General features: G+C 41.3%; 3 protein-coding genes across 6 annotated transcripts; 1 reads left to right on the forward strand and 2 right to left on the reverse strand.

Annotated features, from left to right (window-relative positions):
- Positions 1–11,693: 11,693 nt before the first annotated feature.
- Fam200c (family with sequence similarity 200 member C) lies at positions 11,694–20,692 on the reverse strand. Its single transcript, XM_047556851.1, has 2 exons — positions 20,613–20,692; positions 11,694–18,435 (listed from the first exon to the last, which is right to left on the reverse strand). Exon 2 carries the CDS (start codon positions 18,384–18,386, stop codon positions 16,602–16,604), a length of 1,785 nt encoding a protein of 594 aa, XP_047412807.1. The 5' UTR covers positions 18,387–18,435; positions 20,613–20,692; the 3' UTR covers positions 11,694–16,601.
- A 2,067-nt stretch (positions 20,693–22,759) lies between these two features.
- Positions 22,760–37,339, reverse strand: Slu7 (SLU7 homolog, splicing factor). Of its 2 annotated transcripts, none has more exons than XM_047555630.1 (16): positions 37,222–37,339; positions 35,300–35,499; positions 34,711–34,864; positions 34,187–34,267; positions 33,746–33,910; positions 32,718–32,786; positions 28,949–28,996; positions 28,414–28,545; positions 28,047–28,144; positions 27,834–27,901; positions 27,461–27,600; positions 26,690–26,851; positions 25,241–25,345; positions 25,009–25,080; positions 24,779–24,895; positions 22,760–24,154 (listed from the first exon to the last, which is right to left on the reverse strand). In XM_047555630.1, the coding sequence occupies exons 2-16, from the start codon at positions 35,467–35,469 to the stop codon at positions 23,975–23,977; spliced, it is 1,761 nt and encodes a 586-aa protein (XP_047411586.1). In that variant the 5' UTR covers positions 35,470–35,499; positions 37,222–37,339; the 3' UTR covers positions 22,760–23,974. The 2 variants fall into 2 exon arrangements, with proteins under 2 accessions (XP_047411586.1, XP_047411585.1); XM_047555629.1 differs by having other exon boundaries at positions 35,300–35,556; positions 37,222–37,322.
- A 1,353-nt stretch (positions 37,340–38,692) lies between these two features.
- On the forward strand, positions 38,693–45,466 carry Pttg1 (PTTG1 regulator of sister chromatid separation, securin). 3 transcript variants are annotated; one of them, XM_047556247.1, is made up of 6 exons: positions 38,693–38,767; positions 39,134–39,235; positions 39,624–39,802; positions 41,002–41,095; positions 44,510–44,668; positions 45,332–45,466. In XM_047556247.1, exons 2-6 carry the CDS (start codon positions 39,145–39,147, stop codon positions 45,409–45,411), a joined length of 603 nt encoding a protein of 200 aa, XP_047412203.1. In that variant the 5' UTR covers positions 38,693–38,767; positions 39,134–39,144; the 3' UTR covers positions 45,412–45,466. The 3 variants fall into 3 exon arrangements, with proteins under 3 accessions (XP_047412203.1, XP_047412201.1, XP_047412202.1); XM_047556245.1 differs by lacking the exon at positions 38,693–38,767 and adding an exon at positions 38,768–38,827; XM_047556246.1 differs by lacking the exon at positions 38,693–38,767 and adding an exon at positions 38,793–38,898.
- Positions 45,467–71,101: the final 25,635 nt, after the last annotated feature.

Consider the following 71,101-nt stretch of genomic DNA (forward strand, 5'->3'; position numbering starts at 1 on the left):
ACAGCATTAGGGAACTGATTCAGTAGATAAGTTATGCCCATCCATGCATGCATACACACAGACACAGGGATTGAGAGAGACAGAGGAAGGACTCTGCTTTATATAATCATCTCCAAAATATATTGTTTAGTGAGAAAACTAAGAAACAGAACAGTGTGTATTGTTTGCTAACTTTCAAGTAAAGAAGAAAAAGAAAAATCAAGGGAAACACAAGCACACATGATTATAAAAGTATAATTCACAAGGATGCATATGAAACGGTGTCACAGGAAGTTGTCTCCAGAGAGCGGAGCCAGGAAACTGGTAAAAAGCACACTTGCTTTTCAGTGTATGCCTGGGAATAATTTGATTTTTATTTTATCTTATTTATTCATTCTAAGTTTTTTTTGTGGTTCTGGGGCCTGGTCCCAGGGCTGCCACCACTGGGCTACCTCCCTAGTCCTTTTCATTTTGTAGTTTAAGACAAGGTCTTAAAGTTGCCCAGGCTGACCTCAAACTTGGGGTTCTTCTGTCTCAGTCTGCCAACAGAAACACAACTCGGGACGTTGAGACAAGATGATCATAAGTTTGAGGCTAGCCTCAGAAACTTAACTAGATCCTGTCTCAAAATAAAAAATAAAAAGGGCTGGGATGTAGCTCAGTGGTAGAACATGCCTGAATTCCATCCCTAGTATTGGGGAAAAATATTAAAGTACAAGTTTTGCCTTGCCTTTCAAACTTGGGATGATTATGTTCCCAATTGTACAGCAGAAGGACATAAGGCGCCGTGGCGGGCCATCTTCCCAAGGTCACCTATGAGAGGGGCACCTGGTCACCAGATCCCTCTACTAGACCATATCTGGCCAGACAGAGGGCTTCAACTAGCAGAGTTTTCATGGGAAGGAAAAGAAGAACCAGAGTGTTCTGGAAGCTTTTCTGGCTTAAGGTTTCAGGCAGTGGAAACCCTGAGACAGCCAGCGTCCCAGCACAAATGCAATTAGACCAAAATAGACGCCACTTCTGCTCAGTGGAAAGTGACCCAGAAAAGCTCCAACTGGTTTCCAGATGTGACTTGAAGGGTCTGGGCTGGAAAGATTTCACTTTGGAATCTGATGCAGAGAGCTTGTAAGGTTTCTCAACTCAGTGCGTGAATTGGAAACAAACAGACGTGTTATTTGAGGAAACGCCAGGCGGGGAGGGTCCTGAGAACGAAACGTGAGAAAGCAGCCTGCGAACAGGCCTAGAAACAGACGTTGCTGCTCTGGCCGGCACGATTTCAGGAGGAACTGTGAGACATAAAACGATCCATCTCTGCCTTTTAGTGGGAAGAAAACTAGAAACTCTGAATCAGAGAAATGAGGCCTGATTCAACTGCATAAATGAAGTTAGCTAGTGGCTGGAAAGAGAGTTTTAAAGAATTTGTTCTAATTAGTTACACATGACAGCAGAATGATTGTGACTCCTCGAACACGAAGGGCACACCACTTTCATTTCTCTGGTTGTGCACGATGCGGAGTCACACCATTCGTGCAATCATACCTGTACATAGGGTAATAGCATCCGTCTCATTCCACTACCTTTCCTACCCCCATATCCTCTCCCCTCCCCTCACTCCCTACTGCCCAATCTAAAGTTCCTCCATTCTTCCCTTGCCCGCCCCCCATTATGGATCAGCATCCACTTATCAGAGAAAACATTTGGCCTTTGGTTTTTTGGGTTTGGCTTATTTCGCTTAGGATGATATTCTCCAACTCCATCCATTTGCCTGCAAATGCCATAATTCCATTCTTCTTTAAGGCTGAGTAATATTCCATTGTGTATACATGTCACAGTTTCTTTATCCATTCATTTACTGAAGGGCATCTAGGTTGGTTCCTCAGTTTAGCTATTGTGAATTGAGCAGCTATAAACATTGATGTGACTGCATCACTACAGTATGCTGATTTTAAGTGCTTTGGGTACAGAGAGTACAGACTGAGGAGTGGGATAGCTGGGTCAAATGGTGGTTCCATTCCAAGTTTTCTGAGTAAACCTCCATACTGCTTTCCAGAGCTGTTGCACTGATTTGCAGCCTCACCAGCAATGTATGAGTGTATCTTTTTCCCCACATCCTTGCCAACACATATTGCTTGTATTATTGATAATTGCCATTCTGACTGGAGTGAGATGAAATCTTAGAGTGGTTTTGATTTGCATCTCTCTAATTGCTAGAGATTTTCATATATTTGTTGATCAATTGTATATCTTCTTCTGTGCAGTGTCTGTTCAGTTCTGGGAAGATACTTTTTGTCTGCTGCTGTTGTGAAGTAGATTTGCCTAAATCTTGTATTTCAAAAGACTTCTACAAAAGTTGGGCATAGTGTTACACACTTGTAATCCCAGCTACTTGGAAGGCTGAGACAGGAGACTCCCGAGTTCAAGGCTAGCCTCGGCCACTTAGTGAGACCCATCTCAAAATTAAAACATCAAAAGGGGTTGGGGGCATAATCAGTGGCAGAACTTGCCTTGCATGCTGGAGCCCTGGGTTCAATCCTCAGCACCTCAGGAAAAAGAGAAAAAACTCTTCTACAGAGTTCTCTTGAATAGACTTCAGAAGACACCTCGTTTTACATGTCTTATTCACTTAATTTATACCCAGAAAATTTAATTAATTTTTTTCCACAGTAAATTACACATTTGTGCGTAACCATCTCTTCAAAGATACATTACCTGGTCACCGTGGCAGCCTCTGAAGAACTGTGCAGGTGGGAGATGGGATCTCGGAGCCACAGCTTTCCCTGTACTGTTGCAAAGTGCCACATGTGTATATTGCACATTAAAATCAAAACACCTTCTAAAAAAAGCTTAAAGGGAAAGACATACCTTCTTAATGGAGAGATTTGGCAGCTACTCTACTAACCAAGTAAGCAAATTTAGCATCAGCGAGGGTATAACAACCTGACAATACGTAGTTCCTAATATGACACTAACCTGAATCCAGTCAAGCCTTCAGACACACTCTCTGATTAGCTGATAACATAAAAAGAGGAACTAGGTAAAAGGCATATGAGAATATCAGCTCAGAGAGTGGGACTATTTTATTTTATTTTATTTTTTTGATAATTGATAAAGAACAAAAATTTATTGCTTACATTTCTGGAGAGCAGGAAGTCCAATATCAAGGCCTAACATTGCTGTGTGGGAGGCTGCTCTGTGCTTGCAAGAAAGTACCTTGTTACTACATCTTTTTACACCTCTGAGTGGGACACTATTTTTCAAAATGTTAATGTCATGAAAAAAATTAAAAGGTAGTTAAAAAAGGATAAATGATATTTTGGGGGTGACTGGAAGAATTTTTGAATATGGTCTGAATATGAGGTCATATTAAGGTGTTTTCATTTTCTTAGGTGTAAATAATGGTTTTGTGGTCATAGAGGATGATGCTCTTATTTTAAGGATATGGGTGCTGAAGCACCTAGGGGTGAGAGAAGAGGCATGATGTTGGGAACTCAGTTCAAAGTAGCTCAGTAGCCGAGTGAGGTACTGCAGGCCTGTAATCCCAATGACTGAGGCAGGAGGATCACAAGTTTGAGACCAGCCTCGAACTTAGTGAGATCCTATCTCGAAATAAAAAGTAAAAAGGGCTTGGGATTTAACTCAGTGGCAAAGCATCCCTGGGTTCACTCACTAGTACCAGAAAATAATAAAATAAAGTAGCTCAGAAAACACACAGGAACCCATGTGCGTGCACACATGCGTTCACACTGTTGGGTTTTAAGCTGTAGATCCTGTTTTAATCTCGGCTGTGTGAGACCAGGGCTGGGACGTTGTAAGTCTCATTTCTCCTTTGCCAGTTGGCCTGTTAGGAAGCGCTAGAAGGAGACTGGAAGTCTAGAGGAGTGGCAAGGAACTTGGTCCTTTCTGTTTTGCTCCTGTTACTGTTGGGGTCACCAAGCAACAGTTCCTCACCCTGGTAATGACAGAATTATTTCCCTTAGGAGCAGCTGTTTCAAGTTTACATCCCCTCCGCCCCCACAATCCCAGAATCAGCCTCATTAGGCTTTTCAGACAACCAACATCAGCAGGCAGATGCTCCCTGTGTCCCTCCTCCCTGGGGTCCTTTATCCGAGCATCTACATCTTAATAATCCCAAACAAGTCTCCATTTTCTCTCAGACATAGGGATGGCAGTTGCTTTGTTCATTTTCTGTAGAATTCCATTTGCCCTTGCAGATCTCCAATACCTGGTTAGCACTTCTTTACAGCAAATTCTTTCATGAAAGGGACTAATGTAGTTTGTCACCTGAGTGAACCTCTAACTGAACCCAGGAAATAGACTCTCAAAGATGAAAGTTTTGAGGTGTTTGGGTTTTAGACTTGAATGCAATATCAAGTTCCTTGGCAGGGAAATGGGATGGTGATAATCTATTGCATTATGCAAGTTATCAACTGAAATTATTGTGATAAAGAACCCCTGAAGCAGGTGCCGTAGGGACTCAAGTGACTCCTGGGAATAAGGAGGACTGTGAGGTGTGGTGCCTGCTTCTGAGTGCACTGGAGTGCTTCCAGAAAATGTTACACACAGCTCTTTAGAATCCCAGCTCCAGTCCTGGTGACAGAACTAGAGAGTGTCTATGGAAGTCCTAAAAGTATGTCAAATCCCTTGTAGCTACAGGAGTGATCTTGCTAAAATTCAGACAGAAGGTTGCAGACTTAAATGTAAGCTGAAATCGTAGCCTACATCTCTCTTGATGAGGTGAGATTTGGGAAGGAGTCCCCAGACTTGGGAAGAGGACAGCTGTAAAGACTTGGGTGAAGCTGGCAATCAGCTCCTGAGTGGCGGTTTTCCTTGCCTTCTCCTGCCCCAGCTGAGACTGGCCTTGCTTTGGTTGCATACCCTGTAGTGACCGCACCTGAAGGAGGTGCCTTTTCAAAGAGCTGCCTGTACTGTTCAAGGTTACTCCAACTCCTTGTTGCTACTACACCTGTAGCTTGGGTAAGGCAAACAGCATACTCCAAGGCAAAAGTTCAAAGTCTGATCCTGAAGCCAGATTTTATACTACAAGAGAACTTCAAGGTGTTTTCTCGTGTGTACCCTGATGAATATATGTGGGGATGAGATTCTAAGAGCATTGGATCGAAGAAGGCCAAATATATATAACAGGCCACATTTACTGACATGAGTATACTTACCAGGGATTCTGAATTTAGTGTGTAGCTTGTATAAAAGAATTTACTTAGTTGGATGACAGATATATAGACTAAATAGTGACCTACACATAAGGAGTGTGAGATCCCAGAATTTCCCGGCATAATGTAGAGAAAGAAATCCAAAGATTTGAGAGACCTAGTAGTGACCAGGCACATGCCTCCCCCCATATACCAATATGCAGTAACCACAGAAGCAGTTTGTTTTACCTGGTGGAGCCGAGAGACTCCTTTCACAGACTGGCCTTAAGGCTGCATCAGCTTGCTGTCTTCCATAATAAAGTCTGCAGAGATCTTCATCACCCTGTCATTTTATAGAATGTCATATGGTCCACTCCAGTGATGACATTGCAGGTTGGATCTGACAGGAAGATTGTAGCAAATATTCTAGATGTCTTAGTAAATTTTGTGTGTCAGAGAGTGGTACATAAACACCACAATAATTCAGTAATTTATGACCTTGGTGAAGTTTCTGATGTACCAACAGTCCGCAGCATGTTGCAATATCTCCTTCAAGGTGAAAGACAAGATGCTGGTCCTTGTATTGCCAACCATATTAATAGGTAATGTTTGATAGTCCTTTCTCCCTTTTGGAAAGATGTCTCACTGACCCATTTACCAAATAACCTATGGACTGCCAGTTGTAAGCAGAGACCAGAGCCAAAAAAGGCTCTGCACGAGTCCAGCCTATAGTGTTAGCTACTCTGCCACCTGGAGTTTAAGACCCAGCAGACCCAACCACACTTGAATGGGATTCTGTATGCAGCCTCTGGCAATGTCAGCAGAGGAACTGAAGCATAGACCTCTGGGGTTTTGGAGAAAATCCATGCCCCCTTTGCTAAGTAATTACTATTCGTTTGAGAAACAGCTCCTTGTTTGCTACAAGTCCTGTTAAGACTGAGCAGCCAACCTGGGTCTGAGTACTTTTTGATCCAGCAAGCCATAGGACTGTGCACAACAGCAATATATCAGCAAGTGGAAAAGATAAAAGAGACAGGGATTAGGTAGATTTGGAAGGCACAGCAAGATTCCTGAATTGGTAGCTTGACTCCTCCTGCTATAAGGCTTTTCCCCCTCAATCCATAACTTTGACTGCAGGGGGGTAGGTAGTTCCTTATCACCAGTTAACTGGCAAGAAGAAACTTAGACCTGGTTTACAGTTTATTCTGGCCAATATGATACCAGCTGGGTGCTGCAAAAACTGATGCGGTATTACAGCTCTAAATGGATATGTCACTGAAGGATCCTAATGAAGGGGAATGTTCTCAGGGAGAATTCCGAATGGTACATTTGGTTGTCTACTCTGTCTGTTCTGCATGATATCCAGAGGTACAGATCTAAACTGCAGTAGCCAAGGGCAGTTACTGATAGTTCACCCAATGGTTGGGAACTTGAAAGGAACAGATTTAGAAGACAAGTGACAAGAAGGTCTGGAGAAGGAGTATGTAAATAGACTCCTCAGGGTGCAGTGGTGCACACCTGTAATCCCAGCGGCTCAGGAGGCTGAGGTAGGAGGATTGAGAGTTGAAAGCCAGCCTCAGCAATGGTGACACGCTAAGCAATTCAGTGAGACCCTGTCTCTAAATAAAATACAAAAAAGGGCTGGGGATGTGGCTCAGTGGTTGAGTGCCCCTGAGTTCAATCCCTAGTACTTCCCCTCCCCCCCCAAAAAAAAAGAATAAGCAGAGAATTAAAGATAATTGTGTCCCAGGTGAATGCTCACCAAAGCATTGTGTGGCTATGAGAATGCATTTTGCAGACATATAACTGTGGGATCATAACTAACCATGGGCCCAGCTGCTGTGCTTGGAAGTTCATTGCTGCTCTTAGGCTGATCCGCACTTCCCAGGGGTTACTCCCAGAAAATGCCTGAGCATGGCAGGAGTACTAAGGTACGCCTATTCCTGGTAGGTCTGAGTCTCCTGCGATGGCTGAAGATTTGTGGACTTCCTGAGGGTGATGCTGAACCTAAGCTAACACAGACATCCATCCACTGTGGAGAAGGCTTTCAATAACCAGGACAAAATGAGGTACTTGGTGGGTGTCCGTCAGCCTCTTTCCCTGGCTATCCCAATGACCAGGCAGAGGGCCCATGTGGAAGGGTGGCCAGGTAGGCAAGCATGGGGATTTACACATCAGCTTCCCTTCACCATGACTGATGTGGGTAGCTGGTGGCAGGTTGATTACATGGACACTTGTCAGGGACCAAGAAGAAGTTCTCATTCTGAGAACGTTCTGACCTTTACGATAAGCAGCAGGGCCCCTCCCCCCTCCTGGCTGATAGTTCTGACAATATGGCACCTATGGCGCCGTCCCTGCTTCTCTTCCGGGACTTCACCTTCCCGCCGGCGCGAACTTGCACCCTATCAGGAGCCCAGTAGAAGAACACAGCCAACCAGCCTGCGCCTCGTCATACCCCTCATTCCCTCAGCATAAATACCCGTGAGAACAATAAAAATTTGCAGCTTGATCAGAATTCCTGTCTTGCTGTCACTCCCTGCGTCTCTTGTCCCTTTCATTCCTTCTCTCTTAGGTTTGCCGTCCCCGTTGATGTCCCGCGGGCCGGGACAGACACTTTCTCCCGTGGAAGGGGCAACTAGTTACTCTCACTGGAAAATAAAATTCTGGATTTGGCTTTGCCTTTAGCTCTTCTGTGAGCCTCATGAACTATTATGGTATCCTGTACCACATACATAATATGTATGTACCACACTGCTTCTTATCCAGATTAGCAAAGGAAGGGGTATTAGTCTGGCTGCCATAACAAAATACTTTAGACCAAGTGCCACAAACAATTTATTCCTCACGTCTGGAGAATGGAAAGTCTAAGGTCAAGGTACTGGGCAAGATAGCTTTCATTCCAAGGCCTTTCCTCTTGGCTTGTAGGTAGCTCCCATTTCACCATCTTGCACAAACTTCTTTGTGTATGTATGTACTGAGAATGGCAGGGGAACCTATCCAGGTTATCTTCTTATAAGGACACTAATCCCATTGGACCAGAGTCCCACCCTCATGAGCTCATCTAACTGTAACCCTGATTATCTCCCAGAGTCCCCACTCCACATGCTACCACATTGACTGGGGGTTAGAATTTCAACATATGAATATGTGGGGGGTCACAAACATTCATTTCATAAGTTTGTGGCACTACATTGAGTCCTATAGAAATTTATTGGTTTTGTCATATACTTTATTACCCAGAAGCAGCTGGGCTATAAGAATGATGGAATGATCTACTTGAGACTCAGCTACTTGGCAACTGACAGAAAATAACCTAAATGATGACATTCTAGTTTACAGGACGCAGCATGTGCTTTGAATTGGTAACTAACAAATATGGACCCATTTCTACCCCAAGACCAGAATACATTGGTCCAGGAACCAAGGGGTGAACGAGGGAGTGGCGTATCTGGACCATGGCATCTAGTAACTAACAGAATTTTTGCTTGTCATTGCTGCAGCTGTAAACACTGTTTCCCAAGGGAGGAGTGCTTCCATCAGAAGAACTCAGTCTTCTACTGAACTGGGAGCTGTGACTGCCGCTGATCATTCTGGGTTTGGGTTTTGCGGGTTAATTCCAGTGAGCCTGAAATTAGCCTGAACTGTTTGCACAGCATGAACTTCTGGTGAAGGCTTACTATGTCCTGATTAAAAATCCTACTTGTAGTCATGTGTATGGGGAGTTTAAGGTAGTTAGTACCAGCTTGTCAACATAATTTATTGTAATAGATGGATAAGTCATACCTGGAGATCTTCACCTATCCCCATTTTCCCTCCTCCAGTGGTCCCCAAAACTTGGTTGTTGAGACTGGTTATGTAGCAAGAATATGCCTGTGTGACCAGCAAAGTATAAAAAATCCCAGCTGAGACTCCATTTGGAGCTTCTTGGTTCTGAGGTGTTCCTGATCCAAGAGATTTGTCCCTGTGGCCCTGTATTAGTTTCCTATTGCTGAGGTAACACTGTACCACAAAATTAGTAGCTTAGAACAACACATTTATTATCTTACAATGCTGATGTCAAAAGTCCAAAATCAGTCTTGTGGGCTGAAGTCAAGGTGCCTGCAGTGCTGCTGCTCTGGAAGTTCATGGGCAGATCTGTGCTCTTGCTGTTTTCTATGTCCGGAGGCTGCCTATGCCTTGGCTTGTGCCCTTCCTCCAAGTTCAAAGCCAGTAGAGTGAGTGGCACCTCTAAATCTGACTCCCTGGCCTTTGCACTCACCCTCACATCTCCTGACCCTCCTCAGAACCTTTGTGACTACAGTGGCCCCGTGGGTGACCCTTCTATCTCAAGATCCTCACTTAAGCCCAGCTGCTGTGTCCCTTTTTGCCACCTAAAGTAACATATTCACAGGTGTTTGGCATTAGAATGTAGACCCGCCTGGCAGACCATTCTTCTGCCCACCATAGGCCTTGACATGGGGGCGGGGGGACAGCGCTACAAGTGTCCTTTGCAGACCTCTTGGTGTGGGCAGCCTTTGGCAGTGATGCATGTACTTTTTAAAAATGCTGCGACTATATTGTAATGTTTTCCTGTGATAAACTACAGATTTGTTAGTTTTGTTGTTTTGGATTCTATTAAGTAATTGCACTGTCACCATCAGTGCTGGCCTCCTCAGGCCACTGAGCCAACAGGCAAAGAACGGGACACTGCTGGACGGGGTGATTGTACTCATTAAGGAGGAACTGGATTGCTGCAACAGAAAGGGACCAAAAAACTGGGACACCAGTGGACGCTCCAAGATACCCCTTAGAACGTCCATGTCCAACAGTGAATGTTAATTTAAAAGTTTTTTTTTTTCATTTTGGATGCTTTTTATTTCTTTTTCTTGCCTAATTGCTCTGGCTAAAGCCTCCAAGTACAATATTGAATACAAATGGTGGGAGTAGACATTTTTGCTTTTATCTTATGAGAAATAGTTTTTCTCACTGCTAAATATGTTAGCTGTGAATTTTTTCATAAATGCTTTTCATCAAAGAAGTTTACTTCTCTTTCTAGTATTCTTCATTAGAGGATACTGGATTTTGACAAGTGGTTTTTTTGTGTTGCAATGATCACATGGTTTCTTTCTTTTCTTCTATTAATATGGTGTATTACTGATTTTTATATTGAATCTGCCATGTTTTTCTGAAAAAAAAAAAAAAAAATCTCCCTTGGTTGTGCGAAATCTTTATGTTCCTGGATTTGGTTTGCTAGTATTTTGTTGAGGAATGGATGGCCATATTCTTAAGGAATATTGGTCTGCAGTTTACTTTTCTCATATTTGTCTGTCTGGTATTATAGGGTAAGTTGTGTTCCTTCCCTGTCAACTTATTGGAAGAGTTTTTAAAAGGTTGCTGTTTAAACATCTGTTGGAATTCACCAGATGACAGGGAGCCATCCTGCCAGAACTTTTCTCTATTGGGCTCTTTTGGTTTACCAACTACTTTGGTTTGGATGGTTTGTCCCCTGAGTTTCATGTGGTGAAGGTTTGGTCCTCAGTATGGAATTGTTGGTGCATTTTAAAAAGTGGAGCACTCCCTGCCCCTCCCCCTCACCGTCTTCCTGTCTCACCATGTGACACCTCCAGCACATGTTCTTGTCATTGTGAGGCCACCCTCAGTGGGGCCCTTGCCAGAGCCAAGGAGAGAGTGATGTCGTGCTCTTGGGCCTCTGGAACTGAGTTAAGTAAACCTTATTTAAATAAAATATTTCATTATAGTACTGGAACCTAATACTGTTTGCTAGTTACAGGTCTACTTAGATTTTATATTTCTTCTTCAGTCAGTTTTGGGACCATGTGCCTTTTTAGGAATTTTTTCATTTCACTTAGGTTACCTAATTTGTTGGTATACAACTGTTCATAGTATTGTTATGGGGCGCAACTTAAGAACAGACCAATCACCACTGAGAAGTCCAAATTCGAGAGTCTTTATTAAGCCGGCCGGCTGACTGTCTCACACAATGCCCCCAAAAATGGCTATTGGGAGAACAGCCCCGACCACAGGGTTGCAGGGGTTCTTATACCAAAAATCACATCAATCATAAGTGTCTGTTGCTATGATTCGAAATTACAAACTAACATCATGAGATCATCAACAGAGGGGGAAGTGGGTCAAAATGACCCTTACCTAGGTACAAACTAAAAATGGTTGCTAACATCCACACAATCACCGTTCACATGGTACATTGTTTAGGAGCAATAGGAATCAAAAGAGAGCAATTTTTCTTTACATAGGAATTATCATTCTGTATTGTTAAACTTGTCACACCAAGTAACTGATGATGGGTACAGAGGCAGGGTGTTCCCATGGGAGAAGCTTATTTCCTACATAACATGGAGTCTCAGAGCAAAATGGAGTCTGTTTAGTCATTTCCCTTAGAGTCTGGCCTATAACATTCTCATGGAGTCAGATCTGTCAGCCCATCACAGTATTTCCTTAAGTCTTTTTGTTTCTGTAAGGTTTTTGTTTCTTTATATATATGTAGATGGACACCATACCTTTTTTATTCATTTTTATTTTCATATGGTGCTGAGGATTGAACCCAGTGCCTCATGTGTGCCAGGCAAGCGCTCTACCACTGAGCCACATCCCCAGTCCTTTTCCTCTTTTATTCCTGATTTTGAGTCTTCCCCCAACCAGGACAATCTAACTCAAGGTTTGTCAAGTTTCTTTATCTTTTCAGAGGACCAACTCTTGGTTTCAGTGAGTTTCTCTGTTCATTTTTACTCTTATCTATTTCCTTCCTTCGACTTGCTTTGGGTTTAGCTTACTCTTGTTTTTTAAGGTGGAAGTTTATTATTTGTTTTCTTCATAACGTATGCATTTACAGCTATACCTTTCCTTTTGAATACTACCTTTGCTGCATTCCATATGTTCTGGTATGTGGTTTTTATTTTCACTTCTCTCAAAATAATTTCTAACTTCCCTTTGGGTTCATTCTTTGACCTATTAGTTATTTGAGGGTGGTTTGTTATTTTATGCAAGGATTATTACTGATAATTAACTTCAAAATTTATTTTAGGGAAAAGGATATTTAATGAGACTGCTAGTAAATTGAGGAGTGGAGACTTTGTGTCTCCTCATTCTGGGGAGATAGCACCTCTGATTGATAAAGGATAGTTATATCTTAACAAACAGAGTTATGTTTACTGGGTAGAAATTCCAATACGCACAGGAGGATATGACTGTATGTTGAAAGGTCAAAGGGCAGAAGGTGCTGGGGTAACCAAGCCAATGGGTTTCAGCTTCAAACCTACCCTTTTTATTCTTTGTATATGTTACTTTGTGATGATGGGGCCAGAACCCCAAGAAATACATTTTGTTCTCAATTACCTTCTCTCTTACTGTGCAAATAAGAGGTGCAAGAGATACTGGAAATCTAAAGCACAAGGGAGTAGCTCTACCCTGTGTGACTTGCGGGTAGTGTCATCTCTGTGATGCTTCTTCACACTGGAAAGGAGTTAATTCCAGGAGTGGCAGTTGATTTGTTTCTGTTTTTTCCACACTTCCCCAACCAGCCTTGCGGTGCTCTCCTAGAGATGTTAGCACCAGCAGGCTAGCAGCTCTTCTTCAGACTTTTGAACCAGCAAGGTCAAGCAGGGACTCCTCTGACAATTGAGTCTCATTTCCTCTCATTTCCCCGGGACCCCTCAATCAGGCTTCTCATTCCCTCCTTTTCTTATTCCCCCGATTCTTGGGATGTTGGCTGTATTCCTGATTTACTATCTCCGTGATAACTCGGTTTTCCCTTTTGGCCTCCCAATTCTCTATTCTGATTCTTTTCATATTTTGTTTAAAAAATGGTATGACTTGTTTCCTGACTAGGCTCTATTTGATCCATGGTTACCTAGATATTTAAGTGGATAGCTGTGGTAAGATGTTAACAATTTTTTTCCAGAACTGGGGACTGAAGCCAGGGGTGCTTTGCCACTGAGTTACTACTCCAGCCCTTTCAGTTTTTCTTTTGAGACAGGATCTTGCTAAGTTGCCCACTCCCAACCCACAAGAAAAGTCTAGTTTTCTGTTTGTATCCAGGAAAAGTTCTTTGGGCTGATATCAGTGCCACAAAAATTCCAAAATGAAGCAAATAAAATATGACCTTTGTGGAAAAAATGAAAAAAATATTCTATAGGGAAAACTTATGTAATATTCATCTTATAAGAGGGACATAGAGGCCCAGGATTGGTAAGAATTGTCCAAAATCATGTAATAAAATTAATGGAGTCTAAACTTTCCCATTACTCGTTCATTAAAATATTGGAAACCAAGTATATGAAGCAGATCTCCTGGCTGTATGTAATAGGAAACAAACAAGCTCAAGCAAAGAAGGGAATCTGTTACCTCGTTTAACTGAAAAGGGGGAAAAAGGATGTCTGCATTTAGCACCTGGAGGAATGGTATGAGGAATCTTTTTCCTTTTCTCTGTTGGCTCCATCTGGCAGCCTCTCTGTATGTTGTAGCAAAATTGACCACTGGAAGATCCAGGCACCCCCGGTAGGTCAGCATATGCAGTGTCTTCCCCACTAATTCCAGCAAATGCACTGGGGCCGACTGGAGTCAAGATGGGGCCATATGGATTGACGATGGGGGAAGCTAGTTCCTTAGAAAAAGTGGGGTGCTATTACTAAGAGAAGCAAGTGAATGAATGAACGAACGCTGACAGGTCAAAATGAGATGATCAGTCAGCTGACCTCTTGATACCTACAGGCCGAGACCTAGAGTTTACACAGCTACCAAGTGAGCCAGCCAAGGCTTAAATTCATTTCTGAATTAAGAGTAAGATTTGTGGCAAATTTGTAAATCAAGACAATAACCTTAGGGGTCTCTCTTTATTCTCAGAAGATGAAGTAAAAATTATAATGTATTAGACAATAGTTTTATACTGCCCTTTAAATTAAGATGGACTTTGGTGAAAACCTCAAATTTGACTATTCCAAATCCTGTAGATATTAAAGCCGAGTTTACAATATTTTAATATGACTTAGTGCTAAAAAGACCCTATACTATAAACAGAGCCTACATTTTAAATTGAAATATAGTTCAAGTACCATAAAGTTTATGCTTTAAAAGTGTATGTTCATTTGGTTTTAATTCCCATTGGATTATGTCTGAAATGCTGACCCACTCACCTACATTAAGCAGCTTTTAGTGGCTTAAAAAAGTCAAAATATAAAAAAATCCACATTCACATTAGTTTTAAAGGAAAAGCCATTTATTTCTCCTCTTTCTCACCCCATTTCTCAGTGATTTCTTAGCGTCTGGAGCTTCCTGCTTCTGCCAGAGTTCTGTCTTCTAATTTCAAGCCAGTAGAGGCTCAGGTAGGGCATTTTTTATTTGAGTCAGTAATACCTCTTTTAGAAATGTTTAAAATCAGAATTTTGGCAAAATCTGTTATGTAGGTAAGTCGGCTTTCAACCAAACCTGCAGAGTGACATCTGCTGGTCATAAGGACTGCATCTCTATCCTGTTGGAACTCCCTTTTGAAATCTATCCATAACTTTAATTGCATAGTGACAAAACCAAGTAAACCCAAGTCTCTTCCTTGGCAAAAAGTAAATGAACACGAATGACTTATATGTGCCAATTTATGCTTTAAGTTTCTTCTTCATTTTAGTCAACACTGTGTCTCTTTCTTTTGTTTAGGGGAAAATAAACTGTTATTTGAAAATGAACTAAAAACCGTTTTAAAACCATTTCCTTAAAACTGCCCTTCGGGTTTTTGTTTTGGAGCAACAGTTGATTAATTAATCTGGAGAGTTTCTAGCAGACTTGATGGAAGATGGCTGCCAAAGGCCACATCACCCCAATGCTGCTGTTGTACTATGAAGTCGCAGGCTTTGCACAGTCTGAACCCTGTCCTTCTGTCTTCAGAACTGCATACATATATGTGCATCTAGATTATTCCTGTATTAGCTCTGGAAATTTTTCCCACTGCTTTTGAGGTTAGTTTATAATTGGAAAAAGTAAGACCTATATTTTGTATTTATGTTTTTAAATGAAGGCAAGTTAATTTACTGATAAAAGCGTTTTTATACATGATGATAACATTGTTTTGTGTAGAAAATATAAACTTTAATTTGCAGTATTCAAGTGGCATCTAACTTTGGTAGTCAAGGTCTACTCCCCTTTAGAGTTCTTTTTCCCCCGCTTCAGTTATTTTGCTACTATAAAAAAGTTGGGACTAGCTACCATGTATTTGGACATTTCTGATTCTTTCCATGCAATGAAATTCTAGAGGGAAAAAAATCTGTAATCAAATTGCTGTACACAACGATTAAAGGAACTAAAATTAGTACTCTAATTAAAAAATTGGGATGAATAGCTGGAGGGAGATGGATGTTTTACAAATTCAGTCCTTACCTGTTATCTTGAGTCAATAATAAACTTCTGAAGCTGATAAATAAAAGCTTCCACATGTGCTTAGTGTGAACATAATACTTAAGAGACAGGTGGAACCAAAGACTTAAAGCAGAAAAAAGGTAATTGGGCAGGAAGGGATTGTGGCTTTTCAGAGGAAAAATAGATCCAGGGAAAATAAGCTGCAGACAGATGACCAAATAATCCATGGGAACCATCTGGAGAACCAGTTAAGAATGAGGACCCTCAGCTGGGTATGGTGGCGCATAGCTGTAATCCCAGCTATTCTGGAGGCTGAGGTAGGAGTATCACAAGTTCAAGGCCAGCCTGGGCAACTCAATGAGATCATGTCTCAGAATGATGATGATGATGATGATGTTGGGCTGGGGGTGTAGCTCCACAGTAGAGCACTAGCCCAGCATTTGATCTTTGATACCACAAAAAATAAAACAAACAAATAAGAGGAATGTGGATCCTTGATCTCATGTAGGACTACTAAAAGAGAAGCTTTAGGGTAACTTCAGGAAGCTCCCTTTTCAGATTTGATGATCTGGAATACTGAAGCAATTTAAAAGTGAAGTGACTAATACATTAGGGTATTTATTAGTATCCTGGTATTGACAGAATTGGAGCCAGGGGACTAGACATCGAGATTAGCTCTGAATAATACATTTAAAAGGCAGGAGTTAGCTGTCATTTTGTTTTCAATTTCTGAGAGGTCTTCTCTTTACTCATGACTCAATTCATAGCCCATCATTTAGCTGGACATTCTAGAACTTGGGTTCTTTTTATGTATTGTAATAGGTCAAACAGATACTCAGCATCAGAAAAATTCTATCAATCAACCAGGCACTGGTAATCTTTTCTGCTGTTTGTTTTCCTCTCAAAACACATTTTCTCTCTCTCACACACACACAAACAAAAAACACCTAGAAAACCACAAAACATTTTCACATGCCTTATTAAAAGCTGAAGTAACTAATTTTTTAAGCACAGAATTCAGCATACCATAAATATAAAAGGAAAATAATTACAGTTTAATTTTACAATGGTATTAAGTATATATTAAAAAATCACACATTAAAAAAGTATATAAGCTTACAGTGACTTCTGCTGCAACTGCAGCTTTTGTTCAATGATGTCTGAGAAACGAGGAACTTTTTTTGAAATAGCGACACGGATGTCATCACTCACACTAAAGCCACCTCTGGACTTGGTTTTGAAATGCAGAAGTGATGAAAAGCCCAGCTCACACAGGTATGTAGTTGCAAATGGCATGAGGATCTCCAGAGCTGCCTTTGCCAGGTTTGGAAACACTGTGAACTGAGCACACCAGAAATCCTCAAGCTTCATCGTTTCAAACTCCATGAGGATTTGGCCACTAGCTCGTAATTCGGCAAGATCATTTTTCATTAAATAGCCATCATTAACAAAATCGAGATTAAAAAGAAATGGATCCAGTATCCACTTCCTTGCCTCATCAAGGGCTCCAACAGAAAAATATCCCTGGAAGAAGCTGCTCAACTGCTGCAGGTGCCATGTTACATCGGGGGCAATACACACTCCTTCACCGTCAGAAACAGTGATTTCTTCAAGGAGGGGAAAATTGGTAAAGTTTCTTTTCTCAATTCTTTTTTGCCAAAATGGAAACTTTCTAACCAAAGCAGATAACTTTTCTCTAGCCGAAACTGTGTTCATCCCAGTCCTTTGCAGAGAGGCACTGAGTTCATTTAGGTGTTTGAATAAATCTGCGAGGTATGCCAGGTGAACTTTGAACTCTTTATTGTCAAAGCCATCAATTAAAGTACTGCTTTGGTGGTGAAGAAACTGATTTATTTCTTCATACATTTCAAAAATATGAGTCAGCATTTGTCCTCGGGAAAGCCACCTCATTTCAGTATGGAAAAGGAGGACGCTATATTCTATGCCAATTTCTTCCAAGAAAGCCTGAAACAGGCGATGGTTTGGAGCTCGACCTTTGATGAAATTGATCACCCTCACCACAGTAAACAGGGCATCCCTCAGTTTTGTAGGCAATGTCTTCGTGACAAGTGCATGAGGGTTTAACAGACAATGTGTGATCACGATGTGAGGTACCTCTTTTTTCACACAGGCAACAAATTCTGAATCTTCTCCTAGCACAGAGGAGGCACCATCAGTGCAAAGAGAGCCACAAACCTCAAGTGCTATTTTGTGCTTCAGAAAGAAGCCCCTGAAGAGGCTGAACACATCTCTTCCTTTCATGGTTAACTGTAGTGGTTCGCAGAACAGGAATTCTTCAATGATTTCTTTCTCTTTTATATATCGTACAAATGCCATTAGCTGATTGCAGTCATCCATGTCAGTTGTCTCAGCAAGCTGAATACCCACCTTAAGAGGACTGGCTTTGATATCTTCTAGAACTTGCTGTAAGATATCCTGGCTCATTTCATCAATTCTAGAATGGATCACATTGTCTGATAAAGGTATTTGCTGAAGCTTTTTTTGTGCATCTGGTCCCAAAACTATTTGGGCTATTTCTAGTGCACAAGGTTTGACTAATTTTTCAGCTATTGTATGAGGATTCTTCTCTTTGGCACATAAATATGCAAACTGATATGATGCTTGTAATAAGGCATCCTCATGAGATGCAACTCCGAGTGCTTTCAAGGTTTCACTCTTATCAGAGGGTGTTGGCACAGGCTTCAGGCCACTGAGATCATGTCCAGCTATACCACCATGCTGTCTGTTAAAATGGTCTGACAGTTTTGATGGCCTGAGGTCAGTATTTGAAAATACTGAGTTACACAACACACACTGTGGGCGCTGAGTTCCATCAGCCTCTGTTGTACAGGTGAACCAGTAACGGACATAGTCATCATCCCATTTGCGTTTCTTTGACATGGCACACAGGAATTCTCAGGTAGTGTTCCAGAGATGCCACAGAGAATTGCTTTAAGAGTAAAATATAACCCATATGTTAAAAAATCACTGGCTAACTGAATTAAAACAAAGCCACATCACATGCTATCCTGTACATGTCAAGAAATATCCTGTGATGTGTCAGTTCAAGGTAAGCCATGAAAACATGACAATTCAAATAAAGCTGGCAACTCAGAGCTAACTACTCTGGAATAAACGACCCAACAGCAAGTCATCATGGGAGATCTGGGCTTAGGCAAGTTATGAATACCCATAATCCTTTACTGACATTGTGGTTATGGCTTAATTTGTTTTCAATGATGTTTATTACAAACAAATCGGGTACATTTTGTATCCTCTAGAAAGGGCATCTCATGGGGATGCATGCTCCTTCCATCCTGACCCAAAGATGTATGCACACCCTCAGTTAAGAACCACTGAACAAATAAAAGGAGTAATTCACCAAATCCTCAAAGCAAGGGCAGATTTTGACATGGTGGCTAATTATTGAAGTTAAAGATTAAACAGGTCTGTAAAACTATTTGATCCCTGGGCAGCTTTGACTTCAACTTAAACAGGAATTTCTAATAGGTTTTTAAGCCTGATTAAGTCTACCTTCACACAAAGGTGGGCTACAAAGACTGGCTTCCTTGCTACTAAGTCAAGTGTAGCACATTATTAGTCTTTGATTCTTATTGTCCATATATAAAAGCAAAGCAACATGTTGAGGAGAAACACATCTATTCTAGTTACTGAGACTTTAGGAAAATCCCTCTCAAGTGAGAACACCTTTAACTACAAGGAATTTCATGGTGCTTTTCCATATAGCTACCCCTTCAGTAGAAGCAATCAAAATGGAAGTCAAAACAAGAATGTAAATAAGCAGCATTCCTAAGATTTGTCTTAAGTTAAAGACAGGGTGTATACACAAAGCCAGTGGTTCTCTACTGTAGTAAATGGAGGAATCATCTGAGTCATGGCTAAAATGCACATTCCTAGACCCTACTCCTAGAGATACTGATTCTCTAATTCTGGAGTAGGGGCCTAGAATTTGTATTCTAAATCAGCATTGTAGATAATTAAGAACAGTAACTAGAACAGTGATTTATAATGAGAGCTGCCCATCACAGTCACAGGGGATCCTTCTGAGAGTATACATGTCCCTAATTATTATAATAGTAAGTCATCCTCTGCAGAAGGAGAACAAAAGAATATGAAATAAAGTTGTTGGGTGATCCTAATGCACACTGGAGCAAGTATGCAGGTTTAGAAGGAAGAAAACATTTCCTTCAGGACAATCCGTAGCTCACATACATTCTAGATTGTCAAGTGAATACTCCAACTGCTTTAGTAAGTTTTATTAAAGTTTTATTTATTTATTAAAGCTTTATTTTTTTTTAATTTCTGAGTTGAGAACAACCACCTATGAAAGTGGAGAAACCTAAAAACGAAAATCATGGCTTTTTTCTATTTCCTTTTTTTTTTTTTTTAGCAAATGAACAAAGGTCTCTGCAGATAGGCTCGAAAAGACCTCAGAAAACAATTCTATCTCCATAATAAATAAATGATTCCCAAAGTTTTCAAAGTTATATGTCTCAGAATGTGGCTGAAATAACTTAATGGGGATACATTTAAATCAAAATGCACAATGTGGTGGCAGAAAACATCACAAGACAAGAATATCTACTTGAAAGAGTAGCTCTCTAGTGCATATGCCATGATTAATTGGCTGTAAAATGTACTTCTGTTACTAATAGGTTGACCAGTTATATAGTTGTTATGAGTTAAAAATTGGGGATATCTACTGATCAAAAATTATCTGAACTTCAAAAAGCTTTTGAAGTTCATAAGGTCTTATTTTGTCAAGTAATGACATATATGACAACTTGTGTTTAGAAATACTTATAAGTAATTATTATGATGTCAGCATGAAAATGCCCAAGTTCCTGTATTCTGTAATATATATTTACTACGTATATTTGGAGAGGTGGAGGGAATGATGGTAAAAGCTTTGCTATAGTCTTAAAAATCATTACAGAACCTGTTAAGAGACCATTCTTATCTTTGACTATGCTACTCAAGCACGTTTTAAGATATACTTGTATTGAACAAAAGATTTTCAGGAAAATTCACTTATAGTCTTCTCCATTCCCCTCAAACGGGAAAAGAGGTAGCACGAATTTTCAAGATCCTCAAAGATGAACTTACCGCCCAAATGGCTTTCTTGTGTTTTAGAACCTCACAATTTTAACTTGCTCCTTTGTGGTGTTTAGGAGTAACAATATCCTAAAAAACGTAAACATTAAGAATTATTAATTTAAACAGACATGATAATGTTATTGTGGTTATATTAAATAAGTTTTCATCTGTTAGAAATACAGAATTATTAACAAGTGAAATGATGTCTGGGATTGCCTTAGAAATACTGTACTTGAGCACATGAATACACACATAAGGAGGGGTGGAAATAAAACGAAATAAGACTGGCCTTGGGTTGGCAACTCTTGAAGCTGGATGATGGGTACACATCATACCACTCCCACTTTTATGTACCTTGGAAGTTTTCTGTAATAAAAAGTAAAATAAAACATTATTTTAAAGAAGATATCATTCATTTTCAAAATAGTTCTGAGACTCTTTTGGGAGCTATCTTAAGGTGCTGAATGAAAGATCTGATATAACAAAGTAAAATGTTTTTGTAAATTTATGCAGCAGAGTTGTAAAAAGTACCATAGTTGAGACAAAAAAAAAAAAATCGGTTAAAAGGGAACGTTCCTATAACAGAACTCCTTAGGAAATGCTAAGATATTATATATATATTTCAGGAGTGAAAATACTTAAGTCAGTTGTAAGCCTGAAGCTGGAAACCACTTGCGATCAGCTGGTACCCAGCCACTGCCTGTGCAAAGTCCCTGGTAGGCGCGGTGTTTGGGGAGGCAGAGGGTGTAACCATATTTTATAGTTAAAGCAACAGCCACAGCAGGGGTAGGACGTGGTGACTGCTCCAGAGGCGGACGCCTGGGATCTTGGCTTTGTCACCTACAGGCTGGGACCTTTCCATTCCTCAAGTGGTACCTACCTTACAGGGCTGTTGGGAGGCTTAATTATGAGAATGCATGCAAAGAACACGCTGCTCTTATCTGACAGGCCCTGACGGTGTCATTAGGAGCGGGGTTGGGCGCAGGCCGGGAGGGCTACGCTCTCCAGCGGCGAGGAGGGCGGGCTCGGCTCGGTCTCCGCCCGTCGGTCTCCGAGCCCGAGGCGCAGGCCCGGAGGATGCTCGGGCTTCGTTTTGGCGCCTGTTTTAGGCTCCAGAGCCGCTCTCTGCTCAGCCTGGGCCAGGGCGTCAGAACCAGTCTAGGCGGCGGCTCCCGGGGTCAGACCCTTCTTCAACAGGAGCTTGCGGAGCGCCGCAGCCCGACGCTGCCGCAGCGACGCGCTTTCTGCCGGGCCGGGGTTCCGTTCCATCCGGGTCCCGCGCCCTTCCCGCCCGCAGACTGGGCGCGGCGCGCCCCGCACGCAGGCGCAGTAGCGGGCGGCCGAGGGCCGGCGGTTCCGCGGAGGGTGCATGCGCGCTGGCCGCCCCAATTTTGTTAAGTGTGTGTGCGTGGAGCTGGGGAATTATAGTTGTGGTGTTCACAGGATGTAGAATCTTAGGAATGGACGGCGCTGTGAGTCCACGTAGTTCCTCATTTGTACATTCAGAGCGCCACGATGTTTTGGATTTGAAGTGATGAAGCTTCAAGAGTCATCACTTTTTATTGTCAGTGAGTAAAAAGAGAAGCAGCTCATTGCATTCCCAAATCAGGCATTCACGCAAACTGGGCGGACTTTAACTTCCATTAAGATGCAGCGGAGGACCGGCTTCCCCAGGTGACCCGTGCGGGTCACCACACCCCTCCGTCAGAGAACCTGGATGAACGTCTCAGAAGTCCTCAATCCATCTCACATATACGATTATAATTTTATTTAAAATTATTTTAAACGTGATTTGAAAGTAATAAACCCATATTAAAATAAAATGATTTTAAAGAAAAATCCCAGCATAGAAACGAGAAAACATTATAGAAAAAACAAACCCAAATACAGCCCTCTTTCGTATTTTTAGGCAATTTACTCCCAAAATTCTTTTAAACGTAGTGAAATGTTTATTTTTGTTTAGTCAGTCTTTGAAGCATTCCACAAGGCTGGTTCATATGAAGGGAAGAGTTAGGGGAGGATGTGAAAGAATGTGGGATGTTAGGATGCTGGAATTTTAAAACACAAACTCAAAAATTAGCCCAGACTCCATGCCAGTACTCCAGCCCATTTCTCTACCAAGTATTTGAGATAACACTACAAACTACTCAGTTAAGTATTCTTCATCACATATCTTTATTAACAAAAGATAAAATACAAAACAGACACCAATGTCAGACTTGATGTCAAACCGTCCTATTAACACAGGAATAGGAAAACAAATTTTGACCTTAAGAATAAGATCTATCTGCTTTTTAATCTTTTGCTATTTTAATCTCAACTAGTCTGAACCTAGACACCATGTATATTCCTGGTATTAGCCAATTTGATCCAGCTGCTCTTATAGCACTACTATTTCTGAGATTCTGACTTAACACAGTATACTACACACGTTTTTTGGTAATTTAGAAAGACGTTAAGTAAATGCATTCCCTTCGGGGATTTTAAACAGTCTGTTTTCACTGATTCCACTCTATCAGCATTATTTTCACAAAGTGGCCTGAGGATCATGGTGATCTCAGTTACTAAAAGCCACACAAGCCATCATTACAATTCTCTGAAGAAACTTTCAACTTCAGATTCTGCTCTCTGCAAATTTTACAAAGTGACACCTGCTGGCCATGAAGATTAGGTATATCAGCTATTCTACGATCTCTTAAAATCTAACTTAATGTCATGATTGTTACATAAAGGCATAATAAATAAAACAAAAAGTATCACAAACTATATCTGCTATGATAAATGAAAGGATTTCTGTTTTTACTGCTATTTCTCTAATAGTAGTAAAAGTACTATTAGTCAATACTGACTCAAGGATAAGAAAATAGTAACCCAAAGACCAAGGTCAAAATAATTTTTTTCATTTCAGATCAGGAAAACCTGATAAGGTAAAAACAAATGCTTATAAAATGACTGCAATTATAGAGTTAAATTACAACTGTAATTTACTAGTCATTAAAAAAAAGAAATCCTGATTTTGAGAAAAAGTAACTAGTGTACTTTCAAAATGTGTGCTAATATTAGACAGAAGGCCAGAAAAATTGAGGAAATAAAGTTTGAGACTTAACTGTTGAGTACAAAACTCATCAGGTGAGTGTGAAGGTCTTTTCATATCACTAATATAAAAATTGGACTATTTTCAATCTTAATCCACACTTAATGTACCTTCTATTTGAGTTCTTTACTTCTTCAGTGTGGAAAAGAAAGAATTTACTTTGAAACTTCTGAATGCTTTATTAAAGTTAGGCAGCAAAGAAGAGTAGACAAGGAATTTTCAGTCTACGATCATGAGCAAGAAGCTGAGTCTATTGGGGATGAACTTCTATGACTAGTTATTGTCCAAGGAAAGAGGCCATGGGGTCATCTGGCCTCTGCCGTTTCATTCTGTATGCCTCCATTTCTTCTTCGGTGGGTTCCCGAGTTTCATATATGCTATTGTAAGGCCGTTTCCTCTCATCCACCTGCATGATCTCTTTGACATGAAGAAGGCGGGCCTCCTCTGCATTCAGTGCCTGTGATGAGAGGGAAAAAAATGACTACCACAGTGCTATGTCAAAAGTGGCACAGTACCCAAGACGCCACTGAATTTGAAGAGCTATATTAAAAAACCTAGATTACCTGAAAAGGGTTTAGGAGTCAATCCTACCACTGTGAAGCTACAACTAATCAGTGTATGACATTTTCATAGAGCACAAAACATTCTATGACATTATAAATCAGTGTTTAAGAAATTATAATAAAAATTGAACAGGGTTCATTTTTTTCTGCTATAAGCCCACAGCTGATGCTTCTGGCAGAGAGTGCAATTCCAATTTTTCTCCAGGACTTGCTGAAACTTACACTTGATGGAGCTAGAAGGCAATTCATTCTGGGTAACATGTCAGTAACTCTAAAATAACAGCTTTGCCAAGAACATTTCTTTGGTGAGTAAGTGATATTTACCATATATTCCCAGAAGGTGGAAATACCTAGAACCACAAAATCTCCATTAATGTGACCTGGGCACGTAACCTAGACTTTGGCTCATTTCTTCACTTTTAAAATGAACGCACAGATAGTACTAGACCATTTCCTAAGTCCCTCAAATAAAGAACCCTCTTATTTGTCACTTTTACTACTCAGACTTAACAAAGTACCTTTTTCAATTTTTCATGTTTCTTTTCTTCATCATCACTATCTGAACTGCTCTTTCGGTGCTTCTTCTTTTTCTTTTTTTTCTTCTTTTTCTCTTCTTTTAGTTTTTCCTGATGCATCTGAGAGGGAAGATTAAAATATAGTGTCATTAGGATGAAAACAAAGCCCTAGTACAAGTATGACAGTCCTCCTTTCAGGACTTAAAATTCAGAACAAATGATTACAGACTTACTTCCATGAGGGTTTGAGGTTTTTTCACAGATTCTTCTCCATTTACATCACTTATAATACACTCTTCTGAATTCTGTGGGAAAATAAATGTAATGTGAGTTGAATGTTATAGTCAGCAATGATTTAAGAACAAGTTAAAAAATGTGGAACATGAGGAGACAAGTTACATGTGGGGTTTGACTTAGGAGCTTTGGCTCTCTTAAATGTTTAAAAACTAGAGGACAATTACTTACAACTATATCCTTCCCTGCTTCTCCAGTACAATAGGAATACTTGAAAAAAGAGTGACAGCATTTGTATCCCCATCGGCCATCCTTCCAGTAAGATCCCCAGATATGCTGCAGAGAGAGAGACAGTTAGTACTTTAGGGATTTTCATACACTGTTGATAAGCATATCAAACAAGACAGTCCTTTGTAAAGGTAATTTGGGAAAAATTTTGGGGATTCCTGGCTAACAGAAAGAGGGTAGGCCAATCTCAAGTGTTAAGAATCTAGTAATTATAGTTACAATGGTCTTAAATTCAATTTTCAAAAGACTATGAAAAAATTTAGGATATAAAACTTTTCTTTAAAAATCAAGACCTGGGCAATTCTGGGCCTATATTCCCATTTGGGCAATAAGCCACTGTTGCTAAACAGTGAATACACTTATTAGAGCTTGTGTTTATTTACACGATATACAGGGATCAGAGGAGTAAGTTATATAATACTAATAGGAAACAGTCAAATATAGAATATGAGTCAGTCTACAATATAGTTAGCTAGACCTGGTAAGTTGACTCAATCTGGTCATTGTCAAGAAAACAGGAAGACAGACTCTAGAAAGAAGATATAACAATCAGCTGAGCGTGGTGGCACAGGCGTCTAATTCCAGCAGCTCAGGAGGCTGAGACAGGAGGATCATGAATACAAAGCCAGCCTCAGCTACAGCAAGGCGCTAGGAAACTCAGTGAGACCCTGTCTCTAAACAAAATCCAAAATAGGGCTGGGGATGTGGTTCAGTAGTTGAGTGCCCCTGAGTTTAATGCCTGGTATCCAAAAAAAAAAAAAAAGTGGGTTGGAAACTGAAAAATCAAACTCAATAAAGAAAGGATCATCTCAGGAGAAAATGGAAATATTAGATCTTGTTTTTTTGGGGTGGGGGGACCTGTCATGTGTCCTGAGTTCAATTTCCCCCCAAAAGAAGCTATAACAATCATACAGAATAAACTTCAACTAGATTCTTACTAAAAGAAGTTATTAAAAGGACTTTTGTGCATATTTTTTAAAAAGTGATTTAAGAATGAAATATAATAAAGGAAATCATCAATAAAAATCAATCAACAGAATAGACTCAAATGATGTCTACTAATATCTTTAGCATACTGTAAAGCATATTTTTAAAAAGAAGAGTTCCTGTAGCCTCTAGGAGTTACTTATAAAATTCTTTCAATTTTTATGTACATCTCAAAGTTTTCATAATAATGGCAAAATAGAATATAATGATAACATGTTAAGTTCTGAATCTAGGTGGGTATATAGGTGAATATAGTAGTATTCTTTCACATTTTTCCTATTTTGGGAAAAATTTCATAAAGCTTACTGAAAGCATTAAAAGAAAAAAAGCATAGTGATGGATAGTAAATGAAGTTATAAAGGAAAAATGCAATCCAGAGCAAAACTAACAAGAACTAATACGTACTGTGTGGTTGTGGATCTTCACATCCTCTTCATATTTGGAGCAGGCAACAGCTCGCTCTTGTCCTTTGATGACAGTACCATGTCTTGAGTATTCTACATAGTCTTCGGTCTGGGCTAAAAGCAATTCAGCTGGAGGAGCATCCAAGTGTTCTTGGCCACCATACTAAAAGAACAGTGGACATTATTAAATACACATACAAAAGGTATGTATTCAGAACTCTGTGGCAGGGTTTATTTTTCAACAAGAAAGATTAAAGGAGCATCCTTTCCTAGGTTTGTTATAGAAAGCAGTGGGAAAAAATGCCTCCAGGTTTTCACAAGCAATTAAAAGACATTCCAGTTCTAACTCATCTATTAAATATGGTAGATCACAAGATGGCCATAAGTCCCTCTTATCTGTGTATGCATGCCCCTGGCCTCACGACTTTGCTGGTCCTTCCATCAAGAGAAGGGAGTCTGTTTCTCTACTTGTTGAATTTGGGCTTGGCCATGTTACTGTGGCCAATGGGAAGTTGGCAAATGTGAAGCTAAGGCCCTTGTGCACTGGAGCGTGTTTATTTTCAGGTACTAAGTTTTGGGGTGGTGTGTTTTGTTGCAAAAGTTTACTGAAAAAGAAAGTCTGTACCAACCGATTAAGTCAGTGTAAGGAAAGGACTATTCCTCATGGATTGAAAGGAACTCTCTTTGTATTGTATTCCAAATGTAAAATGAATACTTATTAACTAGTAATGTCTCCTCAAGGAAAGTTCTTTAGCATTTTGATCAAAATTACCTTTTCCAGGATGCTTTCTTTCTGCTGTTCTTTGAAGTCTTCTTTTTTGACTTTGAAGGACTTGTACAACAGCTCTAGTTTTGTAGGATCTGCCTGTAGATGTACTTCAGATCCTTTGTCATAGGCTTCCCAAGCAAACACTAGAGTAATCCAAAACACCTTAATGAGCTACCAGCTACATTTATTGCACGTTTATTTTCTTTTTTTGGTGCTGGAGAATGAACCCAGGGCCTCGTACATGCTAGGCAAGCACTGTACCAGTGGGTTACAACCCCAGCCCCTATTGCACGTTTCTTTAAAGCAAACTTTCAAACACCATCTACAATTTCTTAGGAGCTCATATAAAATGCCTTGGCATAGAGGAAGCACTTACACTGTGTCTGAGCCATTGAGATGGTATCTCCCGTGTATCTAACGAAGTTGTCTCCTGCATAACTTACTCTGTAAATATAAACAAAAAATCTGTTTCAGAGGTTGTTTTAAGGAATGTTAATTCATAAAACTGATTCTGAATTAAAATGAGCACCATCTATAGTAGAATTAATTTTCCATTATCCTGAAATCTGTAAATTCACTTGATACTTACTCATCTGGATTCTTTCCTGCATTGGCATAAGGATTCTCTCTCATCGCTCTAGTTTTTGGATCATAGTAGGCAGAATTTGGATCTAAATTTCTCAAGTACTAGGAGAAAAAGTATTTAAATACTGAATTAATATTTATTACAGCAAACAAGATTTCAGTAGGTAGGAAGAGCTGGTCAAGATCATTTAAATGTGTGTGTATACGTCCAGGGTATAGGTGAAGAGAAAACAACAAAATGATACGCTATCTTGGCAAAACTCTTTGATTTTTATTACCCTATTAACACCCACATACAATATGAGCAGATAAAATTGCAGCTGGGAAAACAAGTATTTTTCAAATATGTATGTTACATTGGCAAGACTTACTTTTGCAATATCTTCTCGAATCCTGAGATTCCGGACAGTAATTCGTCTCTTAGAGTCAAAATTCTGTCCTGGCATGTCAATATCATCTGCGTATTTATCTTCATCCTCATCTTCACTATTGTGATCTTTTTCCTGAGAGAGAACAAGAAAAAGTTAAAAAAAAGAAAGCATTCAGTTCTTAATTTTCCTTTCCCTTTAGCCAAACTTTTATTCTTTTGCTATTTAGAAGTTATTAGTGAGCTTGGTACAGTGGTACAAGCCTGTAATCACAGGGATCAGGGAGGCTGAAGCAGGAAGATCAGGAGTTCGAAGCCAGCCTCAGCAACTCAGTCTTAAGCAACTCAGTGAGACCCCATCTCTAAATAAAATATAAGAAAGGGCTGGGGATGTGGCTTAGTGGCTAAATGCCTCTGGGTTCAATTCCTGGTACCGGAGGTGGGGGGAAGCTACTAGTAAGCAGTTGTTATGATATTAATACTAGTCATTGAAAACAAAGAAAGTTAATGTATACCTAGAAAAGGTAAAGATTTATTACCGTTTGAGAATTTGGTTCCTCTTCTCCCCACTGATGTTTTGGAGAATTCTGTTATGAAAGAAGGAAAAGCATTATAATTTTATTCCACTTAATCTATTGATTATTTAACACTGTAGTAGGGTTTGTTTTTTTTTGGTACTGGGGATTGAACCCAGGACCTCGTGCCTTATTGAACACTGCAAAAGGGTAATTACAATAATTGGGAGCCAGGAGTGTAGTTCCATCATATAGTACTTGCCTAGCATTCACAAGGTCCTGGGTTCAATCCCTAGTACTACTGGAAAAAAAAAAAAAAAAAAAAATCCCCACAAAACCCCTTCCTGAACAGATTTTCATACTTCTTACTTGTAACAAGCACAGATAACCTGAATACAAGTATGCCATTGTGAATAGTTACTTTTACTAGAGTGTGTACAAAGCTAGATTTCTAAATAATTTTTATCTGTATAGGATTATAATCATATAGGAATATCAGATGACTACCCAATAAGTAGAATTTCTTTTCTTTTTTTTTTTACATATATGTATTATTTTTATAAAAAATAAAATGCAGGGCTGGGGATATAGCTCAGTTGGTAGAGTGTTTGCCTTGCAAGCACAAGGCCCTGGGTTCAATCCTCAGCACTGCAAAAAAAAAAAAAAATGCAAACAAAAGCAACACATATACATTACAGGGAAAAATCACATAAAATAAGTAAAAGGATCACAGAGATAACTGTTATAATATCCTGAAATAGATTCTTCCTGGAAATTTCTAAAACTCAGATGAATGTACTTTTAAATGCTCATAAAGTCTCCAGAAAGAAAATGTGACCAGAACCTTGTAATAAGAATCCTCAGACCCAAAACCACTTTTGTAAAATTTTGGCAGTGAAGAAATCTACTCAGGTGAAACAATACTTGATTTAGGGACAATCCCAAATTCTTGTTAGAAAGAAATAGCAATGCTTAGCATGCTAACTCCACAAAAAAAAAAAAAAAAAAAAAAAAAGCCTATAGCATGGTCAGTATATCATCATGTTTCTTTAATGAGACTTTAAAGATTAAAAAAGAAGATAGCATTAGTGAGGGAATGGAAACGTGGAAACAGATGTGCGTGCACATGTGCATGAGTATGCTTGTAACACACATACTGATAGGAGTGTAAATCTGCATAGCCTTTCTGAATGGCTTTGATATGTCATCAAAATTTTAAAATGCATATATTCATTGAACTAATAATTACAGTTCCAGGAATTTCTCCTAAGGAAATAATATGTTAAATAGTGTAAAGATGCTGTGTATAAGAATGTGATTTTTAGTGTGGAGTATAATTATCAAAAAACTGGGAAAAAGTAAAATTAACAACAGATGATTGATGGGTTATGTAAGTTTACTTCACTCAATGGAACTCTGAACAACTATTAAGAGAGTCTATATGAGGTGAATAAAAACATACATAATTTGATAATTTTTGTGAAAAAAAATAAGGGAAGGAAGAGGAAAATAAATTATATATTTGTATTTGTCTTCATACAAGAAACTCTGAGACATCAAAAATAAAATTTTGGGGGGAAGGTTTAGAGATAGAATGGGCAGGGTGTTTTTTTGTTTTGTTTTGTTTTGATTGCATAGCTTCTTAAATTGCTTTGATTTTTGAATTATACAAATTCACATAAAAATAAATGGTATCATGTCTAGATTTAATGACACAGAAAATAAGTTCTCATTATAGTACATATTGTTTAATAAATGAATATGTAAAGGTGAATCCACTAAAAATCATATAATTACCTACATTATAGAGACGTATTTGGGAGGAAAGGGAATGTGCTCAGTGGTGGAGCACAGCATACTTGTCACGGGCAAGGCTCTGGGCTTGATCCCCAGCACCGCAAAAACCCAACCCAGAAATATAACCCAGAAATAACCCTGGGGTTATTTACTTTCTTCTTTATAATTTATTATTTTTTCTCACATAATATGTCGTATTTTCAAAATCAGGTATGTGAATGTTTCTAAAAGAAACTATTTTGGAGTTCCTATTAGTAGTTGTTTAAACAAAGGACATTTACATTGCTCTAGAGAAAGCTAAGTCTCTGAAGGAGAGACTGTTCTACCACATGCAGATCATTTTAGTATGCACGCGCCCAAATGGGTAAAAATCATCAGATTCCTTCATAACTTTAGGTACCCTTTCTGGGGAAATACACTATATGGCTTACAGTAACAGAGAATACGATTCCAGAACAAGAGAAACTGACCCTTTTCCTTTCCCCAGAGTTGGTAACAATGAACAATAATCACAGCAATACAATTATGATACTTCATAATAGTCAACAATTATAAAGTGTGACATGTGTATATATGTGATATGTATGTTAAGTCTGGGGCAGGCAGGTGAGAGGTATGTGTTATCATTATCTCTATTTTAGTATTCTATTGAGGTTCAGAGAAGCAAGTTAATTTTTATAAGAGCAGGTAGCTAGCCAGGGACAGAGCTGGATTTTAAACACTTATCTGCTAAGTTATTTTGCCTTAGTAATTGTTTACTTGGTAATTACTTCCTGAGTTGGGTTTGCTTTGTAACTCATACATGTTAAGAGTCCCATTTGGAAACTTAGTCATCAACTCTAAATGTTTATTATTTATTTGTGCCACGACACTGCTAAAAAGAAACTTTTACATGTAATAATAATATATTTAGTTTTAAATAGCCATGAATTTTTTTTAAAAAAGAAACTCGCTGCAATAACTTTTTTTTTAAGTATGAATTTATTTTTGCTTAATATAAAACTAACACATTTTCATATAGGAAGTGTGGAAAGAAAACTTCACCAATTACATCAAATGAAGTGTTTAGTATGTTTGAGGCTGTGAGTTTAATTTCTAGCATGCATATATACATATACACGAAACCACATGAGAAAAGATAACTGGTATTCTGGTCTTTTTTCTGTGATAATAATTCTTTTCATGTGTAACTAAAATGTGTTACCTAATGTTGCTAAGAAGGTCTTAATAAAGGCCATTTTAAAAGTTATGCAACATTCTATAATGTAGATACATGATAACTTAACTTCCTGTCTGGAAATCTAAGATATTTTAATCTTATTATTGTAAAAATGCTGCAATGAGCATCTTTGTGCTTAATGGTTTTTCTGAACTCTATAAAATTATTTAGGATGGATGGACTAATTTAATTCCAGAAAAGGCAGATAGGTAATTTAGGGCAATACTTCCAAAATAATTGTATCACCTTATATTCTCATTAATAGTATAAATGGTGTCAGTTTTACTCCCTCCCTTCAATAGCATAGGTGGAGCATCTGTTATCTGAAATGCTTGGGATCAGACTATTTTGGACTGTGGAATTTTTCAAGATTTTGAAATATTTTATATCCATAATGATACATCTTGTAAATGGGACCCAAGTCTAAAACAAAATTCATTCATGTTTTATACATGCCTTATACATGTAGTCTAAAGGTAAATTTATACAATATTATTAGTGAATCTTCATTATGACTACAACTTGTCATGTGAGGTCAGTTACGGGATTTTTCACTTGTGGCAAAGTGAACTGGAGTTCAAAGTTCTGGATTTTGGAGCATTTTAGATTCTGTATTCTTGGATTAGTGCTGTTTAAACTATATAGTATTTCTATATTGTATTGTATATCTCTCTCCCTAAAGTCTTTTCTAACCAGAGATATATACAATAAATTCTTAAGTCAAATTCCATTTCATTGTTTAAAAGAATTTGAATATTTTTTATTTTTGTTACTTACAGCTTGTTCCACTAATTTTCCTGAGGCTAATTCTTCTTGCAGTTTCTGGGCTTTCAAGGTTCGTTTGGCCTTAAAGAAGAAAGAAACATTTTAAATTAGGTCTATTACTCTCTAAAGAGGACAAACTATGAACTCCTATTTGAACCCAGAGTGAGCTGAGCAGATGGAACTGGTGGTAAATTGTAGGTTCTGAAAAAAATGGGCAGATTGCAGGCAACTCGAGACAACTGAATGACTTGTCAGATAGGACCAGAATTACCATGTTTCAGTGTTCAAGAAAAATGAGCCAGGTATGGTGAAGCACACCTGTAATACTAGGGACTCAGGAGACTAAGGAAGGAGGATCTCAAGATCAAGACTGGTCTCAGCAACTTACCAAGATCCTGTCTCAAAATATAAAAAGGACTGGGGATGTAGCGCCATGGTAAAGTGCCTCCAGGTTCAATTCCCGGTACCACCACCACCACCACCACCACCAAAACAACAATAACAACAACAAAACCCAGATTTTATGTGAAATCTCATATCTTGTGATATTTAAATATTACCTCTAATTAAAAAAAGTCAGGGTTGGCTATGACTTGAAGGAATGGGGGTAAGTAGGTAAAAATCACAATTAAAAAAAGTTTGAATTAAAATAAAAAAATTATAAAAGAATAAAATAAAATAAAAGTTATCTATTCTCCTTCAACCATCCCTAAATGTTATGTGAGAGAACAACACAGACTTAGGGCCAGCTACAGCCTGGGGGCCAAGATTCAGAACCTGAAAAAGCCAAAAACTTTGGATGTTACTTTGTTCTCATGTTTCCAGTATCTTTTGCTGTATTAGTTGGGAGTAAAGGATAATAAAAAAAATCAAATAAGAAGAATCTGCTACCAAATAGGGATACCACCCTGTTTATTTTCACTGTTCAATAAGGCACTATTTTTACAGTGCTTTAATTTGAAAAACAGAGCTGCTAAGTTAGAGACATGACAAAATGTACTTTACTTAAGAATAGTAGAAAAGCAGGGAATTTTGCTCACCAGATCAACTTTGGCATATTCTTCCACAATTTTCATGTGTTCTTCTGGATTATAGCCATTCCACCGATCTCTCTTTCCATCATAGTCAAACATCAACTGAGGCTGGACATGTTCATCTGGAGCTATATTAGTACCTGTAAATTTGGCTCCAACTCGCCGAGGTCTCTGGAAAGTAGAAGATTTAATTTTTTCCTAAATATATGTAGCCCAGAGGAAAATTTCATATAACCTTCACAGAGTAGATAGGAATATACTGTGGTCCATTTATGGTCTATTCAATTATCAGAGTTTTTTAACAGAAAATTTTGATGGTGCTGGACTAATTACACTTCAAATACTTTTACTTGCACCAAAGTATAGGTAATTTTAGAAAAAGAAGTTGTCTAGTAAGGTGGAAAAGAGCCTGACATCAGTTTTCAAAATTCTCAAAGGTGAACTTACCTCAAAGCAGTCTTTCTTTTTGTGTGTCATGGCACCACAATTTTCACACGCTCCTTTGCGGTACTTAGTAGTTATGGAATTCTACAAAAACAAAGCAAATGTTTTATTCATATGAATAAGTTTAAAGATAACTTGATTCTCATGACTATCTGATCAAGTGAAACAATTTTTTTAAAGTATGTTTTTAGTTGTTGATGGACCTTTATGTTGTTTATTTATATGTGGTGCTAAGAATTGAACCCAGTGCCTCACACATGCTAGACAAGCACTCTACCACTGAGCCACAACCCCAGCACGATATTTGTAAGAAGAAAATCTGTTAAGTCTTCACACATTTATAAATAAGAAAGTCTAAGGATTTCAGCAATAAGAAAATACAGAAGCTAAAGTCGTATACATTGTGAATTTCATATCAGATAAAGGGTCATATAATCTTTCTATTTTATTTAGGATTACATTAAAAGTTTTTATATTAAATTCTTAAAGTCGCCACACCCATGAGGACCTACAGGTTGCCTACGTACCTCTTTTACTCCCCTTTTGTACCATTCCCCAGATGAGCTGAATTGCTTTTGTTTCTCTGGTTGTGGTCTCTGATGCTTTAAAGTAGGTCTTTTTGATGGATCAATGTACCATGGCACTGAAGAAATATACTGAGGAATATGAGGGTTGATGTCTCTGTAATAAAAGTTTAAAAAATTTAAGAATAAAGTTTGAAAACAGTGTTACAAGTACAAAGGTAACTTACATAGAATCTAAGAATAGAAATATTGCAGTGGGAAGGGGAAGAGAATATGGTACTCTCTCTATAATAAAGAACAATGAAAAAAAAGAACAAAGTAATTTATGTTACATCGAAAAAAATTCCAGTCATACTAAAGCTAGTGATACAGCTGAAGAGGAGAAAGGAAGGAATTAGGAATGTGAGTTAAATCTATCAGAGAAAGAAGTTAAAAGATAATGTCTAGTCAATTGATTAAAATAATTTTATAAGTATTATTCAGAGATATTTAGCATTTATGTTATAAATGCTATAAACAGTTTCCTGTCAAAACAAAGGATTAGATAAAAATTTGAATTTTTAACAAACAGATCATGCCAAAAATTACTTACTTTCCCTCTTCATCAACTTCTGCTGGAGCATTTCCCAGTTTTCGCTGTTCTTCTAGCTCCTTCTTCTTTCTCCAATCCTCTCTAGTCATCTTCTTTGGTTCCTCCAAATTCATTTCTTTGGACCCCGACAGGGGTGCAGCATTAACCGTGTCCACAGCTGCTGCCGACATGATGGCCTGGTCTCCCCAAAGGAAGAGAGTCTTTCACAGAAGAAAGTAGGCTTTCATGAATTCATCACTGAAACCACTAAAAACACACTGAAATAATGCATACCATTAGTTACATGTAATGTTTCATGTTCCTATTCTTTCATAGTGTCTTTGCCTCAAGTCTCTCTATAGTTTTAGCACTGTTTCTCCCCCAACTCTAATTTACAAATGGAGGGAGACATATATTTAAAATTTCATAGGACGCTTGTGTACATTCCTGAATTGCCCTTTCCAGCATGTATTCCAAACTTGTTAACCATAGTAACTCTTAAGAAGGTATACAAAGTTCTATCCCCCTTTCCTTTCAAGAAAAAAAAAAATGCCTTTTTACTGTCTCTATTTCCTCAACTACTTCCCTTCTTGCTCTAACTCAGCCTTGGTCCCCAACCATTCCAAGAAAGAATTACCACTACTTATCAATGTTCAATGTGCTGAATCAACTGGACATTTTTCAGTTCTGTTCCTTCCCTTTTTTATATATTCTTTTTCCTTGGTTTCTACACTACAATCAACATAAAAAAATCAATTCCGTTTTCAAAGCTGATATGGAGATTACTTTTATTTGGACCAGTCATATTTCCAGTTTAAATACAGCCACAAGTAGCAAGTAGTTGTCATGTTGAACAATGCAGCTTAAATGGTTTTTATCATCTACTCTAAAAATCAACATCTTTTTAGCACATAAGGTTCAGGTACCTGTCTACCTTCCAGCCTGTTAGTTTTGCATCCCTGTAACCAAAATACCTGACAAGAACAACTTAGAGCAGAAAACACTGAGCTTTTACACGTACTCTTTCTCAATGAGAAGTGCTTAATGGCTAAGAGTCTGTGGTGCTGCTGAAAGAAAGGTGTGCTCCTCTCCTGTGTCTAATCCAAAGAAAACCTTCACATATGCTTGTGTAATATACAAACTGATGACAGGCTAAGTATACAGTGAGGTGAAGAAGGACAATGGTAGATTTGGTTATTTTAACTTTAACAACTATTATTTCTTGAGCTAACCAGACATGATCTCAACTAATCTTTTCAACAACCCCATTTTACAGTGAAGAGACAAATTCTGAGAGATTAAGACTCTCAGCCAGGGACACAGGCTAGGAAGAAACAAAGTTCTCAAACCCAGGCCTGTCTGATTCCAATGCCCGTTCTAACCATGTGTTATACTCCACAGGACATTGGCTTCTGTGCCTGCAACATTAAAGTCATAACTGAATAAAGTGTTGCAGTCACCATGTCGTACTTATTAGATGCCCCGCTGTGCAGAGGCCTACTTTCTCCAGGTAAAACAATAGCTCCGACTGACGGAGTGCTTACTGAAAGAGCGCTCAGCACTTTACACAGGTCATCTCATTAAGCCTCATAATAGCACAAGAAAATAAGATCATCCCTACTTAATGAGAAAATCGAAGCTCAAAAGATTTCTTCTGGAGGAAACAGTGCGTCAACCTGGAGAAAGGACCGCTCAAGATCCCCGAAACACTGCGGCGAAAGAGGCGCTCGCAGTTACCCCGACTCTGAAGACACAGGCTCGGTGTGGCTGGGCACTAGAGTCAGGCCTGCGTCCCAGCTTCGCAGTGGGTCCCCCGTCCTCGTTCCCTCATCACCCCCGATAATACATCTACCGATCAGGAGCCCCCCACCCATTTTCTGAGGTTTCCTAGCTCTTTCGCACCCCTACCTCATGGCCCGAAAAGCCTCAGAATACTTCCTTACCGGGTTCCGCCGCAGCCGACCCCAAAACCATCTGACGACAGGCAGGTAATCCGGCAATGTTTACTTCCGGGCTTGCTGCCTCCTCCCGGCAGCCACTGCGGTAGTTTCCGGACTACCGACACATGCGCACTGACAAGGGCTTGCCACGGGTGTCGCGAGATTCGAACTGTGCCTGTTTCCCTGGTTACTGTTTCCCTGGTTACCTTGCGCGGCGTGAGAAGTTCTGGCTGTGCAGCTTTTCCCACTCTTACCTGGAAATCCTCGTTCCTATTAGAATCGCAGCATTTTAGGCTGTAAAAACCTCCCGAAATTTAGGCAGTAGTTTAAAACTCACGAGAGGGCTCTCTAAAGAATGGGGAAGTTCTTGATGTATGAATTAAATAAGGCAGTTAAATTAGTAGTAATTAGTAGCCAGCCAGTGTTGCACGCTAGGGATGTGTGTAAATACTAAGTGTCTTTCCTCGAGTTTGCACCATACAGAGTGAGAACGACACTAAGAGAATTTTTCAAAGAAGTGACAGCTGTAAGAAGTCGCTGGAAAAGGAGTTATCAGGAGCTGCGAGCCGGCACGTTTTGTAATTATGTCACTTCGCCCTGATGTGAACTTGCATTTAATCATGGGGGAAAAATTACTCTAAGAGATTTTCCGTTTTGGAAAAACAATAGCATTTATAACATTCCCACCCTCCTTGGAAAGTATAGATATGAGGTTTCGTTTGAAAATTGTTTTTGCCGGTGGGGATAAAACCTGGTAGGCCAGTCTTCTATCACTGAGATACACCCCCCAAACCCGAAAGTATACCTGTGAAAGAAAATCTGGAAAGTAAACAATAATCTTGGTGACAGAATTTCCTGTCATTGGTGTACGTGCGAGTGCTACCTCTTCCGAACTTTATCCCCTGCTCCCATGCGTGTGTGTCTTTTCAAACGTGCTGGTGACAAGAGCTAACAGTCTCTGCCTCAGTGAAAGGCCCTCCCTCCCACCCACCCCTTTCAAAGAGAATTTGTGTTGAGTGGAGCTCAGGAATGTAAACGTTGATTTTTATTTTAAAAGGCTACATATAAAGGAGGAGTGCTTATTTCAGTGGGGCTAGACTTTCAGGTGATCTCCATTCTTTTTTCCCCAAGCCTGCCACATTTTTACAGTATTTGAAAATAGGTAGAAATAAATAGAAATAACTTTCAATCCTTTCTACAGTGTCAATTAAATAAAAAGACCTCAAAACAGTTAAACAGTGGCATTGGGTCAGTGCGTTCGTCCACACAGCTCAATGTCATGGAGAGCAAAAAGCCTCCCTCCCAGGTTTTTGGGATATTACACGATCCTAGCTTTTTTTTTTTTTTTTTTTTTCTTTCCCCTCGGTAGGAAACAGGTCACAAACTTGCGGAGGAAGAGCTTGTGGGCGGGCCTGGCAGTGTGGGTTCCTCTCATTGGTTCTCTCTCCAGACTCCGCCCGAGGTCCCGCCTCCTCCAGGACCAGCCAATAGAATCGCGAGTTGTGATTTAAACCGCGGGCTTGCCGCGTCCTCGGCGTTGCGGTTTGGGGTGAGTTTGGTTGTTGGGAGCGGCGTGGAGGAGCAGGCTTCGCGGGGAAGGCCGAGTGGTGTAGGCTGGAGACTGGGGTCGGGAGCCCGAGACTCCGGGGCCGGTGCAGGCGCGGCCTCGGGCTGAGTCCTGTGCGCACGGAGATTCTTTCTAATGGGTGCCAGTCCCAAACCGCCTGTGTAGACCGAAGAGCCTCTGACTCAGGCTTCAGCGCCTGGTGGCTCTAGCACCGGTGGCTTCTTCCTCTGCTTAGCTCTTGTTTTTGTCAGGGCGTCCCCTGGGTGGAAAGTTTGATCTGTGCCATCCCTTCGCCTCTCTCTCTCCTTTCCCAACACTCAGTCTCTAATTCATACGTCTCATCCCTAGAGCAATTCAGAATGGCTACTCTGATCTTCGTTGATAAGGAAAATGGAGAACCATGTACCCGTGTGGCTCCTAAGGAGGGGCTGAAGCGGGGGCCTGGGCCTGGTAAGTATACAAGGCTGCAGTTAGACACTCGGGTGTTGTGGGTGTGACCTGGAACCAATTGAGCTTTTAGTGTAGTTCTTTGGCAACTAATCAGGTTATTTTTAAAATAATCCTCAAAATTTTTTGTTTAGTGCTAGAGATACAACCCAGGGCTTCCACATACTAGGCAAGCACACTACCACTGAGTCACATCCCCAGCCCTCCTCCTCCATATGTTAATGAGATGACTTAAGAGTATTGAACCTCGGTGTTTTCAGTACTTGGGATATGCCCTTGGGTAAATCATAGCTATGCTACTGCCAAAAATGAGTCAACTTTGTATACAGAGCATGGGAGTTACAAAGGTGTTCACTGGTCTAATCTTATGGTGAGATTTTTCCTTTGCCAGTTAAAGCCTTGGATGGGCGATCCCAGTTTTCAACACATGTTGGCAAAACGTTTGATGCTCCACCAGCCTTACCTAAAACGGTCAGAAAGGCTTTGGGAACTGTCAACAGAGCTACAGAAAAGACAGTAAAGACCAATGGACCCTTCAAACAAAAACAACCAAATTTCTCTGCCAAAAAGGTAAGTCTTAGCTATAAAGAGACTGTTTAAACTTCAGCACTTTTGACCCTGAAAGAGACTGCTACATTCTTACCTGGCTATTTTTCCCCTGAGTAGAAGGGAAATGCAGATTAGCAAATGTGAGTAGAGGAGAGTCATACTGCACTTCTGTGTATCTTGAGCAGAGAAGTCTTAGAAGAAGCTAATGTGTAACTTCACCTCACCTGACTTTAACAGGTGTCTGGAAGCAGATTGTTTTGTGGTATCTAATTAGATAAGTAAAATACTGAAAAGGGTGCTTGATGATATTACTCAGGTGCTACCAACCTTTTCCCCACCTCCCAGAACAAGCACCAGCTTGTTAGGGGACCATTTGCTAACTTGCTGATCATTGTGTGTGGTCACAAGGTACAGGACATTGTGTCCCAGACTGAGAGGACTTTGCTGTGAAAGACGAGTTTAGCATTTGGATTAACACCTTGAATACTAGATGTGCATTAGAAAACAGTTATATCAAACCTGTGGCTTACATATAGTGCAGCTTATGACATAGTTGTCTGTTGAGGGGGGAAAAAAATTGATGTAAGGAGAAAAAGTTAAATGAAGGTATTGCAATGATATGGGAAAAATGTTACCCAGAACTGAAGTGTTGGAAACCTATAATAGAGATTTAAGGTAAATCAAGAACACTGAGGCTTGCATTTGTTCTACTACTGTAGTTGACTGTCTAGCTACCTGTTCCTCAAAAGTCCTAGATCATCACTTACGGCCTCTTAACTGTGTATTTGAGGAAGATAAACTTGTTAATATTAACCAAGCACTGGTGGGAAAAAATCACACTTCTATAAACCAAAAATGACTCTGAGGATTAGTTACTATTCTTGGCACTCATGCCCATTTTCTCCTCTGTTAGGTTTGGATAATTGAGTTGATTAGCTCTAAATTAACTACTCAACATTCTTGATCACTTATGCTAACAGGTGCTAATACTTAAATTTTCAACTTTTGAGCCAGTTTACGAGGACCGTATTTGAATTGTATATATTTAGGTATAATTATGAGGACTAAGGATTATGCTTAATTAGATGATAGGACAAAATTGACAAATTTTAAAATGCAGTGAAGTGATCATACGTTTGAAGAAGCCCTACTGTCTGTTGTGCTGCTTGTTTGACAAGACTTCCATTCTTGCTAATACATATTTTCTTGGGTTGTTTTAGATGATTGAGAAGACTGTTAAAGCAAAAAGCACTGGTCCTGCCTCCGATGATACCTATCCAGAAATAGAAAACTTCTTTCCCTTCAATCCTTTAGGTAGTATCTTTTGGTATGGCAAAAATTGTTTTTGACCTCTAGTTTCTCTTGTAATTCACTCATCTGTAACTTGGTGTGAGTACGAGTACTGTATAATCCCAGATTGTAACGAGACTGACCAAATCTAGGTTGCTTGGAATAAATATACTTGTTCAGGTGGAATCCTTTGCATGGTATCACCTTCATCAGGAGAGAATAGAAGCAAAGATGTGTAGGACTTTGTTCCTGTCCTCAAAAGCTTAGTGCCTAGGGGAGGTGTAACCAGCATGAGAAAGTGCAGTGTGGACAGTCTTTCAAGAAACCTCTTCAGAGTGTGCAGAGAGCCTTTGTGTAAAGTTGAGTAACGCCTAAGAGCACCTTGGTTGGGCTAAGTATTTCTTGGTTTAAAAAAAAGTCTCTATAGCTAGTGAAAACATTTTTCAAAAATCCCTTCAACCAGCTGCGTATATCTGAAATCTTTTCTATCGTAGGACCAGCTCTTCAGGCTTTCATTTACTCCAGCTGTTGAGGAGGGGTTTCTGTGTGTTAGGCATTATTAGGCTTTGGAGGCAGTGGTTAGCAAGACACAGTAGGCCCTGCTATGAGGGAGCCTAGAGTGCAGAGGGTCACTGATTGTCAACAGGAAGTATTGTAGATCAAAGTGTGCAGAGAGCCAAGGTGGGGAAAAGGACTGAGGTGGGCTGGGAAGTGAAAGGTAGGTGAGGCATGGGGGCAGGTCAGACAGGGCCTTTCAGAATTTTTTTTTTTGTCTCCCGGGGATCGAACTCATGGGTGCTTTACCACTGAGTTAACTCCCCACTCCGTTTTTAAATTATTTGTACTTTGGGACAGGGTTTACTAATTTGCTGAGGCTGACCTTGAACTTGTTATCCTTCTACTTCAGCCCACAAGTCTTTGGGATTACAGGTGTTTCCCACTATACCTGGCAAGGGCCATAGAGATTTCTGATCCAGATTTTTTACCCCTTTGGCCCAGCTGGCTTTTAGTAATACTTTTACTAAAACATTCAGATTGCTATGGCTTTTTATATATTAAAAACAATTGTGCAGTTAGTATTCTTGAGGTTATATTGAGTTTGCTCACCTGGAGGGTAAACTTTGAGAAGGTTTGCTGAGTTGCGTGGGGGGGGGGGTGTTAAGTTTTGATAAAATGTAATATATCCATGCTAATGACTGCCTTTTAGCCATTAAGGAAAATGAGGTAGATTTTATATGTATAGATCAGGAAAGAGGACCAAAACATGCTGTATTTGAGGAAAGATATTGCCAAATAGCCCTGAAAAATAGTATCAGTTATTGAACCATTGAACCATCTACAGAGAATGAGAATCTCTGCTTCCTACCTCTTCTCTAACTGCATGTTTTAAAAGTCTAATCTTTATCAGAAAGGCAATGATTTTGTTTTGATATTTTGGGTGTGTGTGTGAGCATATTTGGTTATTGACCATTTCTAATTTTTGAAATTTTCTATTTGCATTTGTTATCCTTCATGTGACTTTCTTACTGATTCACTTATCTTTTTTTAAAGAACTCTTTGGGGGATAAAGAAAATTAGCCCTATAATATTGCAGACTTTCCTCTGGAGTCTTTTGTCAGTTTATGGTTTTCTTTATAATTCAGTGGTTTTAAATTGAGTAGTCATATATCACTCTATCTTTTTGACTTCTTGGTTTTACTAGCCTTCAAAAAGAGCAGACTAATTCCCGAGGACCTTCGTTTTAGAGCCCTTTCATAGCTAAGTACAAAGATGAGAACTACCACTTTCTTATCCTTTGGGAGAACACTTAACCTCTTTGAAAAGGAAAACTCAGAACACTATTTTAATCATACTTCTGTTGCTGTCAAGAGAAATTGGTTGTTTAGATAATTCCTAAGAAGTAAGGCCCTTGGGTTTTAAGACAGAAAATTACTTAATACAATGGTTCTTTTGGTTTCAGGACCCTTCTATACTTTTAGAAATTGTCAAAGATCCCAAAGACTTTTTGTTTGTGTCCTGTTTATATTCCTGTATTGCAAATTAAAACTAAGAAATTATAAGAATATTAATTTAATAAATAATAACCATTACATTATTGTAAGTAACTTTTTAACATAAGACAAGTTTCCAAACAAGTCTAGTGATAGGAATAGTATGGTTTATATTTTTGAAGATTTTCTGAATTTGACCTAAGAAGATAATTGGATTATCATCAAATTGTGTATTTAATCTATTGCATCTGTTTTGGCGAAGGCAAATGCATCAGGCCTCATGCAGATGTAGTTAGGAAAGGGAGTATTTTATCAGATGATTGTCAAAGGTTTTCTTTGCCTCTAGAACAAGTGACTGTATCTAAACATATAATTGCAATGTAGAATCAGACCATATCAGTGAACACTGTGTATTCTGATAGTATAGTACTTTGGTCTAGCACTGTATCTTCTGTCTTTGCATTATTATGCATGACCACTTATAGGTTCATTGAGAGGTAGATATCTAAATGTTGAATGTTACATCATTTTACATAAAAACCCATTAATAATTGCCACCGATCTCATCAGAAAAGCAGAAAAGTCATAAGTATTAGCTAAATGATTACAAAATAAGTTTACCAAACTGTCATGCTAACTATTGCAAATAAGTTCTCCACAATTGTAATTTTTTTCTTGATGCTTTTGAATTGTTACTGGCAAGAGACTGTTTTAAGTGTGATAGACTTTCTTCATTCCTTTGAGAAAGTGTGTGACAAATACCCAAGTTTGAGTGACCATAGTTTATCTTTCATTTGTTCTTGAAGTGAAAACCTTCCCAGCGAAGGTCCTCTAGTTTATCTTGCAACTCAGTTGCACAAATTCTTTTATTAGTTGATCCTCAGCTGCAATTACACACCTGTAACTGCAGCCACTGGGGAGGCTGAGGAAGGAGGATCAAAAGTTTGAGGCCATCCTGGACAATTTGAGACCCTGTCTCAAAATGAAAAGACCTAGGAATGTAGCTCAGGGGTAGAGCACCCCTGGGTTCATTCCCAGTACCAGGCAGGGGAGGAAATCATACCTTGGTATATGACAAATATTTCATGGCACACTTACCATTCTGTCACACAGAATCTTAAGACATCTTGTCAAGTGTTGAGTGAATATTATTACTATGTATGGTAAAGTGACATTTTATTTTTTTTACTACAACCGAGTAGTGGTGAAGAGTATAGTGACAACTAATGGAGTTCATTGCCACTGCCTTGGTCTGTGCTAAGGCACTAGCAGTTCTATCCACCATTGCCTTAATACCGTCGTTGCAGATGTCAACAGTGGAAAAGGTATTAATATTGATAGGAAAATAGATTTGGCCTTGTGGATCCTCTGAAAGGTTCTCTGATCTCTAGCATTCTGCTGACCACTGAGGTCCGCTGTCTGAGGAGATGCTTTCCCTTTGTGACAGATTTTGAGAGTTTTGACCTGCCTGAAGAGCACCAGATTGCACAGCTCCCCTTGAGTGGAGTGCCTCTCATGATTCTTGACGAGGAGAGAGGACTTGAGAAACTGCTGCAGCTGGGCCCCCCTTCGCCTGTGAAGATGTCGTCTCCACCATGGGCATCTAGTAAGTGAACAGGTGCCTCTTGAAGGCTGGAAACGACCTGGTTCATAACATGTCCATTACTGTGGGGACAGGAGTTGTGGAGAAGGGTGGCCCATGGGAATTTCTATTCTTTAAGGTGAAAATTGCCAAACACTGAAAACTCTTCTCAACCCTGGCCAAATGAAGTAATTCTGGAATTGCAAAAGGACTCAAAGGATTGAATTTAACATGTAGCTTCTTAGGCTGAAAGTTGAACTGTATACAGGACTTGTTTGGAGAGAACTCCAGTGACATCCAATAGAGGATTGAGACCCCGTGCTGTAGTGTAGTGCCTCCACCTTGTTACTGCTCAAGGTTTGAGATCTTAGTTTGAATTCGTGGTCAGAAGCCATCATTGTGCTTCCTGTTTTTCCTGTGAGATAACTTATCCTCTTTTCTCATTTGTTAGCCTGTTAGCTCTTACTCTAAGAGCAATTGAGGTTTAGGTACCTCCTAAGACATTTCCTGATGCAGATCAATTCTGGGGCCACGGTCACATACTAAGAAGCGTGTGTGAGGAGGTGGGTGGGTAGGGATTCATTACACAAGGGAAAAACATGAGCTTATGATTAAAAGTGACAGGTAGTCTCTCTCATACGAACAACAGGGTTTACAGAGATTTAATGAAGACTTCCTCTTTTGTAGATCCGTTGCAGTCCCCTTCGAGCATTCTTTCAACCCTGGATGTGGAATTGCCACCTGTTTGTTATGACATGGATATTTAAATTTCTTAGTGCTTTCTAGTTTGTGTTTGTATTAATAAAGCATTTGTGGAACAGACTCTAATTTGGTGATTGGTATTACTTGGAATTTACTTAAAGCAGTACAAGAACTAGCTGAAGTGTTTAACAGACCAGAGACTATAATCTGACAATGCAGATTTGTCTGATTTGCAAAATCTTACCTTAAAGCCCTATGGTTTGTTCTAACAGCTTATTTTAAAAGCTGCCACTGTTTTCCCTGACAAATGTACCCTTCAATATGTACTTTATCGCTTTTTTTGTGGCCATTAAGTAGTGACAGTTATTAGATCTCTTAATTAGAAGAGCCACTTCCAGCTCATTAGGTATTTATTGCTAGGCATTCTTTATTGCTGGTTCCATTTAGTTTCTAATGACTTTAATACCCAGTATTCAGTAATCAGAATTTGAAAGGCTTTAAATCTGAGAACTCAACCTCCTTGGGATCTTCAATTAGATTCTTTGAAGATCACTACGGATAATTTACCCATAGTAAAATCTGCTCTGCACTTGTAGGAAACTGCGTTTAGCTGTTTATCCTCTGTTGGACATTAAGTATTTGATAAGTATTGTTTAATGTCTGACATTTTTCAGGTGAGGACAATGAGGCTTAGATCACTGATTTGCCAAAAGTATGAAGAGCTAGAAAATGATAGAGCTGATATTTTTGCTACTGAATGAGCCCTGTTTCACTGCCCTACCAGAGTATGCTAAACACTGACTCAGTTTTGCCAAAGACATTTTTTTGGTACTGGAAATTGAACCCAGGGATGCTTTGCTTCTGAGCTACATCCTCAGTCCATTTTATTTTTTTTACTTTGATACAAGGTATCATGAAGCTGCTGGGGCTGGCCTCAAACTTTCGATCCTCCTACCTCAGTCTCCTGAGTCACTGGAATTACTGGTGTGCACCACCATGTGGGGCTACAAAAGTTTTTCATGAGGTAGGAAACCCAGATTTCAAATCTGCCTCCTGGAGGATAGGATTTGTGGGTCTTCATGGGATATAGCCACAGGGTGGCCTGCAGGGTGGAGGAAGGTGACTGGAGAGGAGGGGAAGTGAAGGAATTGGCCTGTGTACCATGGTCAGACTCGTGGCTCTGTAGGATCCATGTTCAGAAAATGGCAACGTTAGTGTGATCTGGGGGTGGAGCTTTGTCTTCTCAAAGGCTGCCCACTGGACACCTGTGCAGGCCTAAGAGAAGGGGCCGTGGTTCCAGTGGGTTTAAGAAACATAAGGCCTCCCAAGTTTCTGAAATGGCTTAAACCATCGTTTCCAAGGTGACCATACCCCAGAGGCCTTATCTACGGTAAACCTAAGGGGAATACTGCTGAGCTGCATGACCAAGTTGATAAAAGTGAAGCTAGAGGTTTACCCAGGTTTCTGTTTCATTTTGACTCGAACTCTTCTTTTGGAATCAAAACAGAGGTTGTAAATAGTTGTCCATGGAATTTTGGGGGGGGTAGGGGGTAGTTGATAGTTCTAAAAATGTATCATTTCCACCATTTACAATTCCAGTGTTTCTCTTATCTGATTTTGGACTGTCCTAGAAAAGCAGATCTGGCAATAATAGTTGGTGTTCAACCCTCACAGGGCTGGTGGTAGGGTGCTGGCTGTCCCCTCTGAGGTGGAGTGTGGGCCTTCTGTCCCTCAGGCCCTACTTCAGAGGGTCCTGAGGGGGTACTGCAGTGTTCCTTTTGCTCTCTCCATACCTAGCCTCAGCTCACTTCCCTTGCTTGGTTGTGGAATTACTTGAATTCGATTCCTGCTGATGCTTAGCTATGTGGGAGCCTCTCCCCTGGAACCTCTGTAGCAGCAGCAGTCAAGTTAGAATAGGAAGTCTTTCTGAGCTCTCTTCACCATTATTAGAAGAAGCTGAAAGGTATTAAGCATGTAATACTAGGAACACCTACAGCCACCGATCCTGATAAAACTTTCTACCTTCTAAACATAGTCTGTGTTTCTGAAATTAGGAGAACTAAGAGGAGAATACAGTAAGACTCCTAGGACACTGGGTTTTAGTGGGGATTATTGGGTCTAATATCCTCTGGTATTGGTTAATGTAGAAACTGGAAAATTTTCTCTTGGGAATGGAAGGAAACAAGGGCTGGGAGCAAGGGAACTAGTTAGTCTTTTTTTTTTTTTTTTTTTTTTTTTTTTTTTTTTTTTTTTTTTTTTTTTTTTTTTTTTTTTTTTTTGCGGTGCTGGGGATCAAACCCAGGGCCTTGTGCTTGCAAGGCAAGCACTCTACCAACTGAGCTATCTCCCCAGCCCTAGTTAGTCCCTCGATGAAATCCTGTCCTCTGGGTCAGCACTGAGCACGGAGTGATCAGATCTCTTCATCTGTTAGCTTGCAATGCATTTATTGTGTCGAAACAGAACTTTAAGCAGATGCTTCATGAATACTGATAATTTTTATCTTGGGATTTTTGCTGTCTTACATCCTGGCACCTGTTAGCAACGAGACAGATCTTATTCCTACCTTTATTGTTTAAACTTCTGCCTTTCTCCTCACTACTGCTGCCTCCTTGGACCCTGTCCTCCCTAGCACAGGGTGTGGGTGCTACAGGAACGTCTCACTACCATTTATTCTGTAGACTTGCATCTTGCATCAGAGTGTCCCTCCTCACAGGTCAGTCCCTCCACAGGTGCTCTGGTTGCCACCTCCTTGCCTGACTTCCACACTAAAAATTCTTCCTTTCCTCCACATACTTCTCTAGCTATGGACTTTCCCACATAAATTATAGGGGCTCAGTCTTGTCCTCTTTCTTGACTCTGCAATCTCCCTGTGTGATCATGTCTATTGTGGTTCAAAATACCACCTGTGTGCTGAGGACATCACATTTGGGTACCTAACCCCGGTTTCTCCCCGAACACCACTCCCTCTCGTAGTTGCTTACTTGTGACCTCAAATCAGTTATGTCGAAGCTGGACTCTTTGTTCTCCCCTCCCGTGTCTGCCCATGTGAGCGTTCTGTACTTTAATAAGTGGCATTTACTCCTGTCACAAACCTGCAAGCCATTCTTATCACCTCTTCCATATCCCTGTCCATCTCTTTCCACATCCATTCTACACAGGCCTGGGACTTGTGCAGTAGTTCGTGCCTATGATCCCAGCATCATGGGATCCCAGCATCTGAGGGAGAAGGACACCAAGTTCAAGGCCAACCTGTCTAAAATAAATAAGGAGTACTGGGGACGTAGCTTAGTGGTAGAGTTTTCCCGTGTTCAATTTCCACTATGGCAAAATAAATAAAAACCAGGCCTGATGGATCTGCTTCTGGTATGTATTCTTAGTTATTCATGTCTTTACATTTGTCACATGTAAACTGTCATCTTTTGAATGACCAAAGCTGCCTAACTGGTCCTTTGCTTCTGCCATGCCCCTTCCTGCCCATGCTTTCTCTGCCATTGACCAGAGTGATATTTTAAAATGTAAAACCAATTGTCAGTCCACTTGTTAAAGTGTGCCGGTCCGTTCTCATTGTGCCTTGGATAAACTCGGAACACTGGCCCTGCCTGCACTCAGGTGTCACCCTCTTCTGTGCTCATTCTCCCTAGAAGTCAACTGCAGTGGCCTCTCATACTTGAGTGCACAGCTCCTCTCTGTGTCCGGCACCTTGTGGGACACATGCATGTGGATTCACAAGGGTGGCCTCCCCAGTTGCATTTGTTGACCGGGTGGTCTTGCCAATCTGATTCCACTTGAGGCACTTGGGGCCCTCTGACCCCATCTCAAGTGGAGGACAAGCTTGCTTTCCTCACCTATGTCTCATGTTCTGATCATCTTTGGCTCACCTCACACCTTTTAAGTGGTTACCTGGCCTGAACTGCCACTTCTCAAATATTTCCAAAGGCCTGATTCTGCCCAGCTCTACTGTAACTGTTTCAGACTATCATTTCTTACCTGCACCATCAAAAATATTAACATACTTTATTATGTACCCCAAATCCACCCTCCAGATGGCAGCCAGGATGAGCTTTCCGACTGAGCAAATGTGATGGTGTCACTTAAATTTCAGAGGTTTTCAACTGTAAAATTTTGGCTTGAGTCTGTTTTCTATTTTCCATGTCTCTACTTAATATTCGAACACATGTTTTCAAAATCTTTTAATGTCCTTGTCTGCTAATCCTAACATCTGTGTCAGTTCTAGGTTGGCTTTTTTTTTTTTTTTTTTATCATGGGTTGTTTTCGTACTTCTTGCATGAATTTTACTTTATTTTTTTGTGCTGGATATATTTACATTTCTGCAAATATGTCTAAACTTTGTCCTGGAGTATGGTTAAGTTACCTGAGCAATTTGATTTGAGTCTTGCCTGTAAGGCGTGTTAGCCAACACCAGCAGAGCTTTTAGCCTGTGGCTAAATTCCCCCCACTACTTGGGCATGAGACTCTTGGGACTCTACCCACTGTTCTGTGAATTATGAGGTTTTACACAGTCTGGCTGGTGGAACAGACACTGTGGCCTTTCAAGAGCTTCAGGCATTCTTTCCTCCAGTGCTTTTGGCTAGTTTTCTTACATGCCAAATGTTGATCAGCGTTCTTCTGAATACCAGATGGAAATGTTCTGCAGATTTCCAGGATTCTCTCTCAACACCAGTCTCTTTGCCCCACTTCTCTGCCCTGTAAACCCCAGTTGGCTTTGGCTCCCCTCAACCTCCTCTGACTGCTCTTTCTCTTCAACTCTGGAAAGTCCACTGGACTCTGGCTGGTTTCTGCTCGCTCCCATTCTCCGCAGCCTGGAAACCTTCAGAGCAAGCTGGGACAGTCTTTGGGCTCACCTCTTTTATTCCTCCAGGATCCTGTTCTTCGTTGCCTGATATCTACTCTCTTACACGTCTGGTTTCAAATATTTTGTCCTGTTTTGGGGTTGTTTCAGGCAGGAGGGTAAATCTGGTCCTTCTTACTCCATCTTGATTGGAATTAAAACTTCTTTCTAGTTGTCATTTTTAGAATTTTGAGTTAAAAATTCACACAACATAAAAGTTGTCATTTTGAAGTATACAATTCAGTGACTTTTAATACCCTCGATGCACCGTTCTAATTCCCCCACTAAAGAAACCCATGTCCATTAAATAGTCAACCCCCAGTCCATTCACTTTTGAATGATGCCCCTGTGTCCTGGATAAAGCCTAAGTTGTTCAGTGCAGCGCTCCATGCCTCCTGGCAGCTACGGAGATGACGTGCTCTGTCCTCATTTGATTGGCTCACACCTGTCCATTAACTCTCCACTAAGATGCTTCTCCTAGTGGAGGTCTCTCCTGACTGCCAAGATTGGGGTAGGTGCGCCCCCGCCATTTGCTGAATTAGCCAATTAGACTACATGATCCAGTCACTTACATTTTTCCCAATACATGTGTCCCTTGGTATCTTTAGGGACTTGATTCCAGAATGCCCCATTGATACCAAAATCTGAGAATGCTCACTCAATCCCTTAAGTAAAATGGCATGATATCCAACCTGTGCAATCCTCCTGGGTAGTTGAAATCATCTCTGCATTACTTACAGTGCCTAATCCAGTGTAAATGCTTTGTAAACATTCGTCCTATATTTAGGAAGTAATGACGAGGGAAAATGCCTGTATGTGTTTAGTATAGATGTGATTCTTTTCCCCCTGAGTATTTTCATCCGTGTTTGGTTGAACCTGCAGATAAGCCCAAGGATCCGGAGGGCAGGCTATTCTTGCCATGCTGACTTGTCTGCCTCAATGGGTTTCTTTTCTGATGTGCTGGGAACTGGGCAAGGTCACTGTTCCTTGTTGCAGTCTCATGCCTGGCACGTGGCAGGTGCTCGGGGACTTGCTGAAATGCGTGGCTGTGGCCTCGGCCTCTGGGGATCCATTCTAGAGCTCCAGTGACAGCAGGTGCCCCCCGTTCCCATCATGCAGCACCAGGGTGTCGTCCTCCAAGGCGTCCACAGAGGGGGACAGAGCGCCTGTGCGGGAGGCTGCTGCCCTCTCCTCTCGGCCCAGCTCAGCCCATGTGTGACTGTCTCCTGAGAAGGCGCAAGGCCTCATGAGGGAACCAGACCCCATTTTCTTTCTTCAGTAACTGCTACCGATTGCACTTCCCTGATCTGACGGCTGGGTGGTGGGTGATGCTTCACAGCATCCCAACAGATTTTGCAGCCTTCAGTTTACTTTCTGTTAAAATAAATTTTGGTTTTTAATATAGGCTGACTCGCTTCCAGCTCCTCCCTCTCACCCAGCACAAGCCGGAGCTGGGCTAGAGCATAGGTGCATGTTCTGCTCTGGCTTCCTGGTCCCCTCCAGCTGTGGGGATCTTCATGGGGCCTTAATTAAGCCCCCTGACCAGGAGGACAGCCAATCATGTGACAGGCCACTAGTTGTTATGGGGCATGTCCAAGCTTTGTTCTGGGTGTTGGGCTCTGTATAAAGCTGGTGACCTTCGCCCATAGGGAGGTCTCTGTGTAACCTAGGATGAGGACCGCCACCCCTCCTGAGGACGGCGGGCAGGTCTCTCTTCTCAAGTCTTCCCCAGACGGCCCTCCTGTTGTTCCCTAGGGGCTGTCCGTGGTCTACACCCTTCCAGTAATAACCCGGGGGTGGGGGTCCTTTCCATCCTCTAGGGCCGCAGAGAATCCTAATAGATGAAGGTGTCTCAGGAATACCACATCAAATCTTCAGATGTGGTGCCTGGGCTATACCAGCAGGTGTCCAACTTAAGAAATCTCTGGCCCAGGAGCAGGTACCAGAGTCGGTAAGTCCCCACCTACCCATGATCCTCCTCTCCTCCGGTAGTGTGGCAAGAAAACTGAAAAGGACACATACCATATCTCAGGCCCCCAGGATGTTCCTCCAAGAGCCTTCTGCCTCGCCATGCTTGACTCCCTTGGTGGGACAGCAGGGGCCTGCAGGTGAGTAGGTGGGCATCTGAGGTGAGATGCCACCCGCTTCTTGAAGATCCCATCATTCATTTGTGCATGGAGAGCTTCTTGTGGCCTCTTGGTGTGTCCCACTGCAGAGGCAGCTTTTCTCGGCAGACACCCCGAAAGTTGACTACCTCCTCTCAGGCCTCTTTCCTGGCTGATGCTCACAGAGCCAGCATCTCGGTGAGGCCACAGCTCACTTGGAATATGCTGTTCTTGGCGTCGTTGGGGACCTAGCCACATGTGCTCAAATGATAGGAACAAGCAGAGCGCAGACCTGTTCCTCTCTCCAGCTGCAGGAGCACTTGCCAAGGGTTCTGTGTGTTTTTGTAGTTCCCAAGTCCAGAGTCTTACCTGGAACAGACAAATGATCAGTTTGTGGAACTGAATTACAGCAGGAAGAAGAGAGCAGAGTGGCTGGCCTTTGTCTCTGGGTGCAGGGCTCCAGGAGGATATGGGCCTACTGTCCCTTATGAAGAGAGGCCTTTCTCCTGCAAGAGGAGCCAGGACTGATGAACCGCTTCTCTGAGCAAGCAGTGGAACATGTGGCCCCTGAGGAGTGGGAGGGTTTCCATGGCAATGGCACACACCACCTCTCACCTCCAGGTTGCGGCCTTAGAGGTGGGAGCTGGTGGCCATTGGCGTGCAGCTGAGAGCCCAGGCCACCGCTGGCTCCTAGCTTCCATATTAGGAACTCTCTAGGGGACCAACTCAGGGGGAAGGCATTTGATTAAGGGGCATCTTCGTCTTCCCAGAAACACTAAGTAGAGTTCCCCGTTCTGCATTCCTCGTGGAGAACTTGGCATGTAACTCAAGCCATACAACAGCTTGTATTCCAGCCCCTCCTTGTGGTGTTAGATGAGCATGATTGGTGAGATGAAGAAGGGACGGTCATGAAGAGAGCCAGGAAAAGACACACCTTGCAGGAGGGAACACAGAATCACGCATGGTACTCGGCCCCAGGGATGTTGAATTTTATGGGAGGGGGTATTCCTGAAATCAAAGAGTAATCCTGTTGTGCTGGGGCTGCCCTAGTGGGTTACCCACATTGGCACAGTGGCGCATTCCTGTAATCCTCGCTACTCCTGGGGACGATCAGGCGTTCAAGACCAGCCTGAGCAACAGGATGAGGCCCAGTCTCAAACCAACAAAACCAGAGGTTGTTGAAGCAACTCATGGTTATTTCCTCCCCCTTCTGGTGGCTAGACTTGAAGACCCGGGTGTCAGTAGGGTTGATTCCTTCTGAGGCTCTTGGCCTGTTAGAATGGCAGAGCACTAGGCCAAGGTGTTCAAGGAGAGAAGACAATGGCACAGGGGTGGCAGGAAGGCACTGGCTGGCCAAGGACATGAGACTCTGAACCAGGGTTTAGGGCGGAGTAGGGAGCATGGTCTGGAAGCAGCAATGAGGATGCTGGGGGTTGGGGGTGGAGTGGGGCTCTCCTCCACGGATGCTCATGGGGAGATGAAGGATGAAGACCAGAGGCGAGATGGCAGTCGGGGGGCCATGCATGGTTCCCTCTAGGTATGAAATATGCTGTCTTTTTTTTTTTTACTTTTTGGCACCAGGGATCAAACTCAGGGGTGCTTAACCACTGAGTTATATCCCCAGCCTTTTAATATTTTGATACAGGGTCTCACCGTGTTTCTGAGACTGGCCTCAAACTTGTGATCCTCCTGCCTCAGCCTCCTGAGTTGCTGAGATTACAGTTGCTCTGAGGATCCAGGCACCACTCTCCCAGCAGTAGGATATCTTTTCGGATACTGCTAGTAATGACTCATTTATATGTTTAATTTAAGTGTATATGAGAGTAGTTTCTCTGAAAATTGAATTCTTAATGTAAAGGAAACTGGGTGAAGATTTTTTAGAAGTTCTTTTCCCTGGATGTGAAAGAACAGAAATGGGTATTAAACTCGGTCATAAGGAGCAAGAGGCATCTAGGATTAAGACGGAGCCCCTCATTATGGTTGAAGGATTCCATCTTGAGGTCCATCATTGCCCTGGTGGCTCTGTCCGTAGCACAGAGGAAGAGAGTTGCCTTAGGAGACCAGGCAGTGGCCAGGAGAAGAGAAAGAATGGAGGGGGAAAATGGAGTATGAGCTGGAGCTGGTAAAGTCCAGAAGGCTGCAGGTGGGATGAACTCCCTGGAGACACGACTCCCCGCCAGATAGGGCTCTCTGTCCATTTGCTCCTTTGACAGAATGTCATGGAGCAGTGACTCCCAAAGAGTTTCCAGAGATCCCAGGGGCCCCCAAGACCCTTTGCGGGGTACATGAGATCAAATTCATTTCAGTAACAGCACGCAGATGTCATTTGCCCATTTAGCTTTCATTCTTTCTACGTGTCCCGTGGTATTTTCCAGAAGCTATCTGAAGTGTGATATCACAGCAGACGGAATGCAGAAGCAGCTATGAGGATCCAGCTGTCTTCTTGTCAGCCAGATATTAAGGAGATTTGCAAAAATGCAGGGCAATGTCAGTTTTCTCAATTTTTTTGAGAAAATTGTTATCTTTCATAAAATATTTTGTGTTAACATTAATAGATGTTTAAATCAATTGGTAAATATTTTTAAATGTCCTCAGTCGTAATTTCCACCTCTGTAAATATTGATAGATATTATCCTTATAAACAAAAGCTTTTTGCAGTCTGTTCCTTTTAAGTATGTTATGAGATCCCGAGACCAAGCCATCTGGAAACCGTTGGTCTGGTGAAATGAGAGTCCAGTTTCTGGAGTTAGTGTCTTTGGATTCAAATCCTGGCTTTGTGATCATAAGCAAGTTACTTACACTCTCTGAGACTGAATTTCCTTATTGGTAAACTAGGTTATTTCTGCTCACAGTTATTGTGAGCAACCCAATGAAATGATGCATTAGTAGTGCTGGAAACAGTAATCATTTCATAAATGTGAACATTCCATCAAGTCACTGAATATCTATTGTATGCATAACCCTGTGCTAAGTGCTGTGAAGGCTGTAAGATGGCATGTCACAGCTCCCACTCTGGTGGGGGTTTGCCACCTCCGCAGAGTTCTAGTTTCATAGTACCTTCGAGGACTCAGTTCCAAGCTCCACCCTTGACTTAGGACCTGACCTGGAGCAGGTCACTTCCTGTCTAGAAAAGTCAGATAAAAAAGGAATCTACGAAGGTCCACCAAATACACAGCAAATTACTGCTTGTACCTTGCAACACTACCTCCTGCCTCAGTTTCATACTTGATTTTGTCCTTCCCCATGAAAATTAAGTCCCCTGCTTTTCGCTGCCAATCCTACCTTTCTTCCTGAGATAATGAGGCCATGCCACTAGAGGGCGCCTCCTGCCTTGCTAGTAACTTGTTTGGCTAATCTGAACATGAGATGGGTGGTGAGTGAGATCTGATGTCTGTAGGACCTTCTCAGTTTGATGGGTGTGCTGTTTTGCCCCCCAACTTCTAACTCTGTTTTTTTTTTTTTTTTTTTTTTTTTTTTTTTTTTTTTTTTTTTTTTTTTTTTAAATCAGTCAAAACATACTTACCGAGACCTCTTTACCTAAAACTGGGGTGGCGGGGTTGGTGGAAGCGAAGTCATCGCAGCTGCCAACACCACTGCTTGCCATTTGCAGAGCTTTATTTCTTGCCAGATCTGTGCGAAGTGCGAGTCACACCATGGGGTGTGGGTATGCATGGGCACTCGTTTTAACAGCTTGAAACTCCAACTCTAATGAATGGGTAACTTCCACAGCATCCAGCTAGAAGGTGCCCTTGGAACGATGAAATGGTCCCCACGGGGGCCTGGCTGTAAATAAATCAGGTCTTACTGCTCCAGGGCAGTGGTCCTCATCCTTATCAGACACAAAACTCCCTTTCATTTTGTGTTAAATAAAATTCTGAAGGAGGTCATGGGTTTGGATTAGGAACTTCTTGTGAGCCCAACAGATCAAACCATTATTGAGTTTAATCACAGTAACGGGATCTGGTTGGCTACCAGAGGCCCTGTAGCCAATTACAATTAACTAAGCTGTAACTGATTGGCTGTTTGGTGGACGAGGCAGTAGCCAAGCAGTTGCTTTCTGTGTCTTCCTTTATCATAATTTTTTAAAAAAATTTTATTTTTAAAATAAATGTTGTCTGATCAGTCTGATCACGTTGTTGGCTGGAGTTCTTGGAAACCGCTCTGCTTCTGGGAGCTGCCTGATTTTGAGAATCGTGTTCTATTTTGCTTTGTTTTGTTCTTTGCTCAGCTAAACTCCTCGACCCAACCGGGCTAAGGAATTTTCCCTCTTAAAGTTTCCAACATCTCCTTTACTATCCCGAAGTGAAATTCACCGGCCTCGGGCCTCGTATACTTAGGCGTTCGCTTGGGAAGGAGAGCGACCTGGAAGGAAAGGAGCGAGCCTCAGGCTTATCCACCTGCAAGCAAAGGGCGTCGGCGCTGGTTTTCCAAACTGTCCACCAGGGGGCGGCATACCCATTCCACGCCTGCGAACTGCTCACAGCATCAAGCCCTGGTGCAAAGAGCTGCTTCCCCTAACTTGAATAGCCGGTTGGGCCACTCCCGGGGTCCCCTGAGTGGTGAAGGGGTGGGGAGGGCAGTGAAGAGAGGAAGTCGCAGAGCGTAGTGTGATACGCCCCAAGGTAGTGTGATAGATTTCTAGTCACATGTACCCACCGTGAGTACTATCATGTGCTCTGAAGTTTTAGTTTTGAGTCATTTACTTACAAAGTGATCGCGGAGTAACATGTTTATTTTAATTGAAATTGTTTTTAAGGTTACTTTGCATCAGACTCAGTGGAAATTCTTTTAATAGTTTTCTTTAACTCGACTCCATTTTTCTTTAACCTAAATACATATATCTAAATGGAAACTTTAATGTATAAATGGAAAACTTGTCATTTGACATAATAAGAAGGTAACATAAAAAAAGAAAGGAAAAAAAAAAGAGGAGTCGGGGAAAAGAGGAGGAGGAGGAGGAGGAGGAGGAAGAGAAAGAGGAAGAAAGAAAATAATGTTATTGAATTCTTGCTGATGTTGGTAAGGTTTCCTAGCAAAGCTCTCTCTCTGTCTTAAGAGGGAGTTTAACAAGTGTCAAAGACTAGCACTGAACTCAGACTATCCTTACAGAAGTCATCCACACAGAAGTGAAAAAGGAATAGTTTTCTCTCATTAGGGGGATCAATACTATTTAAAGTTTTATGTACCCCTAAAGTCATTTCCTATGTGATGTGAACAAAATTTCATCACTATAGGGACCAGTCCAGGGTTAATACTATTATTGTTCCTGTATTATGCAAAGGGAACCTAGGGTCAGAGTATTTCAGGAACTTGCTCAAAGTTACAAAACTAGGACTTGAAGTCCAGGGTTATTTAATAACTGTGATGTTCTCTGCACACACGTCCTCTCTGGGCCTCTTTATTCTCTCCTGAAAAATGAGGACGTTGGAGTTCATGATCTCTAAAATTCCGGACTAATAGTTTAAGACTCTTTGAGGCCCTGATTGACATTGGAAGGAACCAGGGAACTTAGGAGGGGGCTGGGGAAAATTTTAGATCTTCAAAAATTCCAGATAGTATTTCTTCTGAGAAAATTTAGCCTCTGTGAAGGCTGGAGTTAAAAGTTAGACCCTGGGTTTAAATTCTTGCTCTGCCTCCTACTGGTTTTGTAACTTTGAGCAAGTTACTGAGCAACTCTGGCTCTGGTTTTTTTTTTTTGTTTGTTTTTTTAATATGTATAACAGGCACGATGATGGTACCAACCCGTATTGTGAAGGTTAAATCATAACTTGCATGCCAAACACGTGCCAGAGTGCCCGGCATGTGAGCAGTTATTCCTGAGATTTTGTTTTTGAAAATGAGACTGAGATATTCTGACAGGAAGCCACTGGGAGAAATGACTTGGTAGCCCCACTCCTAATGTTTATAAACTAGGATAAAATGACTCTCACAGGCAGCCAAGGATGGGAGGCCTTGTCTGAGTAGGATGGACGTGAATGTCCAGTACGAGGCCATCCCACTTACACATGGCCTGGGTGGTAATGGGAGGGCCTAGTGTGTTTGAGTGGGTTTTAGAACTTTCAAAAATATTTAAATTTTCTTTTCATTTTAAAGCAATAGCTGAGCAGCTTGTGGTTTTCCAGCCCACAGGCTTCCTGAGCCTCTGCAGGGACTTGCAAGCATGGGGGGGGGGGGGGAGGCGTGCAGAGAAGAGGGGTGGCATGGTCTGCCCTGCACCAAGGCAGGCCCGTTCTATCCTGGTGGGCTGAATGGGGTGTCTGGGGCATGAGGAGCCTGGTGTTTGGAAAAGCAACTTTCTGCTTATGCCGGGCACCCCTTCCTGGTGAGGTCCCTGTTGCTGGTCTGGGGCCCCCTGATCAGGGAGGATTGTCCCCAGGGACACATCTTGTTGGGAGATGCTGCCTAAAGCATGCAGAGTTTCAGAATTCAAACTGTGGACCTGGATTTTCATCCTGACTTGACCACTGATCAGTGCCATGACCTTGGAGAAGACATTGAACATCTCTGGTTCTTTTTAAATTTATTTGTAAATGGAAAGATTAGATTTGGGGATTGAACTCAGGGGCACTCAACCACTGAGCCACATCCTCAGCCTTATATTGTATCTTATTTAGAGACAGGGTCTCACTGAGTTGCTTAGTGCCTCGCTTTTGTTGAGGCTGACTTTGAACTTGTGATCCTCCTGCCTCAGCCTCCTAACCACTGGGATTACAGGTCTGTACCACTGTGCCTGGCTAGATCTTACTAGTCATTTTTAAGTTCAAATTTATCTCTGTGTGTATGGTAGGTGTAAGGAGAAATGCAGCTCAGCTCGGGACCCGCAGCAGTTCCAGCCCTTCTGGCGGAACTGGCGCTCCGCACGCCTGGTCTCAGTTGCGGCTAAACAATAGCTCCCAGAAATCTATGATGGACACAGGATCTCACACAAGAGTCCACTCCGGGGTTGGAAAGAAGGGAAAGAGAAAGATGGCGTGGACGCTTCTCCCAGTTATTGGAATCTCCCGGGCTGGAAGGAACCAATAGCAGAGGAGAATACTTGCAAGCTGACTGATGAACCAATAGCTAGCGAGCATGTTCAGTCTGACAAGCTAACATGGGAAGCAGGAAATGACTGTAGCGTAGGCCGGAAATTCCTGCAATGTAAGGGGCGGGCAGAGCAGCTTTCAGACTGGCAAGTTAGGTTTTGATGCAACGGAAGGGGCGGGAGATCGGCTTTGTATTACAGTAGGTAGGTCTTGGAGCCTTTGACAAGATGATGAGAGTTATAGATACTCTTTCCAGAAAAGATAGGTTCCAATATCTTATCAAATTTATATAAAAATCTTAATATAAAATCCCAGGGGTGTTTTAATCATCCCCCCAACAAAAGAACACCTCCCCACAGATTCCAGATTGCTTCCCTACTTGTCATAGTTTGGAATGTCCTGCAGAGGCTGTGGTGTATGATGGAATATTACTCAGCTTTAAAGAAGAACGAAATTATGGCATTTGCTGGTAAATGGATGGAGTTGGAGAATATCATGCTAAGAAAAATAAGCCAAAACCCAAAAACAAAAGACCAAATGTTTTCTCTGGTATGCACATGCTAATTCATAATAAAGTAGGGGGGCACAAGGAAGAATAGAGTCACTTTAGGTAGTGGGGGGTGAAAAGAGGGGAAGGGGGAAGGGGGTAGGAAGAAGAGTAGAGTGAAACAGACATTATTACCTCATGTACATATATGACTGCATGACCTATGTGGTCCTGCAATATGTACAATCAGAAAAATGAGAAATTATACTCTATTTATATATCACTAATCAAAATGCATAAATGCATTCTACTGTCATGTACAACAAATGAGGACAAATTAAAAAAATTTTTAAAAAGGCTCATGTGTTGAAGGCTTGGTCTCTGATGCAGCAATATTCAGAGGTGGGGCTTTGGGAAATGACTGGGTTATAAGGGCTCTGACCTCATTAATGAATTAATCCACTGATGGATTCATAGCTGAACGGACTCTTGGAAAGTGGTGGAAACTTCAGAAGTGGGACCTAGTTGAAGGGGGTGGGTTCTTGGGATGTACTTTTGGAGACTATATCTTGCCCCCCCACCTTTTTCTCTCTCTCTCTTTTCTGGCTGCTATCACACCCTCTAAGCCATGGTGTTCTGCCTCTTCATAGGCCCAGAATCAATAGAGTCAAGTGACCATGAACTAAAAACCTTTGAAACTTTGAGTCAAAATAGATCTTTCCTCCTCTATGTTGTTTTTCTCAGGTATTTTGTCACAGTAACAGAAAGCTGACTTACACACTTACTCAACCACAACCAAAATGATGATTTTGTTCATTTGCAATCTTGTGTTTATTATATTCTCCCTCCAATGCCAACTTAGTGAGCCTCTGCCCCATAGGTCCTTGAAGACTTTTGCTACCATGACCTTTGCATATGGCAGTGCAGGTCATTCCCCAGAAGGCATCTAGTCAAGCCTTTCCCTAATTCACACACCAGGAACATGGGGAACAGGGGCAACAACCTTTGCTACATATGCTTGGACATCATATACCTACTAAGGTCCAGCAGGAATTTTCCATCTGAAGGCTGAACCTGCAGACAGTTCTCCCAAGTGGGCTCAGTAGACAATACTAATTGGTGACTCGGGAGAGAGGGATCATCGAGAGGCTACAGGTACACACTGAAGGAAGACTCAGACAAGGCCGGTTCCTTGAACTAGTTAGAACTCTTTGGGGGAAAGTAGCTGAATTCACTGGAGTTCTTCACTGCAGGCAACAGAAACTCATTCTGGTCGACTGTAGCAGAAAAGAAATTTACCAAGAACATGCCAGGTGGTTCAGAGAAATGTCCGGAACACTAGAGAAGAGCCACTAGAGAAAGGGCAGGGACAAGGGAGGCGGGGGCCCAGCCAGGGTGGGTCTGACATGGATGCCACTGCTGTCAGACACACCCAGCGTACAGTGCCACCTCTGGTGGCAATGGAGGGTGTCTGTCGCTGTTGCCACCACCATTAAAATGAATTCCTGGGGCTTCCTTTCATCCCATCTGCACACCTAATTGCTTTAGCCTGGGTCAGGTTCAACCACCCCAGCTGCAAGGGCCATGGGGAAGCGAGTGATACTTTTAACTTACATAGTGGGCGGTGCCCTCTGCTTCCCACCAAGACTCTTGCATGGGGGGATCCCCCGAAGATCGAAGGCAGCCGTCTAAAACCAACCTTCTGTAAGAACTGAAGTCGGCTCGAGGGAGCTTCAGTAGAGAAGACGCTGAAAGGGTACGCGGTGCTTCAAGAAACCAAGGATGGTTGGGGGTACTTGCAAATCAGTAGAACTCTTTCCAGCTCTCATCTTTGCCGTTTTATGCTTCTTCATTTTCTCTCTTTGCATTATGATATTTTATTTCCTCAGTCCAGAAAAGTTGCAAGGAAAAACTAGGGTCTGTGTAGTGTCCACTTTGTAGTGTCCGTGGCTCAAAGGGTCCCTCCCTGAAGGGCGAGTGAGGCATTCACTACAAGGGCCCGCTTGTACCTCGTCACGCCTTCAGGTGTGCAGGACGGGTCTCCACTGTCTTCCTCTCCACCCTCTGCTGGGGTCCTCTAGGTAGTCTGAATGTCCTTCCTCATGTCTCCCTGGGGCTCGGTCGTTGCTTATATATTCCTAGAATGTCAGGTCTTCCTCATTTGACAGAGTCTGGAGTCTGAGAAATTCAGTGACACTAAAGATTTTGACTGTCACATGAATGAGTTGGTACAAAGTGCTCAGAAGAGTGCTTGGCTTGTAGACAGCTCTCAAGAGACATTAGTTCAACCATTGGGATTTCTTTTTATCCAAAGTATAGTTCTCTCCTCTGTCTTCCCTGGCTCCCCTTCTCCCTCGTTCATTCATACTTTCCAATAATGTGAATTAAAGGCCCATGTGCCCTGCATGCTAAAAACTAGGAATTCATTTATGAAGAAGATCGACAAGAATCCTGCCCAATCAGGGCTTTTATTTTAATGGCAAGCCAGCCTGCAAACAAACATGATTATTTCTGACAATAATCAGAAATAATATCAGGTTTTAAGTGCTCTGAAGACAATCAACAGAAGTGATTGGAGTTGGCGCTTGGGAAAGGCTACTTTTAGCAGGATGTTCAGGGAGGGTGGCTCTGGGCTGGGCATTGGTTGCTGAGCTCTGGAGGATGGGAGCTGAGGGGAGAGGGCCTAGCAAGTGCAGGCGGCCTGAGCTGAGAGGGTGCCGGAGTCCATTACCAACAGAAAGGAGTCCCCTGCGGTCGGGAAGGCGCTGTCAGGTCTGGAGTGGCTTCGTGAGTCTACGCAGGAGGGTCTCATAATGACGACTCCAAATTGAGGGGCAGTCTATCACCAAACCAAAGACACCCAAACCGGCCTGCACTCTTCAAAAAGATCCCTTCTGGGCTGGGGTTGTGGCTCAGTGGTAGCGTGCTTGCCTAGCATGTGTGAGGCCCTGAGTTCGATTCTCAGCACCACATATAAATAAATAAATGTTCATTCACAACTAAAAAATATTTTTAAAAAAAGATCCCTTTTAAAAATCAATGCAAGGCTCAGGAGCACGTTCACATAAAAGAGACACGATATGGAATGCAGGGTGCAGTTGTGGATGGATGCTGGGCTGGGAAACCAGTTGGTGTACAGACCACTGCTGGGGCCACTGACGCTTTTTAGAGAAGCGAGTTGAATCACTGTAAAATTTCCCGACTGTGGTTATGTAAGAAAATACCCTTGCCTCAGGACGTGCATGCGTCAGTAAATAGGGGTAAAAGGGTACAGTGTCTGCGACACACTCTCAGAAGATTCGGGAGCAAAGACATTTATGTCTAGCAGGTGATCAAGTTTTCATAACATTAAAAGTTGGAGAATTTGCACAAAAAGCATGCCTGAGTTTTTATGTTTTTGTACTATTCTCCAACCTTCCTTTGGCTTTGATTACGAGTATGGTTATATTTAAGTCTTGCTACTTTTCTCTTTGTCACATCTGTTTTGGACCCCCTTTTCCTCTTTCTCTGTCTTCTTTTGGGCTGAGTGTTTTGTTAAATGGTCTTCATGGCTTATTAGCTATGTTTGTGTGTGTGTGTGTGTGTGTGTGTGTGTGTGTGTGTGTGTGGTTACTTTAGAGGTTAGTGCATCTCGTCAGAGTCTGCTTTTAACATCTTTAACTTATCAGACTATTTTCAAGTGATGTACCATTTGACATGGAGCTTTTCATGTGTTATAAGCTCCACATTATATTGTCATTGTTTTTGGTTCAACAGTTAATTATCTTTTTTGTTTTCAGCACTGGGAATTGAACTCAGGGATTCCCTACCACTGAGTTATATTTCCATCGTTTTAAATTTTATTTTGAGTCATGGTGTTGCTAAGTTGCTGAGATTGGCCTTGAACTTGGGATCCTCCTGCCTCAGCTGCCTGGGTAGCTGGGATTATAAGTGTGATTATAAGTGGGTTTTATATATCTTTATTATAGAATTCTAGATTAACAGTATTGTATTTCAAAACTATTATTTTGAAATTATGTTTGTACAAACTTATGGGTAGCGGGTAGCAATTAGATACATTTATAGAGTGTATAAGGATAAAATCAGGGTAGTTAATATTTCTATCTCCTTGAACTTTTAAAACACCAATTTTGCCTCGCATGCCTGTATTCCAAGCGACTTGGAAGGCTAAGGCAGGAGGATTGCAAGTTCAAAGCCAACCTCAGCAATTTAGCAAGGTCCTAAGCAACTTAGGGAGACTTTATCTCAAAAAAAAGTCTAGAAAGGACTGGGGATGTGTCTCAGTGGTAGTGCCCCCTGTGGGTTTAATCCCAGTACCAATAAATAAATAAATAAAAATTAATATAAAAAATAAATAACAGAATAAAAATACTTTTGATTAGCATGTATAATTGTGTGTATTTATGGAGTACAGTGTGATATTTGAGCACATGTGCATCACATGTACTAATCAAGGTAATTGACACTCTCATCTCCCTACGGTTGCTTGCTTTGGAAGTCTTCAAGTTTTTCTCTTCTAGTGATTCATAAAATGCATACTAATTTTTCAGGAACTATCATCTCCCCATCTTTGTGCTTTTTTCTTTCAGTACTTTAAAGATACTGCTCCACTCTCTTCTCTTTTTTGTTAAAAAAAATTTTTTTTAGATGTTGATGGACCTTTATTTTATTCATTTATTTATATGCAGTACTGAGAATCGAACCCAGTGCCTCACACATGGTAGGCAAGTGCTCTACCACTGAGCCACAGCCACAACCTCTCATTTGCATTTTTTAAATTGAGAATTGATTGTCATTGTTGTTGCTCCATTTCTCATATGTCTTTTTTTTTTTTTTTTTTTCCTTCTTCTGGCTACTTTCTCTAGCCTCATTATACTGATTTGTTGTTGTTGTTGTCGTTATGTTGTTATTATTGGGGATTAAACCCAGGGGTGCTTAACCACTGAATCGCCACCTTCCCCCCACCCCGTACCCTCGGCCTTGTTAAGTTGCTTAGGGCCTCACTAAATGGCCAAGACTGGCCTTGAACTTGAGATCCACTTACCTCAGCCTCCTGAGCCACTGGCATTACAGGGCTCTGTCACTGCCCCTGGCTCCTTAGTACTGATTTTGAATGGCTAGATTATGATGTGCCTTGGTATAGTTTTCTTTCTTCTTTTCAAGATTCTTAAAATTCTTTTGAAAAAATTGGAAAAAATTTGATTGACACCTAGTAATTGTACATATTTATAGGATACAATGTGGCATTTCAGTACACGTGTAATGTGTACTGATCAGAATAGAGTAATCAGCATGTCTGTTACTTCAGACATTTATTATTTCCTTGTGTTGGGAGCATTCGAAATCTTTTCTGAGTGGTATTGGCCAAATCAGATTGTTATCTCTTGTGCATGTAGAAATGTGTAACAAGTCCTATCATCATGTACAACTATAATGCACCAACAAAAATGTGGAAGCAAATCCTCCCTACTAGTTTTGAAGTATCCACTTGATGACCATCCACTACTGTTACCCTGCTGTGTTGCACAGCATAGATAGCTATTCTTCCTACCCAGCTGCACCCTGGGCCTGTTACCCTTCCTCTCTCCTCTCTTCCCCACGCCTTCTATGTCTGGGGTAGGTTTCCCCATGTTTCTTGTGTTTGGAGGTTGATGAGCTTCTTGGATCTCTGGATTTATAGTGTTCATCAAATTTCCAAATTTCTTCAGTTTTTTTTTTTTTTTCTGTCTACCTCTCTTCCTTTGGGGACTTCAATTGCACGTATAGTCTGTCTCTTGGCATTGTCGTGTCGCACATTGAAGTTCTATTTATTTCTTCTGTTTTTTTTCCCTAGACTTTTTCTTTTATTTATTTATTTTTATTTTTACAGACCGCATTTTGATTCATTGTACACAAATGGGGTACATCATTTCATTTCTATGGTTGTACACGATGTAGATTCATACCATTCATGTAATCAAACATGTACATAGGGTCATGATGTCTGTCTCAGTCCACCATTTTTCAAACCCCACTCCCTCTCATTTCCTTCTCCATAATCTGAAGTTCCTCCATTCTTCTCTCATCCCCCCCACTCCCTGGTACCCATTATATATCATCATCCACTTATCAGGGAAAACATTCGGCTTTTGGTTTTTTGGGATTGGCTTATTTTACTTAGCATGATATTCTACAATTCCATCCATTTATTTGCAAATGCCATAATTTCATTCTTCTTTATGGCTGCATAATATTCCATTGTGTATATATACCACAGTTTCTTTAGCCATTCATCTGTCGAAGGGTATCTAGGTTGCTTCCACAATCTAGCTATTGTGAATTGAGCTGCTATGAACATTGATGTGGCTGCATTACTGTAGTATGCTTATTTTAAGTCCTTTGGGTATAAACTGAGGAGTGAGATGACTGGGTCCAAAGATAGGTCCATTCCAAGTTTTCTGAGGACTCTCCACACTGCTTTCCAGAGTGGCTTCACCAATTTGCAACTCCACCAGCAATGCACAAGTGTGCCTTTTTCCCCACACCAATGCCAACATCTGTTATTGCCAACATGTGTTCTTGATAACAGCCATTCTAGATGGTGTAAGATGAAATCTTAGAGTTGTTTTAATTTGCATTCTCTCATTACTAGAGATGTTGAACACTTTTTCATATATTTATTAATCACCTGTGTGCCTTCTTCTGTGAAGTGTCTGCCCAGTTCCTTGGCCCATTTATTGATTGGGTTCTTTGTATTTTTGGTGTAAAGTTTTGTAAGTTCTTTATAAATTTTGGAGATAAGTGCTCTATCTGAAGTATGGGAAAAGATTTTTCTCCCATTCTGTAGGCTGTCTTAAAAGTTAAACAGGAGGTATCACAATCCTAGACCTTAAACTGTATTACAGAGCAATAGTGACAAAAACGGCATGGTATTGGCACCAAAATAGACAGGCAGACCAATGGTACAGAATAGAAGACACAGAGACTTAAATACAGTCACCTCATACTAGACAAAGGAGTCAGAAACATACAATGGAGAAAAGACAGCCTGTTCAACAAATGGTGCTGGGAAAACTGGAAATCCAAATGCAGTAAAATGAAATTAAACCTGTATCTCTCACTCTGCACAAAACTCAAACTCAAAATGGATCAAGGACTTAGGAATTAGATCAGAGACCCTGCACCAAATAGAAGACAAAGTAGGCCCGAATCTTCATCATGCTGGCTTAGGATCAGACTTCCTCAACAAGACTCCCAAAGCACAAGAAATCAAATCAAGAATCAATAAATGGGACTGACTCAAGCTAAAAAGTCTTTTTCTTTTTTTATTTCCCTCATACAGAATTTCTGTTGCTTTACCTTCAATTACACTAATATTTGCTTCCATAATTTCTAATCTGCTCTTAATCCCATCACTTTTCATTTTAGGTACTATAGTTTTCACTTCTAGAAGTGGTTTCAAAAAACTGTCTTCCGGGGCTACAGTTGTGGCTCAGTGGCAGAGCACTTGCCTAGCATGTGTGAGGCACTAGGTTTGATTCTTGGCACCACATAAAAATAAATAAATAAAATAAAGTTACAAAAAATTAAAAAAATATATCTTCCATGGCTCTACTTAATTCTTTGAATATATTAAATGTAGTTTCAATGACTGTCTTAATGTGTTTTGTCTGCTGATTCCAATATCTCTGTTAGTTCTGAGCTTGTTTCAATGAATTAATCTTTCTACTCACTATAGAGCTTGTTTTCCTGTTTCTATGTATATCTGTATGTACTTTTTATTGGGTTCCAGATGTTGCAAATTTCTCCTTTTTGAGTGCTGGATAATTTTCCTGAAATGTTTTTTTATTTTAAATATTTGTTATTCTTGATTTTTTTTTTTTTTTTTTTTTTTTTTTTTTTTCAGTCTTGGGGATTGAATCCAGGGCCTCATGCATGCGGGGCAAGCACTCTAGCTCGGAGCTACACCCCAAGTCCTGGAAACAATTTAATCTTTTCAGATCTCTTATGGTTTGTTAAGCAGGCTCAGAGCAGCATCTGGTTTAGAACTAGTTTCCTCTCTAAAGGGAAGACCCGGCTTACTACCCTAACGACCCATGAACGGTGAGGTTTCCAGCCTGCTTGGAAGGAAGAGGCACTATTTCTGGCCTTCATCGAATGTCAGGTACTCTTCCGTCTAGTGCCTTCAGGCCTGGGTCGTTTTTCCATATGCATTCAGTACTTCCCTGCAGGAATCTGGGGTTTTCTCTTCAAGCACCGGTTTCTCCTTGTACTTTCTCCTGAACTCTAGCCCCTGTGGAGCCCGGGACTCTTAACTGTCTTACTCCAGGGGTCTCCTGGGGGCTGCCTGGGTTGCTCTTCCCTGTACCCTGGCGTCTCCCAACTCATGAAGCAGTAACCTGGGTCAGTTGGAGTCTCGGCTTCTGGGTTTCCTTGTCTTAGGTCTTTCTAACTAATGTCTTGAGAACTTTTGGTTTCATATATTTTGTTTGGTTTATTTAGTTGCTTCAGGTAGGAGGGCATATCTACTTCCTGTCTGGGTCAGAAGTAAATGCTTTCCTACAGGCATGCCATTATTTCAAATTATAAGTTTAAGAATTAGTTCTAGTTGCCACAGAAACAGGAGACTAGGGGTCCAGGAGAGATGATGGTCACTAGGAATTGGCTGGTGGCAGGAGAGTTGGAGAAAAGTAGACACCCTGGGGATTTGTTTTGGGAATTGTCTCAGTCAGCCGGAAGTGCTGTAACTGGGTGGCTTAAAGAACACGTACTTCTCTCTCACAGTTATGGTGCCTGGGAAATCCGAGATCCAGGTGCTGTGTGACTTGGTTCCTGGTGAGGGGGCTCCTCTCGGTTTGTGGATGGCTCCTTCTCCCTGTGATGGAGGTGGGGGGCAGGAAGTTCTCTCAAATCTCATTTTATAAGGATACACAAATCCCATCCCAAGGGTTTGGCTCCTGTCCTCCTCTAAACCTAAAGCCCCAAGCTAAATACCATCACATGGGGGATTATGGCTTCAACCTGTGATTTTGAAATGGGGAGACCCAAAGACCCAATTCAGTCCCTAGAAGGAATAGAGTTTAAAAGATTAGCAGGCCTGGAGGAGGTGGGCAGGTGTAGGTGTGAGCCTTGGTTTGAAGGGAATGAAAGAATGAAAACTTCATGTCCTACTACCCTTCTTATTTGCTTCTGTCAATCTGGATAATAAACAGAAGGAGTAACTCTTAAAAAAAAAAAAGAAATTGAAATGGTACCATTTCTTCTACACCCCTCTCTGTGCCTTTCCTAGACCCTGGTGGTCACATATAAGAAAGAACCTTGTCTTTGTGTCTGGGTTGTTTTCTTTAACATGATGTCTTCCAGTTTTATCCATTTTGCTGCAAATGACCAGATTTCATTTATTTTTTATGGCTGAATAATATTCCATTCCATACACATATCACATTTTCTTTGTCCATTCATCCATTGATGGGTATGTCAGCTGATTGCATAGCTTAGCTATTGTGAATAGTGCTGCAATAAACGGGGATGCACAGCTATCTCTTTGACATGCTGATTACATTTCCTTTACAGATGAACCCAGGGGTGGGATAGCTGGATCATAAGATAGTTCTATTTTTGTCCATACTGTTTCCATGATGGCTGTACTGATTCACAATCTCACTGACATTGTATAAAAATTCCTTCTTATCTATATCTTCACCAGCATTTGCAACTTTTTTTGTAATTAATATTTTTTTGGTTCATTATAATTATAGATAATAGTGGGGTTCATTGTGACATATTCATACATGCACAGAACACAATCTGGTCAACTCATTCCCCAATAGCTCTCCTTCCTCTCCCTCCTCCCTCCCCTGGTTCCACCCTTTACTGGTCTTCCATGTATTTTCATGATATCCCCCTTCCCTTTCTCCCTGCCTTTTTTCTCTCTATCTTATGCATGTGGGAGAAAAGATATGACCATTGATTTTCTGGGTTTGGCTTATTTCACTTAATACAATGCTTTCAAATTCCATCTATTTTTCTGCAAATAACATAATTTCATATTTATGGCTGAATAAAACTCCATTGTGTTATACGTATCACATTTTGTTGTCCATGTATCCATTGATGGACGCCTAGCTTGGTTCCATAGTTTGGCTATTGTGAATTGTGCTGCTATAAACATATTTATGCATGCATTGCTATAGCATGCTGACTTTAATTCTTTAGGATAAATTCTGAGGAGTGGTGTAGCTGGGTCATATGGTGGTTCCGTGCCTAGTCTTTTGAGGAACATCTATACATAGTTCCATAACGGTTGTGCTAATTTACAATCCCACCACAGTGAGAAAGTGTTCCTTTCTTTCCACACACTTGCCAGCGTTTATTGTCATTGGTACTCTTAATAATGGCCGTGCTAGCTGAAATATGATGCAATCTCAGCGTGGTTTTGAGTCACATTTCCCTGATTGCTGAAGATGCGGAACACTTTTCTCGTGTTTGTTGACTATTTGTGTCTCATCTTTTGAGAAGTGCCGTGGCCTTCTTACTGAGCACCTTTCACCGGAAGCCAAGCCCTGGGGATTTGGTGTGTTAAGCAGAGTTGGTGTTGATTCTAACTGGGCACCGCAGCATCGTCTCCTGTGGCTTCTTTGGCTGTGATTCATGGCTCTGGTCACAGTGCGTCCTGCGGTGGGAGAGACCCACCGTCTCTTGGGCTGTGCAGGAGTGGGGCCCGGGGCCGTTCAGGCAGGTGTGGCACAGATGGCAGTGGGTATGGGGCGCGCACTCTGTGGCAACTGCTGCAGGGGGTGGAGGCCCCTACCGGGCGATGGGGGCTACCAGCAAAGGCCGTGGCACGGCCGCCCCGAGGCATCTGGGACATCTGTCCTCCAACCAGGCCGCGGCGCATGCCCAGATTCCACGGGGAGACAGTGGTGGGAGCGCAGCCCCCTCTGTGGCCCTCGCCCAGTCCTGGCAGCACTACAGGGGACCATGTAGGTGGCACAGCAGCAGGAACCACTCTGCTGCTTCCGTGGCAGTGCGTGCCCAGCGTGGACGGTGGCAGGAGCTGCCCACGTTGCTCTTGGCCCCCTGGCTGTGCACCTGGGGTGGGGTGAGAGTGGGAGCCATGGAGTTGCTCAAGGGCCCCTGAGAATGCCCCTGGGGGTGGGGCAGCTGCAGGAACCACGGCCTTCCCACCTGCCTGCCAGCCACAGGTGCCCGAGCAGGGCGCAGCAGGCCGGAGGGCCCGTAGGAACAGCCCTGGCACTGGTGGGAATCCACAGGCAGCTGGCCATACCCTTGGTCTCAGAGGGCAGGTTC

Source organism: Sciurus carolinensis, chromosome 6 (assembly GCF_902686445.1).
Source record: "Sciurus carolinensis chromosome 6, mSciCar1.2, whole genome shotgun sequence".
Classification (NCBI taxonomy): Eukaryota; Metazoa; Chordata; class Mammalia; order Rodentia; family Sciuridae; genus Sciurus; species Sciurus carolinensis.

Bases quoted from the DNA above. Each gene is read 5' to 3' on its own strand.
- Fam200c (XM_047556851.1), bottom strand. From the start codon at position 18,386: ATGTCAAAGAAACGCAAATGGGATGATGACTATGTCCGTTACTGGTTC.
- Slu7 (XM_047555630.1), bottom strand. From the start codon at position 35,469: ATGTCGGCAGCAGCTGTGGACACGGTTAATGCTGCACCCCTGTCGGGG. The intron at 32,787-33,745 runs GTGAGCAAAATT...TTCTTCTTTAAG, and splicing joins AATATGCCAAAGTTGATCTG to GCCAAACGAACCTTGAAAGC. The intron at 28,997-32,717 runs GTAAGTAACAAA...CTTTCATAACAG, and splicing joins GAAAATTAGTGGAACAAGCT to AATTCTCCAAAACATCAGTG.
- Pttg1 (XM_047556247.1), top strand. From the start codon at position 39,145: ATGGCTACTCTGATCTTCGTTGATAAGGAAAATGGAGAACCATGTACC. The intron at 39,236-39,623 runs GTAAGTATACAA...TTCCTTTGCCAG, and splicing joins GAAGCGGGGGCCTGGGCCTG to TTAAAGCCTTGGATGGGCGA. The intron at 39,803-41,001 runs GTAAGTCTTAGC...GGGTTGTTTTAG, and splicing joins CAAATTTCTCTGCCAAAAAG to ATGATTGAGAAGACTGTTAA.